This window comes from Rhamphochromis sp. 'chilingali' (assembly GCF_963969265.1).
Source record: "Rhamphochromis sp. 'chilingali' genome assembly, chromosome: 3".
Classification (NCBI taxonomy): Eukaryota; Metazoa; Chordata; class Actinopteri; order Cichliformes; family Cichlidae; genus Rhamphochromis; species Rhamphochromis sp. 'chilingali'.
In genome coordinates, this window is record NC_137931.1 from 827,626 (window position 1) to 899,714 (window position 72,089).

Consider the following 72,089-nt stretch of genomic DNA (forward strand, 5'->3'; position numbering starts at 1 on the left):
ATGCAGACGGAGATCCTCCCCAGGGCATCTCCAGAGGCTGAGCGTACGGCTTCTTAGTCCGAGCCGGAGGTCGGTGCACCAGGGGTCAGCGAACTGTCCACACTTGCCATGCCTGTGCCACCTGAACCTGCTTTGTCTGACCCTGCACGTCCAGCACGGCCTGCACGTCATGGATCGTTTGCTGTGCTACGTCATTGTCCTCCAGAGCTGCTACGGTGCAGGCCACCTGAGCCGCAACGCCGCTGCCACCAGACCTGTTTCAGGCCACTTGAACTGTTTCTGCAGCATTGCTGCCCGCCGGGTCGGTCACCAGAACAGTTTTTCCGCCACCGCTGAAACCGCAGTGGGCCTGTGGAACTGCTATATGGCCATCGGGGGAGTCGCGGTGGAACCTATGGACTTTTTGAACTCTTGGACTGGAAGTCTTTGTTTGTTTGGGGAGTGGTTTTGAAACTCCACAGCAGACTGTGACAGAAAAATCTCATTGAGATTAACAATCTCATTTCCAAGAGAGACCTGGCATCATGGCAGCAAAAGTAAAAAATACAAGAATTAAAACAAATATAATATCCTGTACAATCACGTGAACAATATACAATAACAGATCATTAAGAGTGACATTAAAAACAATCACACTGACTAAAAGAGTTATTCTCTCAAACCTTTGAGATGGACTTAAACTCCCCCAAGGTAACCATTGGTTTCTTTATTTATTCTTTATTTTTCTTTATTCTTTATTTAGAAGTCAGAATTTAGGAGGGGTTAGGACATGAACAAAGAAAATACATTCTGATATATGACCCTTGGGCATATCTGTGAGAAGGAAGGGTATTATGAAGAATAATGCAACATCACCGCCAACATTGTCTTCATTTCTGACAGTTTCAGTTCCATTATTATATCAAACGTCAAGAATTCACAAGCAAAGGAAGACCACACCATGTTTAAACAAGGGTGCTTTAGTCATCAAAATTATTTTTTAATCAATTAGACATCATTTTTTCACCCCCTAAAGATACATAGTTAAAGCACTGCAACAGTAGCTCGACATCACATGACATTAAACTAAAGCTGTCAACATTTTTTGACCAGGACATGTCCTTCAACGCACATATTAAACAAATATGTAAGACTGCGTTCTTCCATTTGCGCAACATCTCTAAAGTTAGAAATATCCTGTCTCAGAGTGACGCTGAAAAACTAGTTCATGCATTTATTACTTCCAGGCTGGACGACTGTAATTCATTATTATCAGGAAGTCCTAAAAACTCCCTGAAAAGCCTTCAGCTGATCCAAAATGCTGCAGCAAGAGTCCTGACAGGGACTAGAAAGAGAGAGCAGATTTCTCCTGTTTTGGCTTCCTGTTAAATCCAGAATTCAAAATCCTGCTCCTCACATACAAGGTCTTAAATAATCAGGCCCCATCTTATCTTAATGACCTTGTAGTACCATATCACCCTATTAGAGCACTTCGCTCTCGCTCTGCAGGCCTACTTGTTGTTCCTAGAGTATTTAAAAGTAGAATGGGAGGCAGAGCCTTCAGTTTTCAGGCCCCTCTTCTGTGGAACCAGCTTCCAGTTTGGATTCAGGAGACAGACACTATCTCTACTTTCAAGATTAGGCTTCAAACTTTCCTTTTTGCTAAAGCATATAGTTAGGGCTGGACCAGGTGGCCCTGAATCCTCCCTTAGTTATGCTGCAATAGACGTAGGCTGCTGGGGGATTCCCATGATGCACTGGGAGTTTCTTCTTCAGTCACTATGTGTTAACAGACCTCTCTGCACTGAATCATATCTGTTATTAACCTCTGTCTCTCTTCCACAGCATGTCTTTATCCTGTCTTCCTTCTCTCACCCCAACCGGTCGCAGCAGATGGCCCCGCCCCTCCCTGAGCCTGGTTCTGCCGGAGGTTTCTTCCTGTTAAAAGGGAGTTTTTCCTTCCCACTGTTGCCAAAGTGCTGCTCATAGGGGGTCATATGATTGTTGGGTTTTTCTCTGTACCAATGAAGCGCCTTGAGGTGACTTATGTTGTGATTTGGCGCTATATAAATAAAATTGAATTGAATTGAATTGAATTGAACAATTTTAATTCCAGCTGCTCTTCATACTTATGTCCCCCAGATGCCACCAAAGAGGACTATGTTGAAAAGCTTCAAGTAATGAACCCTTTTTTAAATACAAGCTTCATTTGACCATCACGAGCTGTAACTTAACAGGGGAGAGTGGACACACCTGGACAACACAGCTGAACAGAATCAGACTGACGAGACCAGGGAAGCAAAACTAAACATAATACACATGAAACGGGAGACTATCAAAATAAAACAGGAAGTAACACACACTGAGACTCAGACGTGAACTTGAGATATGAGAAACTGGGGAGACAAAGGAGAGAACCACAGAGAACAGACAGGCACGGGTACATGACCAGTGGGACTGAAGGACTAACAAAACACACAGATGAGACTAGGACAGAGCAACTACGAATACAAACCCTTTTTTGGTTTTTGCTTCTTCCTCATGTTACAACCCACCCTGGTAGTGGGGTGGGTTTTTAAAAGGAATGTTGGCACACAAGGTTTGTGGCATTGTTTCAGGGTTTTGAATAGGTGCCATTTATTGTAAACAAATGTGGGTATTTTGTGTAAAATCCATTGAGTAACAGGTGCTATAAGTGTTATAAACATACCTGGTCTCCCCTACAATGTTCTCACCCATCTCTAAAATGAACACACTTATGGTCAGTGAATGCACCGTGCTAACTAAGGATGGTAAATTAGCTGCCCTCTCATCTAACACCATCATAGCTGGAAGCCATACTTCTAATGATCAGATCAAGTAGCCATGGTAACTGATTCTGTTGGGTCTAAAGTCAGACCCCGCTGATCCCAGAACTTATTCCCGTGAAAGAAAAACAAGGCAACAGCGATCGATCGTTTCACTTGCAAGGGAGGCCTTGTCGGTATCTCAGCTCATCACAAATGACCTCTCCGACGGCCCCCTCTCGCTCCCTTTTATTGACAACGTTCACACAATAAACAATAGTTTACAACACATACCTTCCCCACATAACCCCCTTTGGTTACAAAAGACAAGGCACTGTGTGTGTGTGTGTGTGTGTGTGTGTGTGTGTGTGTGTGTGTGTGTGTGTGTGTCAGACCTCCTGCTGACCAAAGGGTCGTAAACGCAGGAAGCTTACATCAAAAGAAGCACAAGGATGTGTCTGTGATAAAAGACTACAGCCCCCCACCTAGAACCTCGAGGATCTGGGGGGAAGGACAGTGGAGTTTCATCAGAGTTAAAACAATGTACGAATGGTAAACATAAAAATGACAAACATCTAACAATTCACCCTGACAGATTCCTTATAAGCTGTTTTCTACAGCTGTAGATCTTTAAAGCGATTTTATGCTTGATGATATTGGTAATGGCAACACTAGAAAGAAAATATAAGCTAGGTATTACCAAACATCCTGATATTTTTCATTTAATATTTTCAGATGAACATTAGCATTCTGTGTTGAGGCTTATCCTAGCTTTGATCATATGGCTTTTAGAAAGAGAAATAACCGACTTTTTCAGACCTCTATACACATTCACATCACTGAGGATTTATGGTATTCAGGGCACTGACTATGTAATATACAACAGAGCATGTAGCGCTGATGCATAAGCAAGTGCTGTTCTTTGCTCATTGTGAAAGCAATTTTGGGCTGCGTTACTGCATTACTGATTTTGGCAAGTCTGTCTTTCACTCTGGGAAAACAAGACTTACGTCTGTTTTGACCCGGTAGATGGCCCCGCCCCTCCCTGAGCCTGGTTCTGCCGGAGGTTTCTTCCTGTTAAAAGGGAGTTTTTCCTTCCCACTGTCACTAAGTGCTTGCTCATGGGGGGTCATATGATTGTTGGGGTTTTCTCTGTATTATTGTAGGGTCGACCTTACAATATAGAGCATTTGTGGTGACTGTTGTTGTGATTTGCTGCTGTATTACAGTTTTTCTCGATTGCTTAAACACTATAACCAGGCTTTTAAACTAAAATTTCAAAACCGTAACGCTATTTTTCAAAAAGCTCACCCATTTCCCTGAACTATAAACACTATTCCCTGCTTTGACACATGAGTCAAATTTGGTGAACTGTTACTGCAAAACTCTACACACAAATCCCTACATTTTTCAGTGCTTACACCATGTAGTCATTTAGAAAGCACTAGCATTCAATAATGTTAACTTAAGTCAGCATAGCTTGAGCTCAATTAGCACACAATTAACCAGGTGGAAACACTAGGAGTCAAAATTTATCACACACCAATCAGAACCTTCGAATGTGTGACAGTTACAGTAATGAGTGCTTCTATTTTTGTAGGACACAGAGACGACCACCTGGTGGAGGCAGGTTAAGGCTTTTGTCGGAGGGGCAAGAGAGGGAACTTGTAAACATGGTAATTGCAAATAATGTAATCCGCCTGCAAGAGATTCAAAGGAGAGTGATTGAGGATGATCATCTTTTTCGAGGCATAAATGCCATCAGCCTCTCCACAATTGACCGCATCCTCCGAAAGAATCAATTCCGGATGAAACAGGCATACCGAGTCCCTTTCGAACGAAACTCTGACAGAGTGAAAAACCAACGTGTGGAATATGTTCAGGTATGAGTTTGGATATTGTATAAAGTATTGTGTACCATCACAGCATGGCAGTTTATGCTGCCATTTCAGCACTCTTGAACTGTGGTTCAGGGTACCGATTGACTCTACTGTGTTATGTGTTTTGCAGAGAATCTTTGAGATTGAAGGACGGCCTGTTCCCCATGAAATAATCTTTGTGGATGAGGCAGGTTTTAACCTGACCAAAAGAAGGAAAAGGGGGAGGAACATAATTGGCCATCGGGCTATTGTAAATGTCCCTGGTCAGCGTGGGGGGAATGTCACTATGTGCGCAGCCATCAGCCAACGAGGGGTACTCCACCGCCATGCCGTACTAGGACCCTATAACACTATGCTTCTCCTTGCTTTTCTTGATGGTTTAAGACAACATATGTTCCAGCTGGACTACAGGGAACCAGCACAGCCAGAGCAGCCTCACTACGTTGTTGTGTGGGATAACGTCAGCTTCCATCGCGCTGCTCTGGTTCGTGACTGGTTTACCAATAACCCAAGGTTTTCTAATATCTTTCTGCCTGCATACTCTCCCTTTCTAAACCCGATAGAGGAGTTATTTTCGGCATGGCGGTGGAAAGTGTATGACCGAGAACCTTATGTCCGTGTTCACCTCCTTCAGGCCATGGAAGAAGCCTGCCTAGACATATCAGTAGATGCATGCCAGGGGTGGATCAGGCATGCAAGAGGATTTTACCCCCGCTGCCTGGCTAGGGCCAATATAGCCTGTGATGTGGATGAGATTCTCTGGCCTGACCCAGACCAAAGACAAGATGCTGAGGTGGAATAATGTTTTTTGGTGTGTGTTGTACTGTATAGTACATGAATAAAAATGTGCCACTGTACATACATTGGTTGCGTCTTTTGTGTTTATCATGTGAAAAGGTTTTTGAAGGGGAGAACCATAAGCAACCTAATTGTTTTGGAACTATTGTTTTGAATTAATTGTACCAGTGTGCAAAACTCTGTTGTAGTGTGTGTGTTTTTGAGGGCTTGTGTTTGATGTCTGAGGGCAAAGTTTGGTTTTTCAGCAAGAGTGAATAGTTTTGAGTGTAGAGCTTCATTTTGACCTGGAAATAGGATGTTTGGGAAATTGAGTGAGATGTTATGGATTTGTGTTTACTGTTGTGAGAATATGAGGCATAGTTTCAAGAAATGTGTTTTAGCAATCGAGAAAAACTGTAATAAAACTGAATTGGAATTTTGACAAATTTACAAAGAAAAAAACTGCCAGTTAAAGAACAGGAGTTTTTCTTTGTTGTGAGCACTTCTCCCCATTTGTGTCTTTAATGTATATTAAATACAATTTTGCCTGAGGTACTGTTGCCTCACAGAAAGAAGGTTTGATTCCACCCTCAGGCCGGGGTCTTTCTGTGTGGAGTTTGCATGTTCTCCCTGTGTTTGTGTGGGTTCCCTCCAGTGCTCCGGCTTCCCCCCACAGTCCAAAGACATGCAGTTAGGTTAGGTTGGAAACTCTAAACTGCACATAGGTGTGAATATGAGTCCAAACAGTTTTTGTCTATGTGTTAGCGCTGCGACAGGTTGGCGATCTGTCCAGGGTGTAACCTGCCTCTCACCCCAAGACAGTTGGGATAGGCTCCAGCCCCCGGCAACCCTGAAAAGGATAAGCGACAGAGAATGGATGCTGGTACTGCAACAGTGTAAAGCAATTATCTTATCAAATCATTACAAACAAGGTATAGAGAAAAGAAAATGAGAAAAGCAGAAAGTGTGTCCAAGAGGTAACAGCTGTAAACGGTATAGAACAACATACACAAGGACTAACAGACTCAAACACAGTTTCTACCCAATTGCAATATCATGTCTCAATGCTACTAAAAGTAGATGACTTTCATTGCCCCTGTTGTCATTTGTGCCCTTGATGTTGGAATGCTTTCAGACATGTTTTGTTGGATGCGCTAACAAATTGATTGAGTGATTGATTGTTTGAGTGATATATCAACTAGGTCGTATGTTGAGTGTCTGTATGGGGCCTTAGGCCTGGATTGCTTGGGTGTATCTACGGTATGAGAATACTGTATTTTATATGTATTTCTATCTTTTATATCCTATCATTATAGTTTTTAAGTATTTAATTATAGTTTTTAAGTATTTATCTTTTGTGATGTTGCACTGACCAGAGACATCTTTCAATTTCATTGTACCTGTGACAATGACAATAAAGAATATTCATTCATATTAGCCTAATGTCCCAGGCCCAGGGTTGTTTTCTCTGAAGCTGAGTGAGTCTCCCTGAGGAGAGCATTACTTAGCATTTTAGACTAAGTCAATGTGAAAATACCCTTTTAAGAGGAGAATGAAACATCCTGATGAAGGCAGAACATTATATTTTTCTTCCATCTCATTCTTTGCTACATCTTTGATTGTAAACGTCGTAGTCTAAAATTAAAAGAAAAAAATACTAAATAATTTACCAATTATCTCCAATCCAAGGTGGCGGCATGTACAGACCCATGCAGAGTAGGGTGACCATATTTTGATTTCCAAATAAGACGACACTTGGCCCATGAAGAACTTTAATGATACTGTTTGCTTAAAGAAAACTTTAACATATTTAAACGATGCCTTCTCTGTGCAGTTAATGAAATAAGTAATAAATAATATGAAATAAAAAAATGTCATTTAGGCTTTTACAAGTCAACAAGTGTAAAATAAGGAGGCTGGTCACCCTAATGCAGAGGCACAGAGCTCCCAGCTACTGTGTGCCTTTTTGTGTTTTTTATGTCTTGTTGTGTCTTCCTGGAATGCGCTAATCCCTTTTAGTCGTCAGGAACTGATAGACATGATAGACATGAGAGCATGAGGGTGGGAATGGATGTTTGTGTCTGTGTGTGCCTGTATGTCTGTGTCTATATGTCAGGTTGGGTGTCAGGCGCCACCTCTCTGGGGACATCTCAGGCCCTCCAAGGTTTGGAGGCCTATCTCCACCCACCACCACTTCCCCTGCCAGTGGCGGACTCCCTCAGGTGTCGGTGCGTTGGTGGTTCTTTGTGTCTGGGGGTGGGCGTCTGGGTACACACCGGCTCACTCCTTGGTGGCCGCTTATCAGGGCCTGGAGCCTGGGGCTCACTCGGGCCACTTCGGAGGTGGGGTGCCCCCGGCCTCTCGGCCTGGGGCTCGGTCACTCAGGCGCAGCTGGCTGCCGGCGGAGCTCACGGGCGTGTCACTGCAACCCCCCCTGGCTTCTGCTCCGCGGCTGCTGAGTGAGCCCTCATCTGGGACTCTCCTCAGCTCTTACTGGGACAGTGGCGCGGCTGCCCCTCTGTTGGTCTTCCTTGGTCTCTTGTGTTCTGGGGGCCTCTGGATGTCTGGAGTTTTGATCTCCTCCATACCTGCTTCATACCCTGGAGGACGGGGCTGTGGCCCCCCCACACCCTCTAGCAGATCATTACATGGAGAAACCTTTGGAATGCAAGCATGCTGATCCACACAGGTGTGCACACATGGGTATTCACAGACGCGGACTAAAGCTTTCTTGGCTGCTGCCTCAAAGCACACTGTGCGCTGTCTATCTTACGTGCTGCACAATATCGTTTATTATTTAGTATCTACTGATATCTACTGGTAGCTAGTTTATTGTGATGGTGCCGTTTTTTTTATTATGTTGCTCTTTGTTGTTTGCTTTCTCTTCTGTTTTTTTTCTCCATACAGGTGACCCAGGTGTTTTGTTTTTTTGTTTGTTTGTTTTTTTTCTTTCTTCCCCCCCTTCTCACCGTCTCTTCTCCCCTCTGGTTTTCTTTCTCTCCCTCTCTTTCTTTCATTCTTTCTCCCTGTCCTATCCCCCAGTCATGTCTGTCCCGTTTGTAGCAACTGAAAATAAAATAAATTCATAATTATAATAAAGGTCAATCAAATGGACCAATATGGCATGGCCATGATGATCCACTTGGTAAAATAAATCCGCTTGGCATCTTTCTTGGCCTTAAGACAACAATTCTGATGGTAAAGATCCAAACGGGACACAAAAAAAAAAAAAAAATGCACTGTCTTTATTGGGAGGAATTCTCAGCCAGCTTCTACTTAACAAACAGCTTCATTTCTTGCAAACAGTAGCAGGGCAAAGAAATCATAGTAACACCAAGCTGACAGTTTCCTCCTGAATGCTGCTCTGGGGCTCTGGTGTTATCAGCTTAAGTCCCATCACATAAATCAAAGCACCTTCTAGTGGCACAGACGATTCCTGCTCTGCAGCCAGCACATCTGACTCGTAAGCCTGGGCCCGACTTGGGCATCACTGGTGCAGATTGCAGCTGTTGCTGATGGTCCTGAGTGTAAACATGCATATAGTAAGAATACACTCAGACAGTCTGAGCTGCAGAGACGGTTGTTTTTGGGATACACACTGAGCTCACCCTCTGGCTGCTGTCGATGCCTGTGTGATTGATTGTCTTTCCTGTTTAGCTGTGTGTAGTAAGAGCAGCAGTTTGTGAATGAATCACACACGCTCACGCTTCACATTTGCCATGCTGTATGTATGGGTGATGTTTAAGCTCACAATTATGCCTGACTGTGTTTATTTTTTGCCAAACTTGTGAAACAGCAGTATATTTTATATAGTATGCAGGCTGGCGGGAAGCATGTGGATGCATGGCACGAGCTCTGTCGTTTGCAGTCTGTGTTTTGTGGGTCACACACACACACTTACTACGTCTTGTACAGCTTCTTTCGGTTAACACTAACTTCCCTTAAAAACAAGGTTGCTTGTTTTACAAAACACACAGACCGTTCAAGAGCAGGAGTGTTACCGTCACAGGCAAACTTTGGTACGCCCACGCTCGCAGAGGCCAGTACGCATTTAACGCTCGATAATTATCATTCACGCTGTAACCTTTGGCCTCAATGTCATCCCGAATGACAAATGAAGAAGGAACATAGATGAGAAGTGCTCATTACTGTACGTCTGGGCTTACTCACCTGGGTTACGTCCACCCAAAGGTGCTTCAGACTGTCTGTGTTTTTATGCTTTTTGCTTGCAGTGGAAACAGAGATGGCCTGAGTATTTAGATTACAATAACAAAGCAAAAGTATGACGTAAGGTCTGTTACCAACAGGTTTTTTTTCTCCTTTTTAATAAAATAAGTCAAATTAATTGTCAGGACATATACTGTACTTAACACACAAATAGTCACACAATTTTTCTTACATATTTCTACTTTTAAAGACTATGTACAGAAAGCCAGTTGTTACCCAGTGATGTTAACCCAAGTTGAGTCACTGCTCAATCCCACAACATTTAAGTAGGATTCAAATGTGGCTTTGATCAGGCTGCCTTACTCTTGTAAGGTGTGGTTTTACACGAATGGGCTTAAATTATCTTGAAGAACTCCTTGATATGTCAGCTTCTAACGTTTTCACCGACAAAACCCGGCTTATTCTTCTTTGCCGACCATGTCCACTGTTACTGCCGCCATACAACTCGACCCGTGATTCCAAATAAAAGCATTGTCTTTGCCTGTTGTAACTTTGAATCTATTTGCCTTTGTTTCCCGTTTAAACTTTCACCTGTAATTCCTTTAATGTAGATCAAATTTTCACTCTTTCTTATGAAGATTTAAGGATTTTGACACCAACAGCTACAGGTGTTACCTTCAATTGAGGCATCCTTGCACATTTCCTTTGCATCAAACTATCTGCTGAACAAAATGGACATCATTTCAAGTCAACTCAGGGTTTATTTAACATAATCGGGAGATACTGAAAGTACCTTTCGTCTACAGGTTTGGGATCTTGGTCACAACACACACTTCACTAGCAGAAAGAAAAGGGCAGCTTCCGTCTGTCTGGAATTTCAAGGATATTAATGTTTTGGTTTCGTTACGACTGAGCTGCTCTGTAAGACAATAAAATGTCAGTGTGTCAAAAAAAAAAAAAGAAAAAAAAAAGGAACTGATAGACATTGACCTCAGCCTGAACCCGGACTTTACTTCGATTGGACCAACAGTATGCCACCTGAGATTGCAAGACCATTGGGCACTGTGTGGGTTATTGTCGGGGACAACAGCGCTGCAGATGGCGCAGGAAGAGGAAATAAAAGTGGGGATGCAGAACTGGCTGTCTGGGAGACTTTACTGATTGTAACTGAATCCTGACTCCAAGCAAACATCCCAGATGACTCAGTGGAGTCACCAGGCCGGACCCTACACCACCAGGACCACAACAAAGACTCCAGCAAGGGACGGGCAGTGGGCTCTGTGCTTATGTGCTAACCAACGGCCTCAATTAGTCTGACTCAGCCCCAACCTCTCGCCCCCACTGTCACTCAGCACCATATCCCTGCAGGGCTGCAGCCCCCTACTGTATGCCCTGTACACCTATGACTGTACATCCACCCGACCAACATCATTGTCAAGTATGCCGATGACACCACTGTGGCTTGTGTTCATCTCAGATGGAGATGAGACAGCGTACAGGGTGGAGGTAAGGAACTGGTGCTCAGGAAATAACCTGAACGTATGATAGACATCAGGAGGCACAGACAGGTTCACTCCCCTCTCATCATCAGTGGAAGTGGGTGGAATCTGTCCCCACCTTCAACCACATATCTGATGAGCTCACCTGGACCCATAACACTAATGTCCTGGTAAAGAAGGGCCAGCGGTGGCTGTACTTCCTCCGTATTCTGAGGAAGAAAAACCCGGAGCAGATGCTGCTGCTGGCTTTCTACTGCTCCTCAGGAGAACACACTCTTCTGCTGCCAGGGTGTCTGCTATGCAGAGGCCACTACTGAGGACAGGAAGGCACACAGAGTAATCTGAGAAATTGATTTCTATATATTCGTCCTGTTTGTCGTTTATTCCTGCTGAATACTATTTATGTCATGGTTTGCTGTGTGGCAGGCAGGAGAAGGACCCAGGATGCAGATTCACAGACACGGGGATAAACTAAAAAAAAACACAGCTTTATTGCTGGCCACGAGAAACAATACAAAATAAACTAAACTGGGAAAACTAAAGCATGAGATGTACAAGGAACCGAACCACGGGGAGGATAACACACAACATGAGGGAGAACGCGACCCCGAACAGAGGGAGACTCAGACAGAAATACACAGAGGGTAAACGAGGAAAGTGGGCACACACGGGGAACACAGGTGATACTGATAATCATAACGAGACAGGGCGGGGTGAACTGAACATGACATGTACAGGCACAGAGGTTCAGACAGGAGGAGAGAGAGCACGGGGAAAACACAGACATAACGGGCTGGGGAAACATGAAACAACCACAAAGGGAGACGAGGGCTCATAAATACATAGAGGGCACACAGGGGGTGAGAGTCACGAAGGGAAAACACATAAGGAACAACGTAACAGATCAACCCAGGAAGCATGGCCTAAATAAAGAACAAAATACAAAAATACATGAAAACTAAGAATACTGGGCCCACATGGCCCAGGACCATGACAATTTATATATTATTTCCACAATTTTGTTGTAAATGTAAATGACAATAAAGGGCTATTCTATTCTATTCTATTCTATTCTATTCTATTCTAATGGACTCATGTTCTGTAACAAAAATGTAATCATTCTCTAAATTGCAAGTCTCAACTTATGCTAAGACTGTCATGGTCCGGGGTGTGTGGCTGGATGCTCCTGAGTCTACCTGGGATCTTCTTTTCTTTCTCTCTCTCTCTCTCTCACTTTTTTCCGCTTCACTCTGCACGCCAGCCTTGTGCTTTGCGCTGGGCAGAGGGGGGAGGGGCGGTAGTTACACTCAGTAGCACAGGAACAGAGCGGGAGAGAGAGAGCAGGGACAACAACGTCACATTAGAAAGTATAGTAATCATCCACAACTATTTTCAGTTGCAGATGATAAAGGATTCAGAAAGTTTATTCATGCAGGTCCATCTGACAGAGAATATGCATGTTCTTTTTGTTTTCATATTATAATTTATATTTAATTGTGTTGTGTCTTGCAGTGTTTTGTGTTGTTTCACTTTAAATTTGTTTGAAAGGAAAAAGCTGAAAATTTAATTAGTTAAAAGTTGAAATGTAAATAGTTGTTTTTTTTTGTATTATATGATTTATTTATTACATTTTATGTGGAGTGAATAAATAAAAGTATATTTACGGTGGCTCCTGGAGACAAAGCACGTACAAACTCCAAAACACATACAAAAGACAACAGAAGTGCTCCAGGATGCTAGGGGGCAGTGTTGAGCTTTTGTTACCTCGTGGCTGTGGCTACAATGTAGCTGCCATCACCAGTGTGTGAATGTGTGTGTGAATGGGTGGATGACTGGATGTGTAAAGCGCTTTGGGGTCCTTAGGGACTAGTAAAAGCACTATACAAATACAGGCCATTTACCATTTACACAAGCCAGCAAGTACCAACGACCGGATTAGATGTGTGGTAGTAACAGGTACATGAACTTTTTTTAAAAATTTTTGAATATATATGAGTGCTTGTGTATAAATACACAAACAATACACACATGCTTTCAATTGTGTAATTTAAGTGATCTAGGTAGCTCTGCTTTGGAAGTTCAGTTAACGCTAGAAATGTGTTTTGGAGTTTGTACATGTTTTGTCTCTAGGGGCCACTGTATATATTTATATATAAACATATTTAAATAAAACTATGTTTTTGTACATTAGTAATTCATTTTGTGCATAATTTTATATTGTTGTTAATAACAAACTAATTAAAGCAACAAAACAACCCGAAGAGCCGGTTGGGAGCTGAAAAAGCCGGTTCTCTAAAAAGAGCCAGAAATCCCATCACCAATTTAAACCTTATCCTGACATCCATTCACTGCCCGTTGGTCATCAATCCTATGTTGTTACTTTGCTCACGTGTTTCAGCCACTCTTTGTGGTTGTGGCGGGGCGTGGCCTGCGGTGCCGTGCAGAGGAGGCGGACGCACCTGCACGGCATCCGCAATCACGCCCCGCCGAATTAAATATTGTACTGGGTCCTGTGGTTGTGTTGTTGTGATAGTGTTGAGCGGGCAGCGGGAGAGCTGCAGCTCTGTGAGTATTGTGGACAGCAACCGTCAAAGCTTTAATAAAAAGCATCAAAATGCCACTGGGTCTGCCGTGTAGGTTTACAGTGGTTTACTCTGCTAACCTGGCTTTCTTATGCCACAGCTCCTGGACTCACCTTGTCTCAAACCTCCGGCTTAAGCTCGCCTAAGCTAGCCTTTTAAAAGAAGATGTTTTGACAGTTTTCTGGTGTGGAGAATTCAGGTGTGTATTAAAAGAATGCCACAATCTTAACAGAAATGGGTATACCACCTCAGATGGTGCTCAGAGAAATCGCAAAAAAGTTTGACCTAAATCTCCGATTGTTCGTGCTTCAGCTACTATATTAAACGTTATAGTCAGTGAAGAAAAAGATGGAACAAGTATGCCTCTTCTTTCTTTAAAAAATAACAAAAAATGTAAAAAGTGGCATTATGGCTTGAAATGAATCAAATGAAACTTGTGGCAATGTCCAGACATATGTAACTGTACCTTGTGCGCACTCCTTTTATTGAACATCCACAGTATATTTTTCAGATATCTACTAGCTGATGTTGCACCATTTCATTAGACGTTTTAGCGGTACATGCCCCTCACTCAATAGCTTCAAACGCTCCTGCGTTCTTGTTGTGAATCAGACATTTTGGTAATGCACAGTAGGCTCCAGCAGGGGGAATCGTGACTCTCTTTCCTCAATACAGAGCTGCATGTAGATCTTCATGCATCTCCCTCACTGGTTCCTCTGTATAAGACAATTACCATACAGAAATCCTACTAATGTAACAGACATGTTACTCCATCACAGTTCTTCAGGAGGAAGAGAACATTTTGGGTGACCATCCCTGACCTGTATCCTGGGGTAAACAGGTGAACAGTAAATGGCCTGCATTTGTATAGCGCTTTACTCAGTCCCTAAGGACCCCAAAGTGCTTTACACTACATCCAGTCATTCACACACTGGTGATGGCAGCTACATTGTAGCCACAGCCACCCTGGGGCGCACTGACAGAGGCGAGGCTGCCGGACACTGGCGCCACCGGGCCCTCTGACCACCACCAGTAGGCAAACATGGGGTTAGTATCTTGCCCAAGGATATTTGGTATGCAGCCAGGAGATAGCCTGGGATCGAACCACCGACCTTCTGATTAGTGGCGGACTTAGACTAACTCCTCTGATAACAGGAGTCTGGATTAGAGAACAGCTGAGAATTAGAAAAACAACACCAACTGACTTTATAGCAGCTCATTTATATTCTTCAAATACCAGGACCAGAAAAAATATGTGACTAATAAAACAGTCAGTTAATCTGACATGGAATTAAGACGAGAGGAACGTTATGAAACTCAGTCGGCTCCAACCTGCAGGGCTATTGAAGAAAAAGAATCTGTCTTCTGTCACAGGCTGGTCATGAACCTCGTGATTTCTGTAACCTGGCGCGTTGTGCTGTGGCTGCCGCAGCCCAGTGTATGATTCGGCCACTTTTTACTACCATTTTAATGATATTCCATTACAGAACCTCAGAGATATACATGGATGTACATCGGGAGATGCTGCAACAGTTTGAAAACTTGAGACTTTGTGTGGAAAAAAACACACTTGGCAAAGTCTTTGAAGAGAAGAGAAGAAGTAAAAACCAGAAGCAGTGCTGATGTGGCAGTATTGTCTGAGTCTTTACATAAATAGAAGTGGCTGGGTGATAATGTGGCAGTGTGCAAAGCAACCAATGCAAAGTCTAAGGAGCTTGGAAAGAAAAGCGTCTGGACTCTTTAAGTTCCCTTGAAGACGCTTCATCCGAGAAGCTTCTTCAGTTCTAAGAGCAACTGGTGGAGAGTCCCAGATTTGAGCCCGATGGAAGTGTTCCCGAGAGGGCCATGGACCCCCTATTGATCCTCTTCCTAATCACATGAGCCAAGGTGTGAAAACGGGTGTTTGTCACAGTGAGCCAAAGTTTCGGATGAGCCAGGATGTGAGTGGGCTATGCAAAGACTATACTGCCACCTTTACCTGAAATCTCTTCCTAAGCTTCCACAGAAATACTGACTCATCTTGTTACTTCTGAAAAGTGTTTTCAGGTCTTTAAAGTTTTATGGTTGTTTTAGTTTTGTATCTGAGGTTACCGTTTATATTTAATGCTCTTAGTTTCAGCTTTCCTCCTGTGTATGTTAAGATGCTCCTGTGTTCAGTTACTTGTGTTTATATTTGATAGTGCCTCATTTTTTTTTTTTTTTGGTAAATGGATTTTTTGGTTTTTCTATTGCACTCAGTTCTCAAGCACTTTTTTCTGCATGCTAACTATTGAACATTCACATTGAAAATTGCGATGGATACAGCACGGTTAGTCACCCAAGGATATCTGGCATACATACTGGAGCTGCTCCAGCTCTTGAACTACAGCCACACTTGTTCCGACTTTCGTGATTAGTTTCAGCCATGTTCCCTGGTGTTTCCCATCTCCACCTGTTGTACCTTTGTTGTTCTTCGCTCTTGTGTCTTCTGGTTTAGATTTGTTGGATTGTATTACTTGTCGTTGTTTCATCCTTTCTTTAAAACTGTTAAACATTTCAGCTGTTTCCTCCATCTGAGTCCTTTAGGGTAACCTTGACAAAAAGAGCAGAAGTGGTTGAAGAACAGGCAACACACTGATGTAAAAGAGCTTTCTGTGGAATACAACAGGACACGAGGTCTTATGTCCTTTTGATATCTTGTTAGTATGGAGAAGAATACAAACGCAAAGCTCCCAGCAGACTGTTTATGTGCTGATGTTAACACCAGAGGAGTTTTGTAGAGAAGCCATGCACAAAACCTAAAGGTCACTACTCTATTACTTTATCTAGTCTGATGTTCTTTGGCTGAGTTGCTGTGGCTCCTAAATGTTTCCACATTAATAACACAATTTACAAAAAGCAATTCCATAAACTGACCTGTAGCAATGGTGACATTATGGTGCTCAGTTAGCTCTTTAAAACGTCCCGTTCCTTCACTAGTGTTTGTAAAGACACGCTGTGTTATACACCTGTGTCAGTGGCACTGGGAACACCGTAAATCAATCATGTAGAGGTGTGGTTCAACACATTCACATAGTAAAGCAGTCTGTAGGAGTGCTGATGAGAGAGCTGTGTATAGCTGTGTTACAGTTCTCCTCGTGTTTCTAACCTAAATTGAAAACGTTCTTCTTCTGAACGTCAGCCGTGGTCTTTAACAAGCCTTTACTGTTCTCAGGTATAAAATGACCATAAAATTAGGTATGCAACAAGCAATATAAAGGTAATTATAAAGACCATGTATTATTAATAACCTTAAGACCTAAACTATTTTGTAGCCACTGTGCTGAGGGCTAAAGTAAGATTTGAACAAACACGAGGTTCCATCATGAGCAGACAGCTGCATTTTAATCACAGCGCTCTGGATTCACACAAGCTTTTTCCTTTTAAAGGCAATTTGAGCTGGCTTATTTCTGAGAAGCCCCACTGAGTCTCTCTGTTGCAAAGCGGCTATTCTTTCAGTAACACAGTGGTTTATCTCTCCATATGTCTCTGCACCAGTCCTGGTGTTTCATGAACAAGCCCAGTTTTCCTGCAGGGACTGACCCATAGTTAATGCACCTTCTCTCTCCTGAACAATCAGCCAGGAAGACTCTCGGGCCTGGCGTGCTCCTTAGAGCGTATGCGCTCTCCAACCACTTCTCAACACACACGTCTCAGATAAGCCCAGAGTGTTTGATGGGGAAAAAACTGTCTCCTTTTCTTTATCAATTTCAAACAGAGGGCTTTTTTGCACCATTATTCTGTGCTCTAACTGATAAGCTGTGGAGAGTCCAGAGTGGCATGAAAGACATATTGTGCAGGGCAGTGGTTTGCAAAGATAAAATAAGAATAAACAAGAAAGGTCGAAGGCGTCTGAAAACACACTGAAGCAGGCCGTCCTCTGTTCACACTGCAACAGAACAGCCAAGGATCACGTTTAATACGTTATCATGAAAGTGATAATGTTGTTGGTACCTGAGTACTCTTTTAGCTTCAAGTGTTATGTGACATTGAGAGAACCAAACATAAATAGTAGTTCAAAGTCAGCTGCGAGCCCGACACGAACCCGACGTATCAGCCAGAGGTCCCTTTACTACGGTTCGGAGCCACGGACCTGTTTTATATACGCGTGGAATAGTTTCTACACGAGATCGCTGCAAAAAGTGCAGCCTTACCTAATGTCCACCTACTGTTACTCTTTTATATTAAGATTTAAACATCTGGTTGGTGTTGGTGTGGAGAGTAACCTTCAGTAATAGTAATAAATCACATAGCAATAGGACATTCATGTAGTTGTAAAAAGCACGATAATGTAATAGGTAATCCAAACTATTCAGAATACATTACTCTCATTGAGTAACGTAACGGAATATGTTACAGAATACATTTTGGGGCATGTATTCTGTAATCTGTAATGTAATACATTTTAAAAGTAACCTTCCCAACACTGCAACTGAAGACAGCTCAACAAATGTCTCCAAAACTCTTCTGGTCTGGCAGCTAACGTACAGTTGCTGTATTTCCCAGGGAGAGAAACAAGAACACATTAATGTGAGTGTGCTGACACTCGGAGAATGAAAAAAAGTAACAAAGAGGAAAGGATTTTTTCAAATGTAAGGACTGCTCAACAAGTGCAGTTTGATAAACTGAAAATGTAAAGCTTCATTGTAATATCCTATTTCATTTGACAGTTTTTAAAGGAGACATTGGACCTACATATTCTTTTGCTTAGAAACCAGGTTACTTTAGTGTACGTTTCAGTACTATGATGAAGTTTACAGTGTTGTACTATGTTAGACTGGGACAGACCGATGTGGTGGCCATGCTCAAGGTCAGGTATTATTAGGTTAGAATAAGGGTAGTGCACATCAGTTTAAAGCTACACTGATGGCTTTGATTAGATTTGTAACTAAACTTATCTTTGTTTATTAGCTTTATGAGATAAACGGGTTGGAAATTCAGGTAAAATTGATAGGGTTGTCTAAGCACAACCCTATTGCTGGAACAGCCAAGACAATTCTACTACAATGGCAAAAGCATTGGACACCAGGTAGAGCTCTTTGGTCGTGTCCAAATTCATGGGCTGCGTCCTCCTGAGGCCGCATTTGTAGACCGATTACGTCACAGCGACGCGCAGAAGGCTGTCCAGATTCGTAGACTCCTCCGAATGCAGCCGACAAATGAGTCCTCCTTTTCACCGAATTTGAAGGATGGGTCGGGTGTGTCCTTCGTGGCCTACCATATCCCAGAATTCATAGCGCGGCCCAGCCAAACTCCAGTTTCCAGCAACGGCGGCCGCTACTAAGTTTTAAAATGACTCATACTAATCTTTCTGGGTCACAAAATAAACTTTTAACATATTTTCAGGCGAGAAAGTAGTTGTGTAAACTTCAAATATCTGCTCGGTTTATCAAGATATCGCATATTTGCCAAAGTGCTTCGACGTTTTCAGAGACGTCTGCTACCCACCAGCTCGACAGCTAGCCGGGAGCTCGAGGGTCACTGATGCGGCCGAGAACGGCACAACTCCCGGCACATCATTTTCAGATCACCGCGGACTTTCGCTGCTCGGGTTAAACGTAATATATAAGTCACTTAGACAACGTAAAATGTTATTGTTGGGCTTTTTTCAGTGTTTTGTTTGTTCGTGAGTAAATCGGTTTGGCTGAGATAAAAGTTCTTAGATTAGATTAAATCAAGCTTTATTAATCCCCGGGTGGGTTCCTCCTTGGTTTTCACACAGCTGACTAAACGTCAAACAGAAAACTGATAAACAGTGTGTGAGATGGTCGAGAGTTTACTCCAGTGTCCTGTTATATTTTAGGTACTGCATCGGTGTGTGGTTCTCCAGCTGCACCACAGCACACAGAAAGGCACTCCAGAGGGTCATCAACATGGCCCAAAAAATCATTGGACATCCTCTTCCCTCCCTGAAGGACCTGTACAGCACTCGCTGTCTCAAGAGGGCACGCAGCATCCTACGGGACTGCACACACCCAGGACACCGGGTGTTTAAGCTGCTGCCGTCTGGCAGGAGGTTCAGGCTGCTGAGGTCCCGAACAAATAGACTCAAGGACAGCTTTTACAACAGGGCAATAGCCCTGATCAATGTAAATAGCTGACCTGACTGGATACCTCCCTGGACTTTTTAGGGGGAGGTAACAATGTTTAAAACGATAACAATAATATTTATATTTATAACAAGGTGCAATAATAATTAATGTGCAATAATAACAGTGTGCAATACACATACACTTATTCTTCTTTTTTATACTAAGTTAATATACTGTGTTGTGTTGTTTGTTACGTTGTGATGTGTCATATCGTGTCGTGTTGTGTTATATGTAGTGCCGACGTAGGACAGTTTTTCCAATTTCATTGTACTACTGTACTATGTATGACTGTGCAATGACAATAAAGAGTTATCTTATCTTATCTTATCTTATTGTACAGCTACAAGCATCTCACCCCCATGTCATACTGTGTATGGTTGTGTGTGTGTGACAAATAAAATTTGAATTTGAATTTGAATTTGAAAGAGGAACAAAAGCTCTGTATAGCTGTAGTGTATCAAAGCCTCTGGAGGCGACTTTGGCGTGATTTGTAAATTCAGAGCTATACAAAGCTCTGAATTACTGCGTTGTGTCTTTGCCATAATGACATGAAATATTGGGAAGCATGTGTTGCTAATATAAGAAGCATAGACATGAGGTTGGAGTCAATCCTGTGGAGGACAGGAAAAAGCGGAACATCGGTCTCCTCCTGATAACCAACGGTAGTAGCCCAAACCTAAAGATGTTTAAAGCACTGAAGACAGAAGAAATGTGAAGACACAGAAAAGGACATAACATTCAAATGACTGAGCAGTTACAACAAATAACTTCTGACGCAACCTTTAATAGCAGAAAATAGTTGCACTGGAGAGCCAAGATGAATAATGAAGAGAAAAAGACTTGTAGTGTGACCAAAATGAGACGGGCAAGCAAGGAGGCAGCTGATGTGGAATGGATAAGGAGCTAGGGACATTTGAGCAGCATTTGATTGTTTAGGAAACCTAAACAGCTATTATTATTAAACAGAAAGCACATATGGCAGCATATTGCACAGCCTGTGAGGACCAGGCCCACCTTATAAAGTCCCCTCAGATGAGTTCTGCAGATGAACTGTGGTGGGATTAAATAATTTGCAGTGCCTCTGTAATGCTGTGCTTTTTTATCAATAAGTGTAATAAAGTTATATAGTGTAGTATTAAGTGGACACAGTCCTGAAAATAAAGGCATGAGACGGTGTGTCCTTGAGGAGTAGAAAGCTGCAGACTCACGCTTGCCTGGGAAAATGTAGATCAGAGGGGAACAAGTTACTGAGACTCTGCTGTTTAGACTAGAATGAGAGAGCTTCTGTAACAGAACTGTTAGGGCCACGCCACCACTTTGAGACCCACGGCAGCGTGTCGAGCAGGACGCATCTCCCTTCTAGAAGTAATAAAGTGTTAAATGATCTACTGAGCAGCAATGTTGCCTCTAATGTTTCATGTGTCTGAACACACAAACTCCCTGAGCGTCCCTTGGACCACTGTGAGCAACAGCAGACGTGTGCGCTGTGGTCACGCCAGCATCCGATCCATCCAAGTTACATGTTTATTAAAGTAATCAAATTACAGCATTTACATTTATCCCACTTATAATGAAAATTAAAAAGAATCTTGTTCCTGACCTGTAGCATGTTAACACTGTTGGAAGGAAAAATAACTTCAACTCAATTTTGAAAACACAACTTTCTTTTTTAAATAAAACTGTCACGGTCCCCGTGTCTCTCTGGTTGGCCCACGCTGGCTACAGGTTTTGTTGTTGTTAGTTTTAGTTTTTTGTCTCTCCTCCTCCTCTCTGCCTGGGTGGAGCTCATTACGGGCTCTCACTCTTGGCCCACGCACCCCTGTGGATGGTGTCCACCTGCGGCTGATCTGGCTGATTTCCCCAGCTGCTATTTAAGGCAGTGGCACAGAGCAGCTCACCGCTGGAACGTCGAACCACCTGAGTTCGTGCTCGCGGGATATTCAAAGAAGAATCGCTTACACGTGTTTTATGTTGTGGAACTAACCTTTGACCTTCTTCCTGTAGATTCTGGACCGAATCACCGGACCTGTCCAAGTGGGGCAGTGTGTGGAGTGTTGGAGCGAGTGCGGCTGAAGGAGTGCGTGTGTGCGGAGGAGCGGTGGTGGTGACTGAGTGGAAGAGAAAGCGTGTGTGTGGATTCCCCCCCCCCCCCCCCCCCCCCCTTCTCTCCCTGGAGCCCTGGACCCCCTCCCGACTCACTGTACATATATTTTGCACTAAGGTGATCCCTATTGTAAATAAATCCCCTTTTTGTTTCCTTGAAAGAACTGTCTGCGCGTGGGTCCGTTCAGTAGCCTTGACAGAACGTTCCAGCCAGAATATGGACCCAGCAGACCTTGACCCAGTCCAGCGAGCCCTTGCGTCACAGGAGACGGTGCTGGTCCGCCACGAGGCTATGTTCTCACACCTGCTTGGCCAGATTGCGTCCCTCACCCAGGCAGTGGCTCGGCTTACGCCGCTGGAAGGAACGCCCTCGGCGGCTCACCCCGCCCCGCAAGGCGCCGAAGCCCAAGCTGTGGAGCCGGCAGCAGCTGAAGTAACAGCCCCCTCTGCTCTGGAGCCAGGCACCGCAGGACTCCGTCTACCTGCCCCTGAGCCCTTCTCTGGTGAGCTGTCAAAATGTGCAGGATTTTTGACGCAATGCTCTTTGGTTTTCCGCCAACAGAGAAGTTTGTTTGAAGACGATGGAGCAAGAATCGCATTCTTTGTACAGTTGTTACGTGACCGCGCGCTGCTGTGGGCACAGGCAGCGCTTAAAGCCAATCCAGACATAACCTATGCTGTTTTTCTCTCGAAATTTAAGAATGTTTTTGAGAAGGGGTCCGGCGCCGAAGCAGCAGCTCATCGGTTGCTGAACCTGAAGCAGGGGAAGCGGAGTATGGCAGACTACTCCATTGACTTCCAGATTCTGGCTGAGGAGACCGGCTGGGGTGAGGATGCATTACGTTGTACCCTTCTAAATAACCTTTGTGAAGAGTTAAAGGATGAATTAGCCATGCGGGAATTGCCCTCCTCGCTAGATGCTTTAATGAGTTTGTGTGTGAAAGTAGACGGCCGCCTGCGCGCACGACGGAGTTCCCGGCTCCACACCTTTCATGAGCTATCGGGGCAGCGCCTACCGGACATCACTCACGTTACAGAGCCAGTTACCCTCACGTTGTCTGGAAATCATTCTGAAACGATCAGCCTTTTTGTGTTTCAGGCTCCCCACGCACCTTTGGTTCTGGGCCACCCCTGGTTACGACGCCACAATCCTCGCATAGATTGGAAGAGGGGGTGCGTGTCTGGGTGGGGGGAGGAGTGTCATATGAACTGTCTTAGATCAGCCCCTCCCCTCGCCTCTACTGTCGAACCGCCCCCAGCTTTGGAACCACCGGACCTCTCCTCTGTGCCGCCAGTTTATCACGACTTGGCCGAGGTGTTTTGCAAAGACAGGGCGAGGTCGTTACCCCCCCACCGGCCGTACGACTGCGCCATTGAATTGCTTCCTGGGGCTCCGTTACCTACGAGCCGCTTGTACAGCATCTCGCGGCCTGAGCGGGAAGCAATGGAGACTTACATCTCAGAATCCTTGGCTGCTGGCATAATACGCCCTTCCTCGTCCCCGATAGGGGCTGGTTTTTTCTTTGTTGAGAAGAAGGACAAATCGCTACGTCCTTGCATTGATTACCGGGGGCTGAACAAAATTACAGTCAGGAATAAATATCCTCTCCCGCTTCTCTCATCTACATTCGAACTCCTTCACGGGGCCACCATGTTCAGCAAACTGGACCTCCGAAATGCATATCACCTGGTCAGACTCCGAGACGGCGATGAGTGGAAAACCGCTTTTAACACACACCTCGGTCATTTCGAGTACCTGGTGATGCCTTTCGGGCTAACCAACGCCCCAGCCATCTTCCAAGCGTTGGTTAACGACGTGCTCCGTGATTTCCTAGATCGGTTCGTTTTCGTCTATCTGGACGACATCCTGATTTTCTCTAAGACTGAAACCGAACATGTAACCCATGTAAAACAGGTCCTGCAGCGGCTGCTGGAGAACAGACTCTTTGTAAAGGGGGAGAAATGTGAATTCCACGTTCAAACAGTGGCGTTCCTGGGTTACATAATTGACCAGGGTAACCTCAAACCGGATCCGGCCAAGATCAAAGCTGTTGTGGAATGGCCGGAACCAACTGATCGCCGTCAGCTTCAGCAGTTCCTCGGCTTTGCCAACTTTTATCGCCGGTTCATTGGGGACTTCAGTAAAATCGCTCTGCCTTTGACCCGCTTAACCTCTCCTAAGTTCTCTTTTCAGTGGGATCAGGCGGCCCAAAAGGCCTTCACACAGCTCAAGGACCGATTCACCACCGCACCCATCCTGGCTCAGCCTGACTTGCGACTCCAATTCATTGTGGAGGTGGATGCCTCCGACTCGGGGGTCGGCGCGGTGCTCTCACAACAGCGAGAGGGTAAGCTACGGCCCTGTGCCTTCTTCTCTCGCCGCCTCTCCCCAGCCGAACGCAACTATGACGTGGGAGACCGGGAGCTCTTGGCTATAAAACTGGCCTTGGAGGAATGGAGGCACTGGTTGGAGGGCACGGCTCAGCCATTCATTGTATGGACGGACCACAAAAACCTGGCTTACCTGCAAACAGCAAAACGTCTCAACGCTCGACAGGCCAGGTGGGCTCTTTTTTTCACCCGTTTCAACTTTTCAATCTCTTACAGACCGGGCTCGCGGAATGTGAAGCCGGATGCCCTATCACGGCAGTTCTCGGTGCCTGAGGAGAGGCAGGACCCTGAGCCCATCCTGCCAGCGAATTGTGCCGTTGGTACAATAACATGGGAAATCGAGTCGGCCATTCGTGAGGCTCAGCGGGCTGAACCAGATCCAGGAGGAGGACCAGCGGGGCGGCTCTTTGTTCCATCGGCCACTCGGTCTCAGGTACTGCATTGGGATCACACTGCCCACTTCACATGGCACCCAGGAGTACACAGAATGATCACCTTCCTTCAGCGCTACTTCTGGTGGCCCACATTATCACGAGACGTTCGGGAGTACGTCTCTGCCTGTTCAACCTGCGCCTGCAACAAGCTGGGACATCAACCTCCGGCCGGCTTGCTGCTACCTTTACCCACACCGTCTCGGCCGTGGTCCCATATCGCGGTGGATTTTGTTACCGGCCTCCCACAGTCAGCAGGTAACACCACTATAATGACTATTGTTGACCGCTTTTCAAAGGCTGCGCATTTTGTTGCACTCCCCAAGCTCCCGACGGCCCTGGAGACGGCTCGGCATCTCACGCATCATGTGTTCCGCCTCCATGGCATCCCGGAGGACATGGTCTCGGATCGTGGGCCGCAATTCACCTCTCGTGTGTGGAAGGAGTTCTGCTCGGCGCTAGGAGCCAAGGTCAGTCTCTCCTCTGGTTACCACCCACAGAGCAACGGACAAACTGAGCGCACTAACCAGGAGCTGGAGACAGCTCTGCGCTGCATAGTTGCTTCCAACCAAACCATCTGGAGCGACCAACTGCCCTGGGTGGAATATGCCCACAACAGCCTGACGTCTTCAGCTACAGGGCAATCTCCGTTTGAGGCCTCCCTGGGGTATCAGCCTCCTCTGTTCCCTGCTCTGGAAGGTGAGCACTTTGTCCCTTCGGTCCAGTTTCACCTTCGTAGGTGTCGCCGGGTTTGGAGGGCCACCCGTGCGGCCTTGCTGCGCACGAAAGAACGCTACAAACGTCTGGCTGACCGGCGCCGCACTCACGCTCCTGAGTACACCATCGGTCAAAAGGTTTGGTTGTCCACACGCTTCGTTCCTGTTCATGCCGAATCGAAGAAGCTCACCTCAACCTTCATCGGGCCTTTTGAAATTGCTGCTTTGATAAACCCTGTTTCTGTTCGCCTTAAGTTGCCGCGCAACATGAAGATACACAATGTCTTCCATGTGTCTCAGATTAAGCCGTGTCTCTCCAGTCCATTGTGCCCTCCTTCCAGGCCCCCTCCGCCCGCTCGGGTCATTGGTGGCCTCCCTGCCTACACGATCTCCCGCATCATGGACTCTCGCCGTCGCGGGAGGGGTCTTCACTATCTGGTGGACTGGGAGGGTTATGGCCTTGAGGAACGTTGCTGGGTTCCGCTGTGTTGGATCCCGGGATGGTTGCCGACTTTCATCGCCTTCATCCGGATAAGCCTGGTGGGTCGCCGGGAGGCTCCCGTTAAGGGGGGGGGGGTACTGTCACGGTCCCCGTGTCTCTCTGGTTGGCCCACGCTGGCTACAGGTTTTGTTGTTGTTAGTTTTAGTTTTTTGTCTCTCCTCCTCCTCTCTGCCTGGGTGGAGCTCATTACGGGCTCTCACTCTTGGCCCACGCACCCCTGTGGATGGTGTCCACCTGCGGCTGATCTGGCTGATTTCCCCAGCTGCTATTTAAGGCAGTGGCACAGAGCAGCTCACCGCTGGAACGTCGAACCACCTGAGTTCGTGCTCGCGGCATATTCAAAGAAGAATCGCTTACACGTGTTTTATGTTGTGGAACTAACCTTGACCTTCTGTCTGTAGATTCTGGACCGAATCACCGGACCTGTCCAAGTGGGGTAGTGTGTGGAGTGTTGGAGCGAGTGCGGCTGAAGAGGAGTGCGTGTGTGCGGAGGAGCGGTGGCGGTGACTGAGTGGAAGAGGAAGCGTGTGTGTGGATTCCCCCCCCCCCTTCTCTCCCTGGAGCCCTGGACCCCCTCCCGACTCACTGTACATATATTTTGCACTAAGGTGATCCCTATTGTAAATAAATCCCCTTTTTGTTTCCTTGAAAGAACTGTCTGCGCGTGGGTCCGTTCAGTAGCCTTGACAAAAACTCTGACTGTATTATGAGTCTGTGGTCTGGGAGAGAGTCTGTAACTCTGTCTGCAAATACAGTAAATAATGACCAATGTTGGGCAGTTAATTAAATACTTCTTCAAAAAAAGTAACTGAGTTTTGCAAACAACAAAGTTTTGCAGCTGTTTACCTAAAAATGCAGCCAAGGCGTTTTTAAATAAACATTTCAAACTATTTACAGAACAATCAGCTGTTCTGCATCTAATCTGATGCCACACAGATTATTTGTTTCACTCCAAAAATTATTTGTGTCCACTATGAGATGAAGGAGAACAACAGCCTGATACCTGCAGGCCTGACAGCAGCAGATGTGTCACTGCTGTAACACCTGTAACACTCAGCAGTCGCCTCATTGTTCTGACACACAACACAACACTACTGACTACACTACACACTAACTACACACTAACTACGCACTGACTACACACTGACTACACACTGACTACACACTAACTACACACTGACTACACACTGACTACACACTAACTACACACTCACTACACACTAACTACACACTAACTACACACTGGGGCGATCGTGGCTCAAGAGTTAGGAGTTTGCCTTGTAATCGGAAGGTTGCCGGTTCGAGCCCCGGCTCGGACAGTCTTGGTCGTTGTGTCCTTGGGCAAGACACTTCACCTGTTGCCTACTGGTGGTGGTCAGAGGGCCCGGTGGCGCCAGTGTCCGGCAGCCTCGCCTCTGTCAGTGCGCCCCAGGGTGGCTGTGGTTACAATGTAGCTGCCATCACCAGTGTGCGAATGTGTGTGTGAATGGGTGGATGACTGGATATGTAAAGCGCTTTGGGGTCCTTAGGGACTAGTAAAGCGCTATATAAATACAGGCCATTTGCCATTTACAGGCCATTTTACACACTAACTACACACTGACTACACACTGACTACACACTAACTACACACTGACTACACACTGACTACACACTAACTACACACTGACTACACACTAACTACACACTGACTACACACTAACTACACACTAACTACACACTGACTACACACTGACTACACACTAACTACACACTGACTACACACTAACTACACACTAACTACACACTAAACGTCTCAAATCTCTCACATCTCAAACACGCCGTCACTCCTAAAACTTCCCCCTCCCTAAACAACTAAAGGCCATGTTGCCATATCGTTTTTTGATTGGTCCACATGGTACATTTTTCCACCAATAGGAAAGGCTGGGAGTTTTGTTTTTGCTCACAGGCTTTCGAGCGTTTTCCTTATAAAACGCCGTTTTTACCGTTTCTTCCTGCAGTAAATATAAACAACGACAGTATTCAGGAAGAAAACCAAACATTGCAGATATTTTATCATAACTCTGGTTTTACGTGGCCGATCAACACAATTTAAAAACTGGTATAAAGTCCACACTTTGTCCGTCAGTTGTTTGTCTGTCCTGCTCACGTCTCCAATGGTTGTACACGTTGTCATTAACGTGGCTTCACTCCACATCAGCCGCTTTGCTAAAACACCGGTGTCGCACATAAGGACGCTGTCAGAGCCTGTCAGCGACGTTGATTAGCTGCATATGTGACCTCTGTGTAGTGTCTTCTCTGGTCTCGCAGGAATCCTCCATTATTCTGAGGATTACATTTCCACTTGCAGTGTGATCGTATAGTGGTAAATTTATACAACCAAAATAGAAAAACTTCAACACCATTAACATTGCATGTTAAATTTCCCAAATGAAAGGAATATAGAAATATATTTTAAAGCTGTACATGAAACAATGTAAATTCTCTAAACAGTGTGGCACAGTCACATACCTGCATTCACAACAAAAAGGCAATGGTTAGAATGCTCTCTTTTTAATGTCGTGGGCAATCAGCACAAAATCTAAACGGGAAAGCAACAACAGAGTTAGCTAACTATGCTCCCATTTTGTTTCCTCTCCTCCCAATAAAGAAATCTCACATAAACGTGCACTCAGTTCAACATAAAGACTGGAGAAATGACCCGCAACAAATGATGTATAAACAACAAAAATAATCGGGTCAGACTGTATTACTTTAACAGCCTGCGATATGATTTTTCCTCCCCACGACATTTGCGCATTCCTTACCTCGCAGGAATCCTCCATTATTCTGAGGATTACCCAGAATCCCTTGCCCTTTGTGAATATTGCAGGGTCACTTTTTCGACAGTAGGTGGCGCCAATGTCCCATTTAGCGGGATTTAACTTCAACTCTATTTAACTATGTTACACACACCCCCCTTAAATCCTGCTAAATTGGGGCATGACAACAGAAAAACAGAAACTTCCAATGCATAAAACATAACAGTGTGACCGTGGGAGCACAATATAGTTCAAGTCAGTTAAAAAAAACTTTCCATATGGAATAAGGCAAGCAAGAGAGCGGCCAATTCCCCTGCCAACCCAGATATGAAAGATGCCGTATACACCTCCCATGATGTGAACATTGCTCCACGCAGGTATTACCCAAAACGTTCTGAGTAACAGCACATTTGCAAAACGGCTAGTAATCTATCCTGAAAACATATTTCGCACAAATGAAAACAAGGAGTCAACTGTCGACACTGAATCATCAACCTGTTGTTCATTGATCTCACAAATGAGACGTGTTGGAGGTTTCACAGGTCTACCTGATCTAGTACAAAGAGGTGGTGGCTGTGTACGCACTACACGGTCCCCTGTACTCAGTCGTGTGTCAGTCACAAGCTCAGGGGAAAGGACATGTGGAGCATCTCCCGCCAGAAGCTGCGAGGAGGCACTCCGGGACACAACAGATTCAATAGAGGGGGCAGGGGAGGGCAACTGGGAAACCAACGGGTCACACCCAGCAGGCGGGGCCACAGTCGATTCTGCCTCAGAGGTTGGGACGCTGAAAGCCGCACCAAGAGAACAACCAGGTTGACCAACCGCAGAGTCCCTGTCACTTGCTTGGTCCATCTGCATGAGCCAGCGAACCGTCTTCGTCTCACCATCCTGCACATCACCTGGAAGTTCTGGTTCACCTTGTCCACTATCCGCAACCGAAGGGCAGGTTGACACTGGTATGCACTCGTTTCCTGCAGGAATGAAACTCACAGGAAGTAGTAGGTTTCGGTGAACAACTTTTTCCCTGAGAGTCACAGGGTCTCTGATGTGGTACACATTGATGTCAGGTTTCACAGACGCCACCTCAAAAACTGTGGATTCCCATTTGTCAGCGATCTTCCTCTTTCCTCTCTCACCACGATTAGCAAGCAAGACTCTGTCACCGACTGAGAGGGGCGCACCCTTAGCCTTGCGGTCATAATTCCTCGCCTGGCGAGCCTGGGCAATACGGCTGTTCTGCCTGGCAATGCGGGCAGCCTCAGACAGGTCACGCTTCAAATGGGCGACAAATTCACCGTGGTCAACAACGGCACCATCAGGGAGAACATGCTGGAAAACAACATCAACAGGCAGACGAGGAATTCTCCCAAATACGAGAAAAAAAGGTGCGAAACCTGTTGTTTCATGTTCAGTGCAATTGTAGCAGAACGTCAACATCTGAAGCATTTGCGGCCACCTGGCTTTGGATTGAGGGGGCAAAGCCCGTATCATATTTCCCAAGGTCCTGTTGTATCGCTCGACAATACCATTCCCCATTGGGTGGTAAGGAGTGGTGTGTGATTTCTGGATGCCAGCCATGTCCAGGAGCTCCTTAATGAGTTGACTCTCAAAGTTGGCTCCTTGATCAGAGTGTATACGTCTGGGAAAGCCGTACACACAGAAAAAGTCATTCCACAGGCGGCGAGCAACCTGCTTGGCAGACTGATTCTTACAAGGGAATGCATGCGCTAATTTGGAAAAATGGTCTGTGACAACCAAAACATCAACGCACTTCTTGTCAGTCTGTTCAGCAGTCCAGAAGTCGATGCAGACTAGCTCCATCGGTTCAGTGGTACAAATGCTCTCCAGTGTGGCACGGTCATTCGGCTCTGGGGTTTTCCCAACCACACAACGAAAACAGCCTTTCACATGATTGATGATGTCACGCTCCATCCCTGTCCAAAAGAATCTCTGCCTTGCAAGAGACAGGGTGCGGACTTGGCCCTGATGACCCGCCGTATCATGGATGCCTCGGAGAACTTCAGTCTTCAGAGTGTCTGGGACAACAAACTGGTAAATCGTCACGTTCATGTTCCTGTCTTTCTTCACCTTATACAACATACCATCTTTAATCAAGAGTCTGGACCAATGTCTGAGTAATTTCATTACACCACGGGACTCGCTAGCACGTTCATGCCTGGTGGGCCTCTTGTGACGCCGGACATAAAAGAAAACTCTGCCCAAAACCTCATCTTGTTCCTGCAGGTTAGCGAGTTCACTTCTCGGCGTACAGGCTGGACGGGCAATAGTTGGGACCTGAGGGATATCAGATCCCACACCTCTCACATGGCTGATACCACCAGTGTCATGTGCAGCCAACACAGCAGAAACATCCTGTGACGAGAGAGAACCTTGAGGGTTAGCTAGGATAGTTGTAGCTCCTTCCTCAGACTGATCCACAACCAACTGGCAGTTTGCAGCACACCGAAACATATCCTGCACAGTCCCATCCACCAGACCGTGCATTTGGTTCAATAGGGCAGCATAAGGTTCAGTGACTAGCCTGTGGCCTATGCACGACTGGACAAATGGCTCTCTACTCAATGCATCCGCGACAACATTTTTGGTGCCAGGGACATACTTCAGTTCAAAACTGTATGCTGCAAGCTTTGAAACCCATCGTTGCTCACATGCATCTAACCTAGGCTTGGTTAAGATGTATGTCAGCGGGTTATTGTCCGTCCACACTGTGAAGTGGCTCCCTTTCAGCCAATGGCTAAACTTGTCACAGACTGCCCATTTCAGAGCAAGAAACTCCAAACGATGCGCTGGATAGTTTAGCTGAGAGTGTGACAGGGTCTTACTGGCGAATGCCACTGGTCTGGCGATGCTACCATCAGGGGGCAACTGTGAGAGGACGGCTCCAAGGCCGTCAAAGGAAGCATCAACTGCAAGGAGAAAGGGCGCAGTAAAATCTGGATGGGCTAATGTGACACTATGCACAAGTTCATGTTTTAGGGCCTTGAATGCTTCCCTGCACTCATCAGTCCAGTTAGCCGGAGACAGCTTCACGTGGCCCCTTTTAAATTTAGGCTTACGGCCTCTACCTCTCTTGCAGCTGGTTCAGCCACAAGATCAAACAGTGGCTTAGCTTTTGCAGAGCACCGCTCGATAAAATGATGGTAGTAGAGAACCATCCCCAGGAAGGATCTGATTTTCCTTGCACGTGGTGTCACCCCGTCAGACTCCATCAGGTCTGCTTCCTCCACATTGTCTATAGCCTGCACTTTACTTGGGTCTGTTTTCACACCCTCACCACATATGATGTGTCCCAGGAACTTCACAGACCGCTGAAGAAAGTGGCATTTCTTTGGTGCGAGTTTCAGGTTGTTGGCAGAAAGTCGTGAGAAAACCATCTGCAGACGTTCAAGAGCCACCTGTTCGGATGGGGCATAGACCATAAGGTCATCCAGATAACACAACAAACTTGTGAAGTTCTCATCACCAAAAATGGACATCATCATCCGCATAAAAGTAGCAGGACTATTTGTCAGGCCTTGAGGCATCCTGTTATATTCATGAAGGCCAAATGGGGAGGAGAATGCCGTGTATTTTTTGTCGTCCTCGTGGAGTCTGACATTGTAAAACCCCGATGTGAGATCCATTGTAGAAAAAAAAACATTCCCACCAAGTGCTGCGAGGGCGTCTGACTGATGAGGCAATGGATGTGCATCTTTAACTGTTCTTGCATTTAACCATCTAAAGTCATTGCATATGCGCAGGTCACCATTTGGCTTAACAACTAAGACAAGGGGGGATGAGAATTCACTCTGGGACTTACGGATTATCCCTGACTCCTCCATCTCATCTAGGGCAGTGCGAAGCTTCTCGTAATGGCATGGTGGGACCCGTCTGTATGGCAGTCTGAAGGGCTTGTCATCCACCAGGCGGATTCTGTGGACAAAGTCAGCAGCCTCACCGCAGTCCATTTTGTGCCTTGAAAAGATGGACTCATACTGCTCAATGAGTCGCAGCAGCCTATCTCTCCATTCTGGGGAAACTTCACAGGACGAGAGGTCCAGGTCCTGCAGGCCCAAATCACACAAGCGCTGTGACATCTCCGCTTCTGATCTCGGTGCGGGCGACGAGTTCTGTGTGTATTGTGTACTGGATCAAATTTGAACAGGTTCAGGTAAGTCCTGCACAGAAAGACAGGGGGACACATCAGCAACCTTAGCATTTCTCCTGAGAGTGAGGGGCTTGTCGGAGGGATTCACCACTTTAACAGGGACCCAACCATCCCCAAACAAGGAAGTGACAACTCGCCCCACTAGGATCTGTGCAGGTTTGGATCGAGACTGAGTGGGTTCAATAATGACAGCACTTCCCACCGCTGAGGCATCAGGAGCAGGCAGCTTAGCCCACACTAAATGTTCAGACAAGGGCTGCAAGGTGATGCGTCTCTTAAGCTTTGCAGTGCCGAAACTTGGAGGCATTGCTCTGCCACCACAGTCATCAGAATAGGACAGCAAAGTTGCCAAATGAGGGAAAGCATCATCCTGGGTACCAACAGTCATTTTTAACTGTGAAATAAGCCACTTTATCGCATTGCTGCCCAGAATCATGTCATCAGCCTGGCCCGGAACCACCAGAACAGGAATCACCACCTTAAAGCCATATATTGACACTGTAAGATCATACATAGCAGAAGGCGTAACGAGGTGACCCCCACAACCAACAATGACAACGTCTTCAGCTGAACGTCTCTCAATATCAGGTATCGATTGTGAAAGTTTCTCATCAACTGTCTCACTTATGGTGCACGCCATAGAGCCACTGTCCACTAATGCTTTAAGAACTTGTCCACCACTAGTAGTCACTGCAGAGTAGAATAAACTATCAGTGTTTGAGAGCCTATGCAAGCCCTGTGCAATCAGTGTTTTATTTGGCGGGACAATGCCACTGTAAGTAGAATACAAAGTGTCATAATCATTAACCCTTTAAGACCTACCATAGAACCAAGTCCGCCAGAGCTTATATTATATTTTTACATGCTGTGGAGCCATTTTTGGGAGCATTTCAAGTTGCTATACATCAATACAACCATTATAGCCCAGATTTTAATAATATGTATTCATTAAGTGCATAGTAATTACATAAATTGCAAAAAAGTGCAATAAACTACAAAAAAAATTGAAAATCGTTTTTGATTTTTTAACATATATTTGTAGTTAGAGAAATTTAAGAGTCTTATCCCTCAAAACTGTAAATACAAAAAAGTTGCACAAAATAGTTTCCCACCACAGGAAATTTATTTTGAGTGTCTTCATAGTTTTATTTTTGAAATACACCAATTTTTATACACTTCAGGAAAAATGAAAATAAATATTATACTGCAAATTTGCAAAAAAGCAGCATATGCATCAAAATAAACTATTTCCAGCAGTGCAATATGAGTCCTAAGAATCCCAGAAACGACACAGAAAGTCATAAAGTCAAAGATAACTTTTAAAAAGAGCAGTATAGGCCCTGAGGCCCTGATCGCAAAAAAGACTACATTTCCGCGAAAATGACGTCACTTCCGGTTTCGGGCAGGTAATGGCGGAAATGCAAAAGTTCGCGCTGACGTCTATTCCAACGTAGGAAGTGTTTTGAACAGCTGATCAGATCGGTAAAGCGTGTTTCTGGAATATTATGTTTTTGTTCCTGCAAGCGCTTTTTATGCAGTTTTTGCAAAGCTTTATGTGGAAGGAAACCGTGACCTAGGACAAGCTGATGGCATCAGATGTAAGTACAACTCCTCCGGTTTCATATGCAAAAAAAATTTTTGCGCTAGCTTACGTGGTTGCAGTGCTACCGGGATTTAAAAATAGTTACGCATAACAGAGCGTTCCTGCTCCGATCGGCTCTAAAGGGTTAATATCAGTCACATCCAAGATGGGAGGCTTACTTGCTGGATCTGCGCTGTCCTCCCCTCCACGCAGATCGTTCGTGATGACCACTGGAAGGAGTACACTTGCCCTCTGGGCAGTTACGTCTCGAATGACCAGGTAGGTGACACATGAAGCACAATCTGTTTTCCCGACAGTGCGTGAGTGTGGAGTGGGAGCTATCTCTGCAGATGGAACATGGTGTGTCATCTAAGCCCGGTATTCTCGGCAGTCGGGCACTCTGTCGCCTGGCATTAGCTCGAGCATAGCCTGGGCCTTGAAGCAGCACCTTCTCTAGCATGCTGATCAACCTCTCAATAGCAGAGCCATCCTGACTCACAGCTGGCCTCTGCTCATGGTCAGCCAAACAAGGAGTACCATTTGTGCTAACCTCTGCCTTATTCACATAGACACAGTTACCCGTCTGTGGAGGAGACTGGAACCCCTTACCCAGGTGATACTCATCCAGTACCTCCTGAACTTCACGAGCTGACCATTTATCACATGTTTTGGTTCTAAAAATAAGAGCCAAGTCTCTGCAGGGGCAGTGTCTGATGAACATGCGTGCAACCTCCACACCAGAGTTCTCAAAAGATTTCCCCTGCTCCTTAAGACAGTTGCCAACAACATCAGCAGCCTTGTTCAGCCTCAGCCAGTACTCATATGGATCCTCTCGGTCCTTCGGCAGGGTGGAATAAAAGTCAGCCAGGGGCACAGACGAGCACTGGGTGGAACTAAAATGTTTGTGCAGAAGTCTGTAGATAGCTTGTGGATTATGCTGGACATCAATTCCACCATTCCTCACACCAAATTTCACAACATCTTTTGCCCTGCCTCTCAGATGCATCAAAATCTCCTCAGCTTGGTTTTCTGGAAGAATGGCACTCTTCTTTATGTAACTCTGCATGGCTTCCTGCCACTCATCAACAGACAATGAGTCCGAACTCTCCCCCCGAAACACAGGTGGGTCTTTAACCTGTCGTGGAGCCACCAGCTGGACTTGAGAGAGATCTAGTGAGCGGCTGGAGGGGAGATCTGTTGTTTCATGCGCCACCTCAGGACATGTATATGTAGCAGATGCAGGGCTCGAAGTGTGTGGCGTAGTCAGGTGTGACAGAATGCTATCAGCCAGGCGTTGCCCAATTTGCTGCACAATGTCGCTCATTTGGTCGACTAGACTCACATCAGTTATTGGGGGGTCTGAGGTAGATGACTTAGTGCACTGTACTGACTGCGACTCAGCCACCAGCTCACAAGAACTATCTGCTGCTCTATGCCCCACCCGACAGTCACCCAGTGAAAAAGGAACAGTTGTGAACCCTCTGCCCCTACCCACAACAAGGGGAGTCACATTTGGGGTGTCATCAGAGTCACTTAGATCCATATCTAGCAGAATATTAATAGAGCTAAGGTGGACTTAATACAATATGGCAATATACAAAGCCAATATAAAAGTATGTCCAACAGTCCCCAAAGTTTGATTCCGTTACCCAACAGACTAAACAATAAGGCAGCTGATGCTCCACGATGATGCTGCGACGAGAGGACACCAGCCCGATTCAGCAGCGTCACGAACGAGTCACGGCACCAATGTGACCTCTGTGTAGTGTCTTCTCTGGTCTCGCAGGAATCCTCCATTATTCTGAGGATTACATTTCCACTTGCAGTGTGATCGTATAGTGGTAAATTTATACAACCAAAATAGAAAAACTTCAACACCATTAACATTGCATGTTAAATTTCCCAAATGAAAGGAATATAGAAATATATTTTAAAGCTGTACATGAAACAATGTAAATTCTCTAAACAGTGTGGCACAGTCACATACCTGCATTCACAACAAAAAGGCAATGGTTAGAATGCTCTCTTTTTAATGTCGTGGGCAATCAGCACAAAATCTAAACGGGAAAGCAACAACAGAGTTAGCTAACTATGCTCCCATTTTGTTTCCTCTCCTCCCAATAAAGAAATCTCACATAAACGTGCACTCAGTTCAACATAAAGACTGGAGAAATGACCCGCAACAAATGATGTATAAACAACAAAAATAATCGGGTCAGACTGTATTACTTTAACAGCCTGCGATATGATTTTTCCTCCCCACGACATTTGCGCATTCCTTACCTCGCAGGAATCCTCCATTATTCTGAGGATTACCCAGAATCCCTTGCCCTTTGTGAATATTGCAGGGTCACTTTTTCGACAGTAGGTGGCGCCAATGTCCCATTTAGCGGGATTTAACTTCAACTCTATTTAACTATGTTACACATATATACGAATGTGAATCGCATCATTGGCTGGACTGTGGGATAAGGTGGCATCGTTCTGATCCCATACAGGAGCAGCCAGTCACTGACTCACACTGCAAACAGAATTGTTAAAGTATTTATTTTAATTCCAATTCAGGTTAGATTTTATTTTGTGCGCAACGCAGATTTTCTGTGCGCAGAGACGTGCCAGCAGTGCACAATTGTGCACGGCGCAGCTTAGAGGGAACGTTGCTGAGCAGTGTTTTGTCTTCCATTGGACGCCTCTGAGGAATCAAAAGAACTCGGTGAAGTGTTGATATTACCAACTGTGACTACAAGTTACAATCATTTATATAATCTGGTGAAAAACACGTAAAACCCTTAACGCTGATAAACTCCTGCAGTCCAGTGCAGCTATGCAGGTCAGGGTTTGGAAGTCTCATGTCTCATTTACCTGCGCAGCGAGTTTAAAGCCCTGCTGAGAGTTTTGAAAAACTCTGCTCTCTTGTAGATGTTTCTTTGAACTTTTATAACTGTGGCTAGATTTACGGTGAGTGTACTGTCAGTAATTCTTTTGAATAGCAAAGGGTTCTTTAGCCCATTTTCCCCATTTTCCGTCGGTTGCTCATAAAGAACGTGTGGTCTACTGCTGAACCTAAGACTGAGCTGATGGGAGGTCAAAGTCATCACCTTCTGCTTACAGGGCTGAGATACCACTCATGATAAATCTTTGAATGTACAAACTTTTAAATGTGTTGCTGCAAGCTTATGAGGAGGAAGCTAGTGGTAAATTTAACTCTAGGTGAACACGAATGATCAGGCTGCTGGAATGACTGGGCCGTGTGTGGAGTCATTAGATGAGGAATTTGAGTTCAGTAGCATGGCCCGAGCGACTGAACAAGTATTGAACTGAAATATATGGAGCCCAGATTTAGCGGGAAAGGTGATGACTGACTGAATGTATTTTGTTTTCTTAATTTGTCATATAATAATGAGGAAATAGGGTTCGGATGGCAATGAAAGAACTTGTCGATTATTTTTTGACTTAATTTTGAGACTGAAAGTGGGTGTAGGTAACATCATCTAAAGTCAGCAGCTACGTTTCCCCCATCCAGGTCCTATTCCTGGTCTTGGGTCACAGCAGCAGCAGTCTCGACCTGTGGACGCTCCAAAACTCAGGATGGTGTCTCAGTTTTATGGAATCATCACAGAAAACAGGAGTTGCTGAAGCCAGAGGGCTTGGTATAAGTGGGATCCTGGGCTGAGTAAAGCTCAAAGCCAAGCTACTAGAGTATCACTATTCATCACACAGTCACCTGAAATATCTGAGAGGGTAACTCCAGTAGCTTCAGCTCCTGTCAGGGTGTTAGGCTCTGACTGCTCTGGGTGTTGAGCAGCAGCACAGTGACTGGTGTGTGTGCTAAACAAGCTTTACTCATTTACAGTCTGTACCCAGGAGAGCAGAGGGGCTGCCTGCCTGACCCGAATCTGCCGTCTGGTGCCCCCAGCTGCACTGCAGGGGAAACACAAAATGTCAGAAATGTTTGTCTTTTTCCACTTTAAAGAGCTGTTTTAAAATCAGTTTGCTGCTTCTGGCTGATGGCTAGAAACATCAGTGGAGGCTCTCTGACCACAGTTCTGTCAGCTCTCACTGTTTAACCTTGATACCCTTCACTCGCTGTCATCACCCTGTACGTGGTGGGGATTACATTTTGTTTTTGAAGTTTAGTGCTCTGTTGCTTACAAAAGATTATTTACCCGGGGCCTGAAATTGTTATAAGTGCCAATCCCAGCCTCGCTGAGAATCAGCTTTGTTGATGTCAGTTTGATGCATTTGTGTCTTTGTCACCTGGATTGTAATTGTCCAAGCCAACGATTCCACCACAAGTCTGCTAATGACTGAATCTAGTTCCCACACTTGTTCTTGCTGCTTATTCTCAGGTAGACAACGACAAAGGTGATATAAGAGAAAACATCAGTCAGCCTGAGGTGACTCACAGAGGCATGTTCATACATTTTTGACTTTTAAATGTATTTTCATAGGTTGTTGTACAGATTTGTCTCCTGATAAAAACCACCTAATAACCATTAACATGACACCAAAGTAATGACATATCGATCTATTATGGATTATTGTTTTTAACAATGGCTCCACATCATTTCACATCATTATTTCTTCCTTTTCTCTGCTCAGATGCTGTACTGGTCCATTATGGTGAAAAGAGAGCTGAGGGTAAAAGCTCTCGATTTACTGGTCAGTTTACTTTCCTGCCCTCACTTATGGCCATGATCTCTGGGTAGTGACTGAAAGAACAACACTGTGGATAAAAGTGGCAGAAATGAGTTTTCTGACTCCTCCTGGGTGTTCTGGGCTTGTCCCACAGGGAGGAGGCCCCGGGACACGCTGGAGAGACCGTCTCTTAGTGTCCCTCGGATCAGCTAGAGGAAGTGGCTGGGGAGAGGGAGGTCGGGCTTCTCTGTGATCCGGTCCTGGATAAGTGGAAGAAAAAATAATCAGAACTAAATGTAAATGTTGTTTTACAAAGTTGATATCGCAAACGAGCCTAACTGACACAGAAGAATGATCAGTATTGGACGTATATTGTTGTAGATGTTGTGTTTTCTATCTCTGGTTTGGTCTCCCATCTGCCTGGTGCATGAAACGACATTCTGGATGGTGTTGGAAGTATAAGAATAACATTAAAGCCGTGTGGTGTCTCCTGCTGCTGAGGCCTCAGTAATCAACGGATAAGTTAAAGTGAGGTAAACCTCAGAGTTGATGTTAATCCTCTGAGACTTCCTCACCAGCAATCCCTTATATATTACTTGAGTCATTGTTGATATATAAATATTGATAAGTGTAGCTTAAAGCAAAGATCTCAGTAATGAGTCTACCCACACACTCCGTCAGTCCAATTTTGCTATAGGATAGACTGATGCAGCACAAATAACGATGCTCAATGAGAAAGGATGGAAGCAGCTTGAAATCCCATGTGGAGGGGGCGTCCCTGTCAGCGTCGGCCTGCACTGCACAGGTCTCACAACAGGAATGTGTGTATGATGATACCTCTCACACTTCCCTGCTGCCTATTTCCTCTCTTCTTTACCTCGCTCACACTTTGATGCCAGCTGTCTATCACAGCAGTACAGTGGAGGGGATTAAAGTGTGTGTAATGACAACTTACATAATTGCTTCCTGAATAAGCATAGCAAAGACGGTGCCTTACACCTCCTTGGCAAATAGTAGGCTTGTGTCTTTCCATGTGTGGCTGCAGGAAATCTCATCCATCTCACATCCATGTGAGGGCGCTGTGGAACTTTGCAGGTCTGACACACTCTTGTTGATTCTGCTCTGCACTAGAGGTTTAAATTAAACATTAAACACTGAGGGAAATGAGAAGAAAGGAGTGGGATGATGACATAAATGGAGGGAGAGAACGAAGGAATGTGAGATTCTATTCATGAAATGTCTACTTTACAAATTCTGACATAACACAGTGGGTGGATGATTCATTGCTCATGAAGGACAATCTGTTTTGTCTTTTGGGGGGTGAGTGGGGGGGGGGGGGGGGGGCATCGATGTATTTATAAATATGTGTGGTCCACAGTTCAATTTTTAAAAACTGAATGTGTCTAATGGTGCACGAGCATGAGAGGTCTCCAGAGGTATGGTTTCAAATGTTATCCTGTGGTCATGTTTGCTCGAAGGTAAGTTAGTCCTGGAGTTAGGATTGCATCTTTGTTTGTTTTAGGGAGTTTGTGTTTTTAGTCAATAGCAAAGGGTAGTTATGTTTGGGATCTTATGAAAGATAAGACCGACAGGTTGACACTATGCCAACCGCAGTTTTGTTCCAGTTTGAGGGCCAGATGTGGTGAAATCAAGAGGCTGAAATGTCAGAAGTGGGCAGAGGCGGGCAGAGTGAGAGGATTAACGCAGTGGCTTCAAGCCATCCAGGCAGTTTTGCTATCATGACCTTGTCGACTGACTGCCAGTCAGCTCAGACCTCCGAGGGTTTCTGCTTCCTTAGCCGAGGCTGACATTGTGTCTGTCACGCCAAAAATCCTCCTTCCTCGTGACCCCCCCGGAGACACTACATGGCAGGTAGCAAGCAGAATGTAGACACTGTTTCACTCTGAAGCTCAAGGAGACAGAAAGCAGAGAGAGATTGGAGACTCAACTCAATCAACCTTGGCTAAAATTTTCCGTCTGAATTAAGAAATCTGCCAGGGACAGTTGGAGGACGTGTTCAAAGACACGCACAAAAAAAGTCATTTCCTCATCATGCAGCCACAGGATTCTATCGAGAAGAAAGTGAATACATTAAATCACATTAGATAATGCCTTGGTACTTGACACTGGTGCCCAATTTAGATCTGTAAAGCCTCGAGCACAGAGCACAGAAGGAGCCTATAGCTTTTTAACAGCAAATATATGACAAAACTGCGATGCTTTTGGCTTTGATAATCTTGTTTTAATTATGCAATTACATGGCCGTCTCCTAACCCTGCTCTCTCTGCCTTTAAAAGCAACCCCTACAGTCAGGACCATTTGTTCAGCATAACAACAACTTTGAACTTGCGGGAAATATTATGCAAAAATCTCTCCTTTGATGCCGAGCAAGTGTGCTTATTAAACAATTAGCATAGTTATGCTGGTGGTAATCACCCAGAGAGATTGTGAATTAGCAGGAGATTTTAAAAATAGTCTTGCTTGAAATTTCTGTGCAGAGTGCTTAATACCTCAGTGCTCAGCAGCAGAAGATTTGTTAGTGCTGCCAGTGAACATATACCTTCATAAAGTCAACAATATCTTTACATCCTCATAGGTTTCATTCATTAATGTTGCATAAAAGAATATTTTCAGTAATAAAAGTTGTGCTTTAAGCAAGAACAACCCAGCAGCAACAGCTCTCCTGACTCAGTCACCGATAAAATTGTGTAGCGGCAGGAGGTTTTATTATCTTGATATGCTTCAGTTATGAAATATGAACGCTGTTAAAGGGCACGTCATCTATCCCGAAGTTCGTTTTGTTCCGTACTGACCTCTTTCCCCTTACCTTCAGTATAAAACTGTGCCAGATCGTTTAACCCAACAGTGCGGACTTCACAAGAAGTAGAATGGGAGCAATACCCTGCAGCTGCGTTCAACACCAACGATAACTCCAGAACATTAGTAGAAGTGCTGACAACTGTTGACAGGCAGAGTGATAGAATTATGGATGGCTTGGTGCCTCAGTTTGTCCATTATCAATAATGATACTGGAATCTTGAGTGTCTACCAGCACAGTGTTTTTCTTCCTTAAACAACTAAAAGCCAGATTTACTGAACATGGCAAAGTGTGAGTGCGATTGCCAAATAGTGCTGAATAGTGCTCATATTCACTATGATGTGTCCAATGTTACAAGAGCCATGCAGTTTAGAGCAAATTAAGGGATAGTATTAAGGTTTGGGTAATTTACTAACAGGACAGGTTGTTAATTGCAATCAGAAAAGCAAAAAAAGGCGAAAAGGTCATAAATGTGTACATTAAATGTAAGCCTACAGTGGCAGTCCGGCAGACAGAGTCGATATAACTGAAACTAGTGTCAGTGATCGACAGGCTTCACCACAGAACTGAAAGCTGTATGACAATATTCTGAGACTGGGTTCTGTAGTATGCTTTTATTAAGACATAAAGACCTGGATGGCCGCTAACTTTCTGCTTCTTAATTCAGATCAAACTGAGGTTATTGTACTCGGCCCTAAAAAGCCTAGAAATATGGTATCTAAGCAGATTCTTACTCTGGATGGCATTACCTTGGCCTCCAGTAACACTATGAGGAACCTTGGAGTCATTGTTGACCAGGACATGTCCTTCAAAGCACATATTAAACAAATATGTCAGACTGCTTTCTTCCATTTGTGCAACATCTCTAAAATTAGAAATATCCTGTCTCAGAGTGACGCTGAAAAACTAGTTCATGCATTTATTACTTCCAGGCTGGACGACTGTAATTCATTATTATCAGGATGTCCTAAAAACTCCCTGAAAAGCCTTCAGCTAATCCAAAATGCTGCAGCAAGAGTCCTGACAGGGACTAGAAAGAGAGAGCAGATTTCTCCTGTTTTGGCTTCCTGTTAAATCCAGAATTCAAAATCCTGCTCCTCACATACAAGGTCTTAAATAATCAGGCCCCATCTAGCAGCACAGACATGAAGGTCATGAACACATCCCCACACACTGCCCCCAACACACTATTCAACAAGGGCCAATCTGTCCCCAGAATTAAGGGATGTGCGAGGCGCGGGCTAACTGCAGCTCTTACTCTAGGTGTGTTTGGCCCTTGTATTTAAGCGGCACTATGGGATATTCGTGAATGTCCCCATGCACACATTTAACTTCCAGCCTCTCTGCTTCCAACAAGGAATCCTTGGCTCAGGGTCAAACCAGGGTTTGGTGGCCCAGGGTCTACATGCACATTCCCTCCAGCAGGCCCAGGTTGGAGCCACTGCCTCACCATGTTGCCGAGCTGCCTAGCGTAAGGCAAGGCAAGGCAAGGCAAGGCAAGGCAAGGCAAGTTTATTTGTATAGCACAATTCAACAACAAGGTGATTCAAAGTGCTTTACAGAGACATTAGAAACAAGAACAAATAAAAAGCATGATTTAAAATTGATTAAAACAAGCAAATAAACTAACTAACTAATTAACAAACAAACAAACAAACAAACAACAGTATATAAAATCAAAACAGATAAAATCAGAACAGTAGATAAAATCAGTAGTTAAATGTAAGTTTTGAAATTTAAGCTTAAAGTGTGGATTTGGTGCTTTATTCAAATGCAGCTGAGAACAGGTGAGTCTTCAACCTGGATTTAAATAAACTGAGTGTTTCAGCTGATCTGAGGCTTTCTGGGAGTTTGTTCCAGATATAAGGAGCATAAAAGCTGAATGCAGCTTCTCCGTGTCTGGTTCTGACTCTGGGAACTGATAAAAGACCGGATCCAGATGACCTGAGGGATCTGGAAGGTTCATACTGGGTCAGGAGGTCATTGATGTATTTTGGTCCTAAACCATTCAGAGCTTTATAGGCCAGCATCAGAACTTTAAAGTCTATCCTCTGACGGACAGGCAGCCAGTGTAAGGACCTCAGAGCTGGACTGATGTGGTCCACTTTTTTGGTCTTAGTGAGGACTCGAGCAGCAGAGTTCTGAATGAGCTGTAGTTGTCTGACTGATTTTTTTAGGTAGACCTGTAAAGATGCTGTTACAGTAATCAAGCCTACTAAAGATGAATGCATGGACTAGTTTTTCCAGGTCCTGTTGAGACATCAGATCTTTTATCCTTGAAATATTCTTGAGGTGATAGTAAGCTGACTTTGTTATTGTCTTAATGTGTTTTTCTAAGTTTAGGTCTGCATCCATCACTACACCCAAATTTCTCGCCTGGTTTGTGGTTTTTAGATGTATAGATTGAAGTTCTCTGGTGACCTGTAATCGTTTTTCTTTGGCGCCAAAGACTATTACCTCAGTTTTGTTTTTGTTTAGCTGGAGAAAATTGTGGCACAACCAGTCATTGATTTCCTCAATGCATTTACCAAGAGCCTGTACAGGGCCTCGGTCTCCTGGTGACATTGTGATATATATTTGTGTGTCATCTGCATAGCTGTGATAGTTTATTTTGTTGTTGTTTATAATCTGTGCCAGTGGGAGCATGTAAATGTTAAACAGAGGGGGTCCCAAGATGGAACCTTGGGGAACTCCACATGTGATACTTGTCTGCTCAGATGTGAAGTTACCTATTGATACAAAGTATTTCCTGTTTTCTACGTATGTTTTGAACCAGTTTAGTACAGTTCCTGAAAGACCTGTCCAGTTCTCCAGTCGTTTGAGTAATATGTTGTGGTAGGCGAAAGGCCGGTTCTCTGGCCCCATCTGTCCTTCCTGGAAACACCAGTGATAGTCCTACAGCATGAGGCCTAAGCGGTCCACAACCGGCTGCCAGACAGAAGCTGCTCTTCACTGTTGTGGGCAGGCTGAGAGCCACTGCCTGGGCTTCGGCGGACAGCAGTTGGAGCAGCCTCAGCGCCCACTCCTCCTCCGGGTAATAGGGCTTTGGAGTTGACGTCACGCCGCAATGCATTGTGGGAGCGCAGCGCCATTTTCGGGGTCTACGAATCAAAACAAACACACTGTGTTGGAACGACGACTACAAGAAAGATGCTTAAAAGCAGCTCAAAAGAGAATGAACTGTATAGAGACCGATTGCGTCCAGAGGCGAAGCAGCGGTACTTGCAGAAAATAGCGTGCATTGGAAATGTGGACCCGTATGAAATACGGCCGTGGAGTAGAAACCCTGAAGACCAACCGCTACTGACGTAGCCTGACATATTTTCGTACCTTGTCTGTGGAGTCAGCGCGTACAAGTCGTCATTCAAGCAAAGGTATGTCAGCTCGAGTACTGCGAGTGAAATGCGTTTGATTTCCCTGCAAACATTCAGATTAGTGCAGCATAAATTCATTCATGAGGGGAAATTACAGTGAGAACATGTGGAGACTGTTAGGTGAATAACATAGTGAGTTCAGTGCATTGATGTGACATTGTCCTGAAGGATTTAGTTATTCTTTATGGTTAAAGAAATTGCACTAATTAATTCACATTTATTATAAATAATTCTAATTATACATCTTGCTTCCATGTTTGTATCCTGTGTCACTAAAAATACATTTTATTTTAGTTTTATACTTTGATTACTGACCTGCAGAATCTCCTTATCATATTAAGGGATTCATAATTGTCACTTTATGCTTTCTCCATCTTGAAAGTGATTACATCCTTGCATTACATACTTTAGGTTCATTTTCTGCAGGCAGGTTTCTGACAGAGATCAGACAGATTTAGAATATAACCTGCAGCGCTCTATAGATGGACACATAAAGAAATGAAAAATGACATGTACAGTATGTGCTAACTTTCTAAACACTTTGTTACATTTATGATAAAGTAGATAAAACACATTTACGTCGGCCTTGGCTCATAGTTCTTGTCTTTAAATGAACTTTGTGTGTGTTTCAGGTGCTGCACTCTCAAAGACTGAATGAACCAGCATTGCAGCCATGAGTCACTGTGAGCATCACAGGGAAGGTTGAAGCCGCCCACTGCAGCTGTATGGCCGGAGTCGCAGAGACCTGCAGCCATGTCGCTGCTCTTCTGTTTAATGTAGAAGCAACAGTGTTGATCCATGGCACAAGGACTGTTACAGATGAACCTGCATACTGGGTTTTTCTGGGTAATATGACCAAGATACAGCCAGAGGTTGGCCATAAGATAGACTTCTCCTCTTCAGCTGCCCAAAAAAAGGCTCTTGATCAAAACATAAACAGACCATCTGTAGTGACAGGTAAAAGAAGCCGTCCTCAAAAAAGAAACATTCCACCTGCTACTGTGGAGGAGTTGTCACTGCTATTGGATACTTTGCTGGAACACAGTAAAGCTGTGGGTTGTGGGAATGACCCATAATGTTTTATCTAGGGGTCTAGATTTATGCCTGAAGTGCACTGCTGTGTAAATAATTTGCATTTACTGAATATCTACTGACTGAGTCCCGCTGTTCAAAAGTTGAATAAAGAAACAAACTAATTTTTGCTCTTTTTTTTTATTAAAACCACCTTATAGAACATCACATCAGTTACAATGATGATGTCATTTATAGTTTACAAATGACAAAATGTTCACACAAAATCATGAGTGTTTACATGATATCACCCACTACTAACATTACTTTATTTACTGTATCTTTTGAAAAAATACAGCAATTTTAACAGCACAAGACTTAAGAACATTTAACAGGAGCAGGTTTCATTTTCCCTGGTTTTATTATCACACTGTTCACCAAACGCAGCAAACCTTCACCATCTTATCCAGGAGGGTCCCCTCTTCACCCTCACATGGAAGAAGTAATCTGATTGGCATGGTGGTATGTTTGAAGCAGGTCCCTCGTGTAGCGCTGGGAGCCAGTCATGATGTTTCATCCATTTCATCGGCTGGTTTGCTGCAATAATGCCAAATAATTAGCAACTCTATAAATAGAAGGTAGTTCTGCACTCAGTAGGATGTTTGTTCTAATTTGCTATGAGCTCAGAGCGCATCGAAAATAAAACTAATAGGCTATAAAGATATGAACATATTTAGAACTTACCGGAATGAAAATGTCCGGAGCACCAACAGATATTTGGAGATGGAAGAGAACTGCACGTCAGCTCGTCTCACAGCTGCTATCCAGGCTGGACGCCTTCGTTTGCTAACATCGATACACGAGCGGTTCATGTTGCTTCCAGGTTGGGAAAGAATGAAAAGATAAACCATTTTCAAGCTTATTCTCTTGCCGGTCGTGTGATCGAACATTGCAGCGGACCACACAGCAAATACGAACCATGGCTGTGCTTTCGCTCCTTTTTTACTTAGACCCCCAAAATGGCGGATCGGGCCAAAATCCTTTCCACGCCCACCCCCGTGACATCACGCTCCAAAGCCCTATAGCGTGCCACCTCCATGGCCTGAAAGACCTCCAGGAAGGTGTGGCGATCATCTCCCTCCCCCATGCAGTAGAGGGATACTAATGGGGGTGGTGGAACCAGCCCGACCTTTGTCTGGTGCTCAGACTGCGCCCGCAGCCGTTCTAACTGGCAATGAAACACCACCTGCTCCTGCATCATAACCACCAGCTCGGCCCCCTTCCTAGCCAGCGCCTCAAATGGCTGGGCCGGTCGTGGTTCCGCCAGGTCCCGGCTCGGGTTTCGGCACCACCGTGACAATGAGGGACCCGACATGAGCAGCGTTGCAGGTTTGGACGTCTCTATTGGCTGGGTTTCCCCTGTGCAGCTTTCCAGCTTCTGTAGCAAACTCAACACACCCTTCACCTCAGGTCCCAGCAGAGTTGGTCAAGTTACTTAAAAAAAGTAATTAGTAACTAATTACTGATTACTTCTCCAAAAAAGTAATCCTGTTACTTTACTGATTACTTACTTTCAGAAGTAATTAGTTACTTAGTTACTTTTTAAAAACACGATACACAACCTGAATACGTAATAAACTGACAGACCTTTCAGCCCAGTTCTATTTTTATTCATATTCCATCATATAAAATGTAATCAAATGGAAAACCGCTCCTTAAAATTGTTTTAATCTTTTAACTTTGTGCATCAAGCAAACATTACATTCTATCAACAGTCTTTGACTGGGAGCAATGTGTTTAACATTTAAACCTATTGTCTGCATAATCCAGCAGATAAAATAAAATAATTTTTTGTGTTTACTCTTTCAAATAGATGCAAGTAAAACACAACAAAAAAGAAATAAAATCACAGACTCAGCAGCTCTTAAATCTACTGTCACCTGTTTAGCAGGAGTGGGGCGGGTGGAGGTTTGCCCACAGCGGTCATGTCAGTGGGGGGATCCGGGGGTTTCTCTCTGAATGTCACATTCCCGTGGCAGCGTGCTCGCTGCTCGCTCAGGTTTGAAGTTTAATTTTTTGCTGTAGAAAGAAGTTTTCTTCCCACGCAGAGTTTTATAAACCATACAGAGGGTACAGTGGGCAGTAACAAACAAGGGTCTCTGGGTCCCAGCAACATCTTTTACAGGGGAGACATGATTAGATGTATGTGAGTCAGCCTCCTCTGACACCACATCCTGAACCCGCTGCTACACCGGCCCCCTGCAGCTGAGCAACAAACCACACCCCACAACCGAACTTGTCTTAGCACAGAACTCTCTAATGGTTAATCTTAGTGTGTGATGACAACTCTCCATTTACGGTCATGCTTTGGGGGTTTTAAATGAATATGGCCAGATTTCTAGAAATAAGATCTGCTCCATCCAAAGTGAGATGGATGCCGTCTGTCCTAAGAAGATGAGATTTTGCTCAGGTAGTTTCCCAATTTTCTACAAAGCCTACATCATTTTTTGGACACAACTCAGAAAGCCAGCAATTTAACATGCCTCAAATTGGTCTGACTGGGGTGGGGGGGTGGGGGGGGGATTGGAGAAAATGACAGAGTTCGACATTGTTTTGGCAAAATTCATTAACCACCAATTGATGTAACCGGGTGTCAACACTGCTCATGTGAATTATAATTTTATTCATTCCCCCAGTGTTGCCTGCTCCGGCCCTGGAAGACAGTTGACTGTGGTTGCTGGTGTCTTTGTCACCAGTTTGTTCCTTGGCCTGTGTGTCACCGAGTGGGGAAAAGAGATTGGACATGGATGAGTTAGTGGTGTACCGATGGTATCTGTTTAGGACTATGCTTCCTCCTCACCATCACCCAGCCATTCTGTTCTCCCAGCTGCTCGAGCCAATCTGCTGTGCTTTGGATTAAGCATGTGAAGATTACAACATGAAACAAAAGGTTATTGTGACAACACTGCTGCAGGTACTGTTACAGGTTCCTTCAATGCATTCAGAAATACCAGGTGCCATCCTTGCCTCATACAGGGACACTTTCTGTAACGCATGTTAACATTGCATATCACTGTTGGTACTCTCTGGATGACTGAGTCTACCAGTGCACTTAGACAAGCTTGTAGAAGAACAGAGTACAAAAAAGACAAATGAAAGGTTATTGCAGTACCAGAGCCTAGTGAAGACATTTACGATTAACATATTAACATATTTCTCTGCAAATCAAGAGTTTAGATTTCTTCACTGACAAAATTAACACACTGAGCTATCGTTTTATCCCCAGTTTCAGAATCGTCAGAGATGCACTGGTCAGTCAGTGAGCTCCATCAATTTCAACCAGTTTAATCCACCCTGCTGTACAATATGATTTCACCCACTGTCCTCTAGACATAATATCACCACATTTCCTTCAGGACGTTTTTGGTACACTGTTGTTGTGATTTGGCACTATATAAATAAAATGATATATAAATACAACTGAATATTTTTCTGGCTCTAATCAATAACTGTTCATCAAATAGTGTTAGGGGAATTTAAACGGGTGGATTTAGTGGCAGAACCACACATGGCCACAGGATCGCGGTGAAGCAGATTTATTTACAGTGAATATTTACAAGGGAAGGGGCTATGTACAGTGACCGGGAAAATGTGCGAGGAGACAGAGCCGAGGGGATGAAACGGAGCCGAGGTAAGCGGGAGGATAGATGGCGCACCGGAGCTACCTGAGGACAAGCGACAAAACAGAGTTAGGGGAGCGCAAGTGCAAAAACTGAGCGAGAAGGGCTGGATAATAGCAAACACTGAAATACATGTTTTGCACGCAGCAATGAATTTTGTTCACTCAAATTCAGCTTTTCTTCGCTCAAAATAAATTTCTCCTCAAAATGCAACACTTGCACCTGCAAACCTTTTTTACGTGCGCTCAGAATAGTGGCAGAAAGATAACGCCATAACCTAACAGACTGCAGTAGGGAGTCTTCTTTACACACCAACGTTAATTTTCTGTTAATTTATCACATTTATAATATTGTTTTTTGCTTGGCAGTCATTTTTATGGGAAATTTGTGTTTCCAAATTTTTGGAGACCTGGGATGTTTGGAAGTCACTTTGGTCAGCTTCTGTTATTTTTAAAACAGTCTGAATGAATTGATTTGACTTGTAAGTCTTCGTTTTTTGCACACCACTGAGCCTCTGACCATCAGCAGTGAGCTATGCTTTACATTTTTAAACATTTCAGAGACGGGACATTGAAGATTAACTTCACCTCCCATTTTCAGTTCTGAACTAGGATCAGTTGCAAGCACTGAGGTTGGTAATATGACACAAAGAAGTAAAACACGGGGTTCTCTCAGGGAACTCCAGCGATTGGCCCAGATTTAAAGTTTTATGTGGTGATTCTAAATTGGTAAAAGGTCTTTGTCTCTCTGTGTTAGCCTCAAATAGAGCTGAGATAGACTTGAACACCGCTGCAACCATAAGTTCAATAAGAGACTAAGAAAATAGATGGATGGACTGCCGAAGTTAGGTGGAGAAAGAATCTGTATCCCTAATTTAAACCTGTGTAAAGGAGCAATTAAACAATTATTTAAGGTCCCATGTTAAACTTAGGGAGTACACCAATCACAGTGCATGCAAGTGTCCCGGTCTCTAAATGATTACACTTCAGAGCGAGCGTTCTTAGCATTGGATAGATATTTAAAAAGTCATGAAATACAGGTTTGTTTGTTTTTTTATGAAGGTCTCAATAGTATTAAACTAGTCACATACTGATTTTATTCTGTTTTGATATGTGTCAAGACAAGATGCATATCACATTTTCCACATTTACAATGTTTCTGATTCCCGCATGTGGAACAGGCTAAGAGCCAGCTGAGCAAAACTCTGTTCTTCTTATTTCCCACACAGCGCTGGTGAATGTGCCACTCGCTAATGACGGTTCTTTGCAAGGCTTTTTGCAGCTGAATATGTCTTTCCTGAAGTGAGTGCATAGTAATTTCTCTGATCCATTTCCCTTCACTCCCTTGTGTCTCCCTCGACTTAATGTCTAGTGGCTTGCTCTTAATCTGTTGGATGCGAAACATTAACTTGCGTGGTGCCTCCACCCCCTGGGTGTCTCTGATCCTCTCACCCCTGACTGGGAAACACAAGTAAACACTAAACTGATGCTCTGTAACAGTCCACCAGCTGAAGGCATTCTGTACAAGTGTGTTTTCATGTATTGTGTGGGAAGTGATGGTGCATCACACTAACTATTACTGCAAGTCTACCCCATACACTCAGCATGATTTCACTTCATGTGAGTATTAGTAGAGTTTGCACCAGTGTGGGAAAAATGTGTTGGCTTGCATTTCGATATGAATAAGAACTGAAACAGTGAAAAGCTGAGGAACTTCAGGCTTCTGTCTAATTTAAAAAAAAAAACAAAAAACGAGTTAGACCTGAGAAACTCTCTGCTGCCTGACTGTTATGACCTCGGTCATAATTTGCATTTTATATAGTTTTCATCCCTGACTGGGACTGGTGCTCATGTTGTTCTTTGCTCAGGCACTGCTTTTAAATTGGGACGTGGCCCAACTGGCTGTGGCTCGATTTGCTTCCTGACAAAACAAACAGGCACTAAATAAACTTCAACTTTATCATCAATAATGATGATGATGATAATAATAATAATAATAATAATGATAATAATAATAATAATAATAATGATAATAATAATAATAATAATAATGATGATGATGATGATGATGATGATGATGATAATAATAATAATAATAATAATAATAATAATGATGATAATAATAATAATAATAATGATAATAATAATAATAATAATGATGATGATAATAATAATAATAATAATGATGATGATAATGATGATGATAATAATAATAATAATGATGATGATAATAATAATAATAATGATGATGATGATAATAATGATAATAATAATAATAATAATGATAATAATAATAATAATAATAATAATGATGATGATGATAATAATAATAATGATAATAATAATAATAATAATAATGATAATAATAATAATAATAATAATAATGATGATGATAATAATAATAATAATAATAATGATGATAATAATAATAATAATAATGATGATGATAATAATAATAATAATAATGATGATGATAATAATAATAATAACAATAATGATGATGATAATAATAATAATAATGATGATGATAATAATAATAATAATGATGATGATAATAATAATAATAATAATAATGATAATAATAATAATAATAATGATAATAATAATAATAATAATAATAATGATGATGATGATGATAATAATAATAACAATAATGATGATGATAATAATAATAACAATAATGATGATGATAATAATAATAATAATAATGATGATGATAATAATAATAATAATAATAATAATGATAATAATAATAATAATAATGATAATAATAATAATAATATTATTAAAATGACAAAACTTCCCTTTGCCTCGTGAGCGTCTTTATTGGATATGCAAAATAAACTGTTTTTAAACAGTGTTTTATGCATTTTGTTCTAATACCTGTACTGTTATTTCAAAACCTTGCCTCTGACATATGCCCTCCTTGAAATAATAATTAGAAACAGTAGAACTAACACTGAACTTAATAAAAATTAAACTAAAGCTGAACATTTTCAAACAATAAAAACTGTAAATTGTAAGTGGATCTATCAGTGATTCTGCTCGACATAATAAGTCTTAAAAAGCTCTTTGTGGATCAAACAGTCGACTCTGGGGCTGAATTTGCTTGGAGCAAATTTTCAGTCATTTCACATTTATGTAGATGATTTTTCCTTACAGTGACATGATTTATTTAAATCTTTCAGCTCCCTTGCCTCAGCACACGTCCTCCTTTGTTTCTTTCTTTTTTACCTTCGAGAGCTCTTTAGATCTGGACACAATGCCATTCTTATTTTATATTTGCTAAGTATGAATCATGAAATTACAGGTCAGTGTTGAGAGTAACTGTAAAAATAATTTTACTGTTGTGCATATTGAGTCTATATCTGTGTATATAGCAAGCTTTAAAATTAGGCACAGCTTCCTCTTTCAAGCAAAAGCATGAAAGAAATCTTGAAGTGTAGCATTTCCTAATATTCTGGGAGATGCTCAGTTGCATGTGCGAGTTAATCAATGACTGGTATTAGTCTGGGTTTCAGATACCGAATGGTGCCAAAGAGGATGGAGGTGTGCATTATTAGATGTCTGTAACACAATCGAAAACTTTGTCAGAGGCTAATGGATTGGCTGCACAAAGACAATATTTTCAGATTTAGAAAGGCATGCATATTTCATGCTCACCGGCAGAGTATCAATCTCTGCCACATGGCATCAACAACAGGGGTATTGATTCACTTTGTTTTCTCATCTGAGAAACGTACCACGGGGCCTGTGTCTGTCACCGCTGCTCTGTGCTGTCACCTTTCTGTTGAATAAAACAAGCACGGCACAAAAAATCTTATAGATTTTCCCCTGCGTGTTTTTATTACAGGTGATTTAAACCTGTGACTTCACAGTTTGTCTCACTGTAGATATCTCACACATATAAACACATATACACAAGTCAAAGGCAGACACATCTGACTGCCATCCCCATGTAATCCAGTATCGTAAGTGTGAGCTGCAGACACGGGAGCCCGACAGCACCTTGGGTGGCTGTGATCGGTTCATCTACCAGTTGGAAAGTTGGTGGACTGATCCACAGCTTCTCCTGTCTATGTGTTGAAATATCCCTGCTTAGGTCCAGATAAAAGCGTTGTATACATGTATGTGTGACTGGGTGAATAAGACTTGTAGGTGTTTGAGCGTTCAAAGGTGAGTAGAAAGGCGCTTTCTAAATACCAGTGTAGTTACCATTTGGGCCCAGGTCAGTTATGACACAGCAAATCTGAAACTTCACAAAACTGTAATAATGTTAACACAAGAAGAGTTGACAAAAATGTTAAAGGTGTTAAAGGTCCACTCGCTGGACACCTTAAAAAACACAAAAGGTCAAAACTGAGACAGTATTACCCCTGAATCAGTTTCACAGACATGTACATCACCAGTGTTAAATATGTGCCCTTCATTAACACTATTTGTGTTAAAATGCACATCAGGTAGTGTAACTGTTCCATCATCCTGAGGCAGAACTCATAGTTCACTTTTTCCGTAATAGATAAAAATTTCATGTTGGCATAAAAATGTCATAAATGTGAAATTAATTTCCATGATGTCTGACATCATGTTAGGTTGTTGAAAACACGGTGGCAGGGTGTGGCCTGCGGGGCCGTGCAGGGCAGGCGGGCACATCTGCACGGCATCTGCAATCATGCCCCGCCTACTTAACTATGGGACTGGGTCCTGATTGGTTGGTGTTGATGTTGATGTGCACAGAATAATAAAAACGTACACAACACAACTGGGTCTGCCATGCATGTTTACAGTGGTGCTGAAACCCAGGAGGGGAGGCACGGCAGACCCAGGATTGGGCCAGCAGAGGGAGGACATGGTGAGAATGTTGGCCGAGCTGGTGGCCACGCAGCGGGAGCAGGCGGCGGTGGCGCCGGGAGTGTTGAGGAGCCTCTCCAACCAGAGGCGGACGTGACAGCGGAGCGGGAGTGTCTGTGTCCTATGAATGTGCTGGAACCACAGTGAAAGCTTAATTAAATAAAGGTGCTGTCACCACGTCATTTGCCTTGGTCTGTACGGGTCCGACTTCACACACTTGCTCTTAAGTTAACTGACATTGTCTACAATGGAAACCTTTCACAGACAAGGTGAAGCAACAGCTGATGTTTCCTGTTCTGGCTACCTCACACTCCAAACATGCACTGAGGATCTAATCTGGCGTATACACTCGGAATAAAGTGTCATCAGTCTTGGGAATCAAATTCTTTTGATTGTACAAATTCACAAATAGTCTATAATGCTCTTCAGTAAGATGGTTTAAATACAGTTATCCCCTCTGCAACATACTGAGAAAACCTAATGTTTATAATATGGAACAAAGACAAGAGCAAGTGTCTGTCACCGTCTGGGACAACAGTACCAAGCATTAGAGTGATGAGGCCTTGTGTTTGACTGGTATGAAGGCCAACGCCAGAACAAAACGTTTATGTTTCTTGGACAAGTCTTCTTATCCATGAAGCCCTAATTGAATGCATAAACACACTGCAGTATGTTTTCAGTTTTGGCTGAATATTCAGTCAGTATAACTTTACTTCATGCTGTGCTGCACCCTCTAACATATCATGCATGAAGAACGTTCCCTTGGTTTCTCCACAGGTCAGCTGTGGGGCTCCTCATTGGTTAATTTTGTGAGCAATTTCAATTGTGGATCATTTTCACTAAACACCTTTTGAAACACATTCTACAGTTGTAGTTTGCAGAGATTCAACATTTCAAGAATGGAGTTCAAACCTAAATTATTTTCAGTTAGCAGTCGTGCAGGAGGTATTGGTAAATGAGACAGTCATACCACTGTTTCCTCATATGTTAACATTGTCAACAAATGGAGTGAGTATTTTCTCAACGCCATATTGTTTTTGCATCTTGGGAATGAAACAAAGAAGATAAGATAGAACTTTATTAATCCCTCGGGTGGGTTCCTCTGGGAAATTTGGTTTCCAATAGCACAGCACCGACAGAAGTTACAGAATGTGAGCAGAATACCATATATACACATATAGAAATACAGAGACATGTATAAGTAAATATACAAAAGGGATACATAGAATAAATAGGAATAAGAATACAAGGGAATTGCACATTTCAAGTATTGAGGTCTATTGCACCGTTGGCTATTAACAAAAAGTATTGTGTTACAGGCCTTCGATGGGGTCTGTTTTTAAACTGTTTTTTTAACAGAAAAGCAGAGACAGGAGACATCAGTTGCGTTCGGTCTGCAGGCTCTTCCTCGTCTCATTTATTAACAGAGTTAACAGACTTTTCTTTTCATTTAGACACACACATTTCGCTTTTAACAACACAAACATTCAATTAGGTCCATAGCTCAAACCCTTTTGGTTACCTTGCACTCTCACAAGAATAAACTTACAAAATAATCATTGTATATGAACGTCCTTATTTACAATAAATCTGTAACCAATTTTACTGCATTTCAGCATCAAAACATTTCTGTGCAGCACCACTAACACTGCAATTAACCCGCTTATGTCACCTTTATACTTTTCTTATACTTTAACAGATTCAAACAATATATTACATTTGTAACCAATAAACAAAAATATTCTTCCATTGCTCACAAACAGTTCACAATCATCCACAAACAGTATACATCAGACTATTTACATTTGACACATAAGAACTGCGTAGGTCCTAATCAACTGTAACTTCCAATAATGCCAGGATAAAAGAAGTGTCTAAGAGCTCCATTTGTCACAAAATAAAACAGGTAATAAGACCAGCTGCCTATTTAGACTACGAGTGAAATGGCGGCTGCCATTACAAATGGCGGTATAGTTAGCTTTCTCTCAATCAGTGAAAACACACTCTCTCACAACATTTGCGGTCTTTAAACTAAGACAGAAAAAGGTTTCTTGCCTTTATATGTACATTGTGGTGAGCAAACTTGAACTACTGACCTGTTTTTTTAACAGAAAAGCAGAGACAGGAGACATCAGTTGCGTTCGGTCTGCAGGCTCTTCCTCGTCTGAGGCCGAGACGCGTTGCAACAGCCTATCGCACTCACCACTATCTCCCCCTTGTGGCAATGCCACGCAATTACATTGTCCATAACACTAAATGAAAAGTGCAATACCACCATAAAATCAGGTCTTTTACATCAAAAACAATTCACAACAAAATTACAATTGTGACCATACACTTGTGGGCGTCACAATTGCAGAGTGAAGAGGCACTACAGCTTAGTTGTCCCCCCCTCCTTTGTCCTCCTGTTTCCCCTCCCTCTCCCCTCCAGAGAGGAGTTAAACAGTCTGATGGCGTGTGGGACAAAGGAGTTTTTAAGTCTGTTAGTTCTTGTCTTGGGGAGAAGCAACCTGTCACTGAACAGACTCTTCTGATTGTTTATGGCCGTGTGTAGAGGATGCCCAGCATTGTCCATAATGTCCATCAGTTTCTTTAATGTCCTTTTCTCTGCCACTGTCACCAGAGTGTCCAGCTTCATGCCGACCACAGAGCCAGCCTTCCTGATCAGTTTCTCCAGCCTGGATGAGTCCTTCTTTGCTGTGCTGCTCCCCCAGCACACTCTGAGGTGTTGAGTTGCAGGTGGTTTATGTGACTCCATGCGACAAAGTTCCTCACCAGACTTCTGTACTCCTCTTCCTGATCATCCCAGATACACCCCATGATGGCCGTGTCGTCTGCAAACTTCTGAATATGGCATAATTCAGAGTTGTAGCAGAAGTCAGAGGTGTACAGGGTGAAGAGAAGAGGGGACAGCACGGTTCCCTGTGGTGCTCCTGTGCTGCTGACCACAGTGTCAGACGTGATGTCCTTCAGCCTGACGTACTGTGGTCTGTCGGTGAGGTAGTCGGAGATCCAAGCCACCAGGCAGGGGTCCACCTGCATCCTGTTCAGTTTCTCCTGAAGCCTTCACCTCCCGCTGTGCTGCTTTCATCTCCTCCTTCACTTTGCTCCTGAAAGCCTTCTTCTTCATGTTGAGGACAGCTTTGACTTCCTGTGTTACCCACGGTTTGTTATTAGGATAACACCGTACCGTCTTAGCAGGGGCGACCGTGTCCACACAAAAGTTGAGGTAGTCTGTCAGACAGTGTGTCGCCCCCTCTATGTCCTCACCATGTGGGCTCAGGAGCACATCCCAGTCTGTGGTGTCATAGCAGTCCCTCAGAGCATCCTCCTTTTCTGGGTCCATCTCCTGATGGAGCGCGTTGTGACAGGCTGCCTTTGGACGAGGGGTGTGTATTGTGGCTGTAGGTAAACCAGGTTGTGGTCTGACTTCCCTGGTGGGGGGAGGGGGGTGGCTCTGTATGCATCTCTCACATTAGCATACAGTAGGTCAATTGTCCTGTTGCTCCGTGTGGGACAGTTCACAAACTGGTGAAAAGCAGCCAGAGTAGAATCCAGTGTGGCATGATTAGTCTCCAGATATAATAATGAAAGCCTCGGGGTGTTGTGTCTGCAGTAACTGTAACTGTGTGTATTTGCTCACAGGCAGCTGCTGCGTCGGCCCTCGGAGGGATGTAAACACACACACAGTCACATGACTGAACTCTCGAGGTAGATAGTATGGCTGCAAGCTAACGGCTAGCAGCTCCAGGTCCGGACTTAAACAGGTTTACATACATATTGAAATGTACCCTTTAATACAGTGTAAAAAACTGAACTAATTTTTATCTTTTTATGGGAAATAATACAGTTTTTTCATTTGACACCACCTATTTTGTCACGTCCCTCATGGCCTTGATGAAAGTTTACTTTGAAAATACCAAATAAAACTATTTAAAAAGTCAATAAATTTTGGTATCAACCTAAACATCTGTTTGCTGTTAATATTTCTTTTTTTCAAATGTAATTGTTAATTGTTCAATAAAATCACAATTATTCCTGTACCTGACTAACCCTTCAACCCCGTCACATGAATGATCCCACCCCCATAAATACAATGGTGTGATCCAGAATTCCATATACATCAGGAAGTGACATCACTGAAGTCTTTTGGACAACAGGACCAGAGACAGGCAAGTTGCTCCATTCTTTTCCTTTATTTTAGTCATTTATCTTGTGATATTGTGGTCGTCAACCTCAATGACTCAACACCGTAACATGAAAAAAAGAAAACTATTACTTATGAAAAGTTTTTTGTTAGTTCCTGAATATATGGTGATTTTGAATTTCATGCATGCCATGTGTTCTCTGTCTGGTATTCACTATATTGAGCAGCGGCCAGTTTGTGCAAAAATCTCAACCCTGTTATGTTTTTGATTGTAACGGGGTTGTGAGATTGTGATGGGGTTGAGAGTTTAATACTTTGGTTGTTAAGTTATCCAATTATTTAAATCAGTTATTATTATATTCAATCACCATTCTTATACTGCATGCATGCTGAATGTGATTTATGTTCCATGTTAAGGATGCGAGTAAGATGGCACCAACAACAGCAGCAGAAAGGCAAAGGAAGTATCGGGAACACCTTAAAGCTGATCCTGAAAGAAGGGAGAGATACCTGCAGAGTGAGCTGAGAGATGGAGGCAACTGTCAAGGTGACACTCAAGAAATCTTTGGAGGGCACACAAGAGGACCTCATTGAGCTCTTCCAGAGCTTTGTAAAGAAATTTAAAATGAATCACTTTAATATCGAGCAGCAGTATGCCTTCTGCCGTGAGCTGAAGAACAACATGTCAGGGGAGGAGGCTTGGATACATGTTGACTTCTCAGAAAACTACAGCTGTAAATACAGTTCTCAAGTTCAGGCGGTCCACTTTGGGGCTTCACATCAGCAGGCTGCCCTTCATACTGGTGTGTTGTCTGTTGGTGGACTCTCAGAGCCTGTGTGCTTTAGCAATTTCACTTTGCCTGTTCTTCAGACATAAAACATGTTGAAGGTGCATCTTCATGTCGTGTTCATGCTCCTAGGATACATGCTCAGTAACATCCGACTGATGTGTGTTTTGAACATCACTACTTTTGCCCTGTTACAGTATTATGAGAACTATTTAAATGCTTTCTACAACCTGCAAAAAGTTAAGGAAACATTTATTTTGGGCACAAACGACAATACGTCTTTTTGCCTGGGTTTAACCCATAAAAAAAAGGAAGATGCTGGATGCACTCGGTGTATTCTGAGCTACAAGGAGCTACAAATCTGTCCATTTTTCAACTATTTGTCTTTCAGCTGAGTTTTAAGAATGCAGTTCTTTAGCGTTAGGCTCCGTAAACAGAAATGCAGAGAGCAAGGATTCTTTGGCCATAAATAACTCATACAGTGTTTAACTGCACAAAGTGCACCCTTCAATTACCTTAGTTAAAGGTCAGTAATACTCCGTATTGACTTAGCTTCTGTTCATGAACTTTTCTCTCAGTTCTTTCACTCTTGCACTTTCTTTAGTGGTGTCGACATCAATGCTATAAACTGTTGTCTATAGAAATGTGTTCATGTTTGTGGGAGCATCATCATGCTGAAAACAAAGTGAAGTTTAAACAGTTCATCAGTGGCTGCCAGTAATGTGGTTCCCTGGGAGGGGATGAGCTTATCATCTTGTAGTATGTGTTGATGGCTGGATGGGTCGACTGTTTGTGTGGAAGAACGGGCCAAATTTACAGTTGGAAGTGTCTGGAAGCTGTTATCACCACCAAAGCCTTTTGTACGAAGTACGTGTGTGATCGCTGATGCTTTTTCCACCTGTGGACGAACTCTCCTGTCCCCCAAGTGGTACCCCAGATACTGTACCCCCCTCTATCCAACCGCACACTTCGTTGGGTTTGCCGTGAGCCCTGTCTGCCTCAAGGACTCCAGGACTGCAGCCACCCACTGCACATGCTCTACTCAGGTGTCACTAAGGATGATAACATCATCCAGGTAGGTGGCAGCATATGCAGCATGCAGCTGTAGCACCCAGTCCATGAGAACATGGCCGGACGTACCAGTGTGATGAACTGGTCAGACAGAATCTCTTTCGGGATGCCGACTCGGTACCTGAAACAGCGCCTGTGCTACACTCTTTGTAGAAATGGTGTGCAGCGGCTTCCGGGTAACACGTTGCATACTCCACCAGAACTAATACAAAGCGATAGCCACATGCACTCCGGTGAAATGGCCCGGTGAGGTCCATGCCAATGCGGACGTGCACCATCGGCGCACATCCACTCGGATGCCCGGCCAATGAAATTGGGCCATTTTTCGCTCCCGAGTTTTATCATGTCCCAGATGTCCTGCCATGGGGTTGTAATGAGCCGTCGATGATCTTCCGGGGAGAGGCCCAGTTGGTCAAGCATGGCCCGGCCGATGTCTGCGAAGTTCCCCTGTGATTCTGGTGGAAGACTCAGACCCCCGTCTGGGCCTCCCACGACAACAAGGGCAGCAGCCGCGGCACCCACTCCACCGGAGGCCACTGCCATGTTTCTGCTGTGGGCTGGAAGGCCTTCACGAAAATCTGGGGATTGTGCATTTCCCCCATGCGATGCAGTGCCACTGGGGAGGGGTGGGCAGTGACACGACGACCCTGACCAGTCACTCCAGGACCTGTGTCTGCCAGTCCGCCTGTTTCACGCAGCTTGTCAAGCTGCTCCTGCTGTGCATCCGCTTGCTCCCGGTTCATATTTGCCATTCCCACCAATATCTGGAGTGGCTGTGTAGACAGTGTGGCCTGAGGGTCAGATAAAAACGGGTTGTTGCACCACTGTGAATAAATCCGACGCCACACAGCGTTCTGATGGCTGTTTATGATTTTTTTCATTTGTGAAACACACAGAAGCACTCAGCTTCGGCACCAGTGTCGAAGTTGTCTTATGGCAAGCCTAAGCAAGCGAGGGGTGTGATGTCATGAATAAACCATAGTCAGTCAGCTCTCTTCTATAATGGTCTGTAGCTCTTTAGGACCTTTACTCGTTGTTGTTGGACTGAAGACAGACTGACCACTTGTGAATTACTCTCCGATCTTAGGGCGTCATTTGCCCCCGACCCTCATACTGCTGTGCAGGATCGGGCTGGAGCAGGGATAGGTGCTGAAGAGAAAACCTTCCTTGTTCAGGAAAGTGAAGGTTTGCTCAGCCTTGATCTTCTGTTTAAAAGGGATTTTTACAGAGGGTAGTCTCAGTGATGCAAAAACCCAGACAAATGGCAGATTTACAAACAGAAAATACAGCAAAATGAGGAAGAATGATGAATGATGCTGCACCTAGAGAGTCAGTGATATTTTGATGTTTATCCATGGCGTCCCTTTCTAGATTTAAGAGGAGAAGTTTACGTGGCAGTATATCGGTTCTGCGGTCATATGACATACAGAATGGAAGAGCTGAGGTGCAATCTCTACTAAATCTCTTTTCCAGGCTACGATATTCCTCTGGCACATTAGTGAGGTCGGGGCTCAGAGTTCAGTGGACAGATAGCTCCATCTCCTGAAGGGCAGACTACAGGCATTTATTATTTAATATTCATCTATTCAGTTATCACAAAGACCGTACAACAAGGAAATCATATAAGATCCATGTCTATTTCACAAATAATGACTGAACAAGCTCAGGCTGAGGCAGTTCTTATATTTAAGAACCTGATGACATTACACTTCTGCTCTGCTCTACAGGGAGTGCAGAATTATTAGGCAAGTTGTATTTTTGAGGAATAATGTTATTATTGAACAACAAGCATGTTCTCAATGAACCCAAAAAACTCATTAATATCAAAGCTGAATGTTTTTGGAAGTAGTTTTTAGTTTGTTTTTAGTTTTAGCTATTTTAGGGGGATATCTGTGTGTGCAGGTGACTATTACTGTGCAGAATTATTAGGCAACTTAACAAAAAACAAATATATACCCATTTCAATTATTTATTTTTACCAGTGAAACCAATATAACATCTCCACATTCACAAATATACATTTCTGACATTCAAAAACAAAACAAAAACAAATCAGCGACCAATATAGCCACCTTTCTTTGCAAGGACACTCAAAAGCCTGCCATCCATGGATTCTGTCAGTGTTTTGATCTGTTCACCATCAACATTGCGTGCAGCAGCAACCACAGCCTCCCAGACACTGTTCAGAGAGGTGTACTGTTTTCCCTCCTTGTAAATCTCACATTTGATGATGGACCACAGGTTCTCAATGGGGTTCAGATCAGGTGAACAAGGAGGCCATGTCATTAGTTTTTCTTCTTTTATACCCTTTCTTGCAGCCACGCTGTGGAGTACTTGGACGCGTGTGATGGAGCATTGTCCTGCATGAAAATCATGTTTTTCTTGAAGGATGCAGACTTCTTCCTGTACCACTGCTTGAAGAAGGTGTCTTCCAGAAACTGGCAGTAGGACTGGGAGTTGAGCTTGACTCCATCCTCAACCCGAAAAGGCCCCACAAGCTCATCTTTGATGATACCAGCCCAAACCAGTACTCCACCTCCACCTTGCTGGCGTCTGAGTCGGACTGGAGCTCTCTGCCCTTTACCAATCCAGCCACGGGCCCATCCATCTGGCCCATCAAGACTCACTCTCATTTCATCAGTCCATAAGACCTTAGAAAAACCAGTCTTGAGATATTTCTTGGCCCAGTCTTGACGTTTCAGCTTGTGTGTCTTGTTCAGTGGTGGTCGTCTTTCAGCCTTTCTTACCTTGGCCATGTCTCTGAGTATTGCACACCTTGTGTTTTTGGGCACTCCAGTGATGTTGCAGCTCTGAAATATGGCCAAACTGGTGGCAAGTGGCATCTTGGCAGCTGCACGCTTGACTTTTCTCAGTTCATGGGCAGTTAATTTGCTCCTTGGTTTTTCCACACGCTTCTTGCGACCCTGTTGACTATTTTGAATGAAACGCTTGATTGTTCGATGATCACGCTTCAGAAGCTTTGCAATTTTGAGACTGCTGCATCCCTCTGCAAGATATCTCACTATTTTTGACTTTTCTGAGCCTGTCAAGTCCTTCTTTTGACCCATTTTGCCAAAGGAAAGGACGTTGCCTAATAATTATGCACACCCGATATAGGGTGTTGATGTCATTAGACCACACCCCTTCTCATTACAGAGATGCACATCACCTAATATGCTTAATTGGTAGTAGGCTTTCGAGCCTATACAGCTTGGAGTAAGACAACATGCATGAAGAGGATGATGTGGACAAAATACCCATTTGCCTAATAATTCTGCACTCCCTGTACATGATGTTGTAGATTTCTTTAAGAAAAGGACGCCAGTCAGCGAGCACAAGCGCTGTACTAAAACTTTCAAGGATGTGGAGATTTGTACTGGAGTCTGTAAATGAAAGGGACAAGTATGCAAATCCCAAAAAACTAGATGAAGCCTGGGTCATCCATCAAGTATAATCCTGACCACCGTCTTCACCACTTACTGGACAGGCAGCAGGGCAGCTTCTAAAAGACTGATTCACTGCTGTAATAAGCACACATATAGGAAATCTTTCATTCACCCTGTTATAATACAATACATCTGTCTGGCAAAGAATCATCTGTCAGACAACAATATTATTCTCTGTATTACTATTCATCATTTCAACGTCTTGAATAAAATATTTTTCCAAATATCATGTAAATAAAGTGGTTCACATTTCACTTCAGAGCTAGATGTTATTTATTTGCATTATTTAAGTTTTTTTGTCTTCTGATGCCAAAACTTTTGTGATGTTGTGTTGTTTAAACAACAGAATAAGTTGTTTTGTGCTTTTGTATAGCAAACGATTAAGATCAGGATTAAAACAGTGTTGCAGAAACATGTTTTCCAAGTATAGATAGAGGATATATTTGTATCAGCTACTAAATGAACATTTTTTAATATATTTTTATTTATATATCTATTAATATGTTTAATAGATGCTCTTCCAAGGGACCTTTACAGTATATGCAGTATATGCATTGTCCACCTTTGTCAGTTAATGGTCATAACTTATATTTTCTGTAATCATACCGCAGATAATATGATGCATTTTTCTTGCTATCTTGCATTATTCAGCAAACTACTCTCGTGGTTTATTAATTTTCTACTTGTTTGAAGAAGAGATTGTTGAAAGAAATCAGTTAAATCAGATACATTTATGTTTGTTATACATTGTGATACCTGAGGAGAAAACACAAATGGTTATTCTGTTTCCTCTGCCTGCTTCGACCCAATGCTATGTTCAGTGTTAGGTCTGCGCTTCGCGGGCCCCGCTGGTTTAGAGCTCGATCCATTTTAACTTGCACGGGGAGCAGATCGGATCAGGGTCTTGGAGCTGCGAGCTCCTCACCTGATCCCAGACAACTCCAAACTCTGGCCCCCTCTCGCAGCTCTTTTATCAGTGGTCACACAAAACCTCATTAATCATGCGACAGACAAAACACTCACATGTGAACATGTGTCATGTGTGTGTGTCTATGAGCATGTGATGAGATCAGTGATATGTTTGTGTATCTGTGTAGAAAACAGAGGTGAGCATTCATAGTTCTTTTTGCTCTGTTGTTGAAACAACTTTTTCTGAAGTCCACCATGGAAGAGATGCAGCCCATCTCCTAATTATTCCCCTCTGCCTCTCAAGGACAGAGCAGTCAGTAACTGATACTATGCAGCAACCTGATCTATATTCTGGACAGGGAGTGTACTATATAAAGAAAGTGATGGTTCTAAGTCTACCTGCCCCACTTACTCCAAAACTTCCTAAAGCCTTCTTCTACGAGTAAGCGTCTGATAAGCCTGGCTGTTGGGAAAGGTGAGGAAGTCTGTGCACAAACAATGCCATCAACAATGGCAAACAATGCAATCTCTAAATATACACTCAGAGATTCAGAGGGTGTTTTCACTCCTCTTGTCCTTTATCTAGAAAACTTGTTTCATATATGTAAAACTATATTTAACATGGCCTTTGTTTGATTTCTGTTAAATGACTGAACTCTACATCGTGTCGAGTGACAGTATGTTCCTTCATTTACATTCGGTATCGTGGTGTCAAATAAAACTTTTATCCCCTCATACACATTAATACTAATACAGAGCCAGTACTGCAGATAATACATTTGCAGCAAGGCAATTTTATTTGTACACGAAATTTATTGTGAAATTATGTTGTGAGCACCTAAACATGTCTTGTATGTCTGTACAGTAGAGTAGCTTTTTTTCTTTACCGTCAAACATCAAATCGGTGTAAACTTTTTTGTTTTGGATTAATAAATATTGACACATTTTTTGCATTTCTGAAATTGTTATGCATTTAAAAAAATAATAAAAGTCAAAAGCATACATACACTAAGCTTAGTGTTCTTTTAAACAACAAGAAAACGCCAGAGGATTCCAGTCTGAGCGTAAGAAGCTTCTGATAGGTTAAGTGATTCATTGATAGGTTAATTAAATCAATTTGGGTTAACTGGTGGCATACCTGCGTATGCATATATAGGCCCACCCCATACACATCATGGGATCAACCAAGACATCAGGAAAAGACTTTTGGACCTCCACAAGTGTGGCTCATCCTTTGCAATTTCAATAAGCCTGGAGGTCCCATGTTCATCCGTTCAAACAATAATATGCAAGTATAAAAAAACATGGCTATGTACAACCATCATATCACTGGGGAAGGAGAAAGATTCTGAGAGCGAAATGTGTGAATCGACCCCAGGACAACAGCAAAAGACCTTGAAGATACTGGCTGAAGACACTGCTTGTCCACAGCAAAACGAGTCCTGTACCTCCATGAGCCCAAAGGTTACTCTGGGAGGAGAAAGCTATTACTTTAAAACCATCATAAAAAAAGCCAGAGTACAGTTTGCAACTGCATATGGAGTGGCAAAATCTTAATTTCTGCAGACATATCCTGTGGTCTGACAAAACAAAAATTGAACTCTTCGGCCATAACGATAAACGGTATATTTGGTGGAAGAAGCTGTGAAGCCTCAGAACACCATCCCAGCTGTGAAGTATGTGGGTGGCAGCATCATGTTGTGGGGCAGTTTTGCAGGACTGACACTTCACAAAATAGATGGTATCATGTGAAAAGAAAATTATGTGAACATATTGAAGCAACATCTGAAGGTTTAGGTTAAATTGGGTCTTCCAAATGGACAATGACCCCAAGCATACCTCCAAATTAGTTACAAAGTGGCTTAAGGCAACAAAGTCAGGGTATTGGAGTGGCCATCACAAAGCCCTGATCTCAATCTCATAGAAAATTATTGGTGACACTGAAAAGATGAGTGCAAGCAAGAAAGCCAACAAACCTGACCCAGTTATATTAGTTCTGTCAAGAGGACAGAGGACGAGCCCACCGCTACACCACCTTCGGCTCTAGCAGCACTTAACTCCCTTGCTTTCACTTCCAGGAGGAAGCACAGTTCGCATTACCGAGCTGAGCTGTCTCAGCTTCCTGCATCCGCTGGGAGCTCAGCCAAGCCGCTGTTCCAGCCTCTGTAGGTTGGGGCTGAGATGAGTCTGTCTAGCTTCCTTTGGACTCCATGCTGCAGTCATCGGCTTCTGGCACCAAGCCAGTGGGTCCCTCTCCGCCTGAACCTGAGAGACACCCACCACCTGAGCCTTCTGCGAGCCCTGCGCAACCCCTGCTAGTTTCGCTTCAGCCAGAGGTCGTCGCGCCATCTGGACCTGCTCAGCTCAATTTAGAAGTCTGCTGCCCACCGAGTGGACTTGCTCAGCCCGAGACAGAGGTCTGTGCGCCTGCCACGCCACATCCTGCAAGTCCTGTGCCTGCCATGCCATTACCGGTCACCTGCCTTGCCATACTGTCGCCAGCCATCTACCAAGCCACACCAACATGGTTTGGTAGATGGTAGATTGCTTAACAAGTATAGTCAAAGGTGCTTGCAAAGAAAAGCGTCTGGACTCCAGCTTTGAGTTCCCTCCCCAGACGCCTTAACGCCCACTCACATCCTGGGCCATCTGACCTCAGGAAATCACATGATAGGGTGGGGCCAGGTTTCACAATGAGAATGGGACCCACACCCGCTTTCACACCTTGGCTCATGTGATTAGGTAGAGGATCATCAGGGGTCCTTTGTCCTTCTTTGGGGGGAAACTCCCACTAGGTTTATATCTGGGACTCTCCACCATTTGACCTTAGAATTGAAGAAGCTTCTCGGATGAGAGGTGAAACGTCTTCAAGCAACTTAAAGAAGTCCAGACGCTTTTCTTTGCAAGCTCCTTTGACTACGATGACCTGGATGACTGAGAACCTTCACAGACATTTACAAGTATAGAAAAGCTCCCTTAAGAGCTTTTGCATTGCAGCCCATAAAAACGTGCCTAGATCATTAACCATTTTTATGAATGACTTTTTTTAGTATTTATTACCTTATCCATTTTGGCCAAACAAGAAAAACATGAGAGAAAAGGTTGACAAAAAACTTCTATCCAACCTAAACAGAATTTTTTGTTTTGGTAAAAGTTTATTAGAAATTACACACAGTAAGCAAAAAAAATAAAAAATAAAAAATCTGTCTAGATTTACACGACCTCATATCATCCTGTGACATCTATTTAAAACATTTAGGGCTCTGACTGAATTCACACCTAATTTCAAAGCACTTAATTTCAACATGTTTTCTGTTAGCTCCTCAGCAGGTCTCAAGCTGACTGTGCCTATACTAATATGCTTTTAGAAATTTAGTAAGAGAATGGCCTTTAATTTCTGCCCTGTGTATCCTTGAATCTCAATAGAATTATACTGCCTGTTCATCCAAACTGCTCAAAGTGATTGCCCCTAATGAGGAACGGTTGAGAGGCAATGTAACCAAGGAGTGATGATCACATTGTTCCTCTGCAACATCCAATTTGGACTGGATTCATCTTAATGCAGGAGCCTTTGTAGCTTTGGATCTGTTGTCTAACTGCAATATAGCAGCAGCTTGTGGCAAAGTCCGAAACAACACTTATTGATTGAACTTAAGTCAGGTACATGTTTGTAAGAAGAAATGCTGCTTGTTTTCTAGTACTTTTCTACGTTATTAAGCCTTTCACAGAAGAATGCAGGACAGAGCAATTCCAAGAGAAAAGATGTTATCTGTGACTGTCTCCAGAGGGACTGACTGACTAATCTGTCCAGTCGTGTGTTGATAGCCTGACCTCAGCTGGGCCACAATGGGCCAAGGTTGTTGTGCTCTGAAGTGAGTGCTCTGTTCAGTAGGAAAACGATGACAGAGAAATGAGCATCTTTTATCTTGTGAAGGTGAAGCAGTGATGACAGGAACCAGAACCTGACCCTGACAATGATTAATACCTTCATTGAAGAAAGGTTAAAGGACGCATTTGTGTGCGTTAATATGTGCAAATGTGTGATTGTTGTGAGTTGCCTGACTTTTGAAATAAGCTTTTTTGTTTCACTTTGTATTCATGAAGTTTGCATGAAGTGCATTTTTCTTTTCTATGTTCAGCTGAGGCTAGTCTCCATGTTACCTTTATATTTTCTGTTTCGTGGAAAAAGCTCATTTGTTTAACTAAAGAACTCTGCTGGAAAATATACATATGTATTAGGGCTGTCGATGTTAAAGCAAAAATGCATACAATTATAATAATGTTGTGGCGGAGGCGTGGCCCCGGGCGCAGCTGCAGGGGAGGAGTGGAGCGGAAGGCTCATCAGGGCGGCGCTGCGAGGCCGGTAAGAACAGCTGATGTTGTTTATGGACTGATGATGGTTTCCCTCCCCTGTGTTATAGTGAGACGGAGAGGAGCGGGAGAGGAAGAAAGAGACACACATAAGCTGGGATGGACAGCTGTCATTCTGTGCGATAGTATCAGTGTGTGAAAGTGTAAATAAATGTGGAACTTGGCGATAAAGACCTGTGTGTGCGTGTACCTGTGCCAAGTATATTCCACAAGTGGTGCCGAAACCCAGGAAAGTGCCGGTGGGGAAATGTCCGACCCACAGGCCGCGCCACCCGCCCAGCCTCTGCAATTCTTGGCGCAGATGCTGGCGGAGATGGCGACGATGAGCCGGGATCAGGCGGCCGACCAGCGTGCCCACCTGGCCGCGCTGCGGGAGCAGACGGACCGGCAGACGCAAGTTCTGGAGCGGCTGGTCGGGGCCGCTGCCACGCCGAAGCCCTCTCCACTGTCGGTGGCGGTGCCCCGGATGGGGGACGGGGACGACCCACAGGTTTTTTTGGAGACCTTCCGTGCCACGGCGGAGGCTTGCCAATGGCCGCGGGAGGAGTGGGCTCCGCGGCTGCTCCCCCTGCTGTCCGGGGAGGCACAAACAGCGGCCCTGAGTCTGCCTCCGGCGTCGAGGAGCAGCTTCGCGGACGTGAGCCGGGCGGTGGTGGACAGGCTAGGGCTCACCGCCGAAGACCACCGCCGGCGGTTCCGGGCCTGTCGGCTGGCTACAACGGACCGACCATTCGCCTGGGCCCGGCAGCTGCGCGACGCGGCGGTACGCTGGCTGCAACCGGGAACATCGGAGGGGGAGACGAAGCTGGTGGACAAGGTGGTGCTGGAGCAGTTCACGGAGGGATTGCCAGCGGAGACGGCGAGATGGGTCCGGTGCCACCGGCCCGCAAGCTTGGAGGTAGCGGTGACGCTGGCGGAGGACCACCTTGCCGCTGGAGCAGGGGAACCCGGGGACGCCGGATGGAGGCCGAACAAACAGGCCCCGGTGCCGGCCCCGAGGCGCCGTGTGCCGGCACCGGGGCAGGCAGAGCGGCTGCCGGCGCTGAGCCCCACTAACCCTTTCGCGGCGTTGGTGCCGTCCAGGGCAGCCGAGCCAAGTGGAGCCGCCCCCGAGCCACGGAGAGCAGCACAGACGCCGGGGCCGGAGTGTTGGAAGTGCGGGCAGCCGGGGCACCTGAGGAGGGATTGTCCGCTTATGGAAGTGGGGCAGGTGTTTCGTGTTGCTGGCGCCCCAGCACCCTTCCCCGGTCCAGGAGGGACATACAGTATTCCGGTAAGGACTCGAGGGGGTATACGCCAGGCGTTGGTGGACACGGGCTGCACGCAGACCCTCGTACACCAAAGCTTGGTTCGCCCCGGGGCATTGCTGGAGGCAGAATGGGTGGAGGTGAGGTGTGTGCATGGTGACGTTCACAGGTATCCCATAGTGCCGCTGTTATTAAAGTATAAGGGCAAAACGCATAGAGTAACGGCGGCGGTTAGCCCGCGCCTGTCGCACCCCCTGATTCTGGGTACCAATTGGCCGGGGTTTCGTCAGCTACTGGGACAGTACGCGGGGGTGCGATCACGACCGGAAGCGGGGTGTAGCGTGTGCGCGGCGTTCAGCGGTGACGCGGGGTCGTCCGACACTGACTCCGGGGGGGAGGAGCCGGCGGGTCCCTCACGGGACGTCCCGCCGGCCCCGGAAGTGTCCCCCATGGGTGATTTCCCACTGGAGCAGTCTCGTGACGGCACCCTACGCTCAGCCTTTGACCAAGTGATGGCTATTGATGGTCACGTGGTGCGCCCTGAGGCCGCGCAGACCTACCCACGTTTCGTCTTATTAAACGACCGATTATATCGAGTGAGTCGTGACACTCAGACAGAGGAAACACACACCCAGTTGTTGGTGCCGCAGGGCCGCCGGGAAACGCTTTTCCAGGCGGCCCACTATAACCCCATGGCAGGGCATATGGGCTATGAGAAAACTCTGGAGCGAATAACGGCCCGATTTTATTGGCCGGGCATCCGAGCGGATGTGCGCCGCTGGTGCGCGTCCTGCCCGGACTGCCAACTTGTTAACCAGCCGGCCATACCGAAGGCGCCGCTGCGCCCTCTCCCCCTCATTGAGGTCCCGTTTGAGCGCATCGGCATGGACCTCATCGGGCCGTTTCACCGGAGTGCACGCGGCTACCGCTTTGTGTTAGTCTTGGTGGATTACGCAACGCGGTACCCGGAAGCAGTTCCGCTGCGCACCATCTCTGCAAAGAGTGTGGCGCAGGCACTGTTTCAGGTCATCTCCCGAGTCGGAATCCCGAAAGAGATACTGACTGACCAGGGCACGTCGTTTATGTCTCGTACACTGCGGGAACTGTACGAATTACTGGGCATTAAATCTATTCGGACCAGCGTCTACCACCCTCAGACTGACGGGCTGGTGGAGCGGCTGAATAAGACTTTAAAGTCCATGATTCGGAAGTTCATTAACGAGGATGAACGCAATTGGGATCACTGGCTAGACCCTCTGTTA

The 72,089-nt window shown here is 44.4% G+C and overlaps 2 protein-coding genes across 2 annotated transcripts in view; one reads left to right on the forward strand and one right to left on the reverse strand.

Annotated features, from left to right (window-relative positions):
* Positions 1-34,652: 34,652 nt before the first annotated feature.
* On the reverse strand, positions 34,653-36,918 carry LOC308394456 (uncharacterized protein; the record flags this gene model as incomplete). Its single annotated transcript, XM_080878814.1, has 2 exons — positions 36,465-36,918; positions 34,653-36,256 (listed from the first exon to the last, which is right to left on the reverse strand). Exon 2 carries the CDS (start codon positions 36,018-36,020, stop codon positions 34,653-34,655), a length of 1,368 nt encoding a protein of 455 aa, XP_080734940.1. The 5' UTR covers positions 36,021-36,256; positions 36,465-36,918.
* A 32,586-nt stretch (positions 36,919-69,504) lies between these two features.
* Positions 69,505-72,089, forward strand: part of LOC308394547 (uncharacterized protein) — a 9,916-nt gene continuing 7,331 nt past the window's right edge. The window contains exon 1 of the mRNA XM_080878909.1: positions 69,505-70,853. Coding sequence (XP_080735035.1) covers positions 69,732-70,853 — 1,122 coding nt within the window. The 5' untranslated portion in view covers positions 69,505-69,731. The remainder of the gene's footprint in view (positions 70,854-72,089) is intronic.